We start from the raw sequence: 68,008 nt of genomic DNA, 5'->3' as shown, positions 1-68,008 counted from the left end.
CTGAAACGCTAAATGTAAATACTAGTATATATTCATTTACATGAATAGAAAAACTGTTCAGTTGAAAATCGCTGCATAGCATTAGTCCACCAGTACCAATACATTTACTACCATGCATACATGGGTCAATTATTTTATTATGCTACAAAACAATAGAATGGAAAAGAAGGGTTACAACTCATTGGTCCATGAAAACAAAACTGCGTACGTGTACATGAAAAAACAACAAAACCACTAAAAAATGCATACGTCGTCTAATTAGGGCGGCTGTGGCACACATTTTATTTGTCAAAAAATCGCAAAAGGTCTTTTGTTTACTCTGTGACACTTCGGGTTAAGAGGCTAAAAATCTATCGGAACATTTGTTTTGTTTTTAAGGTGCTTAGAACCGACAACTTCTCTAGAGTGTCAGACATTAGGGTGATGTATTTCAAAAGAAGTTTTTACAACATTTATAATACAGTGTGAAGTCAAGAACCAACGTTTATATAACCCACAATGAAATGAATATCAAAATATGATATGATATGATATGCAATGAGATGGCTTTCTAGAACTGTCATAGCAAGCAAGTCATCAATTTGCTGAAATATATCGACATAACTAATTTGACAGAATATTGTTTTCCTATGAGCCCCGCAACTTTTCTGAAACTACAAAATAAGATTTGTTTGATAAAAAAATAACGGGTGGAAGATACAACAGGGACATTAAAGATTGAAAAACCGACAACGCCATGAAAAAAAAATCCAAAAGACAAAGAACAGTCTACAAAAGACTTAATAGAAAACTAAAGACGACACAACACGAACCCACAAAAACGGTTATGATCTCTGGTGCTCCGGAGGGGTAAGTAAATCCTGCTACAAGTGTGGCATCCGCCATGTTGCTCATTATAGGTATGAATTCGGCAATAAGTCTCATTCGGTGATGTCACAAATGAGGATTAAAAAACGGAAGCGTGGTTACGACAATTGTAACATATCCATGGGCTTTTGTAACACATATCATAATTATATAATTGTCATATATTAATTTGCATATCTCTTTACAAGAGGAATTAAAAAAAATATATATATTGCTTTTGTTCAAAATGATTTTAAACGGTTATAATATAAATCACTAGACTTCAGAATTGTGTTTTTATTATTATTATTAAATAAGATAAACAATTCTAATCATTGTGATATTATCATTACGACTAAAAATTTTGAGTCGTCTAAAATAGTGACGAGTTAAGAAATCCAATTAGTTACGAATATTAATGAATAGGGTTTTCTACGGATACCCTTCCGACCTCTGCACACGAAACGTTTAAGTGATTGATTGATTGTTGGTTGCTTAACGTCCAGTGGCAAGAAACGTTTAAGTGTTGTCCCTTTCAGATATATATGATTATAAACACAAAAATTTCTGAGAATGACGTCTTATTCTTCCGACAATTCTTACAATTGTTAGCTTCATAATCAACATTAAAAGAAACGGATCGAGATGAATTACCACTTTTCAAAATATTCCGAACAATGCATCTCCGTATACTTAATTTTAAAGCTTTTCCGCAATGAAAATATAACTTTCCTTCAGAATAAGTTAATTTCAAATGCTTAGGTTTGAGCTGGTGAAGGGACATCCAAAAAAGTGTTTCTGACGCAAGCAATTTATTAATGCCTCGTTCACACGTACATTTAATTCGAATTGAATTCGAATCGAATGCGAATCGAATTCCCTAATCGCGTTCACACTTTCTTCTTTTTTAATTCGAATTGATTCGAATTGGCTAAATCGCATTATCCAATTCGCATTAGAAATGCGTTTTTGTTAAGACGAATTAAAAGTTAACGTCGTTAGGACAGTAAAGCGAATTTGACGCGCATTGCAATTCGAATTACAATTTACGGTTGGACGTTAAACGTTTCGAATGCGAATTAAACTAATTCGGATTAGTTAATGCGAATCGAATTCGAATTACGTGTGAACGCAGCATAAGTGTTTATTTCATTTCCGACTAGCGAATATTGAAAAATTGATAAAGTCCTATTCGTTCATATATGCAAAACAATCAACGGAAAGAGAAGTCCCAATTTAGTTTTAAGATTACTATTCACCTAATATTTTCATTAATTGGGTACAGTCTTTTTCGTTTCCATTTATGAAATAATTTTAAGATATGAATTATGCATTTAAGAACAAGTGTGGTAATTTAGTAGGATATGTTTTTCTCGGAATAAACCACAACTCGGGTCGACCTTGATGAATCAACATTTTCTCTTTAAATAAAGTGACATATTTGCAATGGAATGTATCTATTCAAATAATTGTTCTATAGAAAATGTTTGTTATAAGTGTAACCGAACAATACGTTGTATAGAAAACGTAAAGGGTATGACAACGTGATAAGCAAATTTATTTAAAAAAAAATCACGTTTACACGGAAGAGCCACGTTGCTAACATATTTTTTTAAAAAAGAGTCTCGTTTTAAAGGGGGAAAATATATACAGCCAGAGGCAACAAACAAAAATATATCAATGTGTTGCTCAAACACTTTAGTTTCTGTAACTCATAAAAAATATTAATGTAATATATTCATGAATTAAGGGGGGAAAATTGAATGCTATTAATCCATATCTCTAAAAATAACTTCGTTCGTAGTAGTTTAATATAAGTTTTACTTATTATGAATATATATTAAAAAATGTAAACAAGTCTAAATTGAAAACAACTTTCAAACCTATGATTGCGTTGGATAAAAACCGCAATTTTTATACGTGTGCATGCAAAACAAATTTCTTGGTAGAGGGGTTTAAATACAGCACAAACAACATTTTCCAAAAAACCAAAAAAGTGAAAAAGTATACTTTAACAAAACGCATTTGACTAGCAGGTCGAACAACGGATGTTCTAAATCATGCTGACTGCCGCCATGGCGATTGCCAAATAAACGGATCACCAGATGTAACAAAATGGATCTTAATTATTAATTAAATACCAAACAGAAAACAATAAACTTGCGGAAAAGATGGTATACCGCAAACCTGAGGTGCAAAAATGTATATATATATATATATAAACCTTATTATGTGCGGATAAATCTGGAACTATCAATATCAGGAAATTTCGAATCAAGGAAGTCAAAAATTATTCAAACCATCAAAAGCAAAAACGTATAAACAGAACTTATTAAAAATGGCTAAATGATTTTAAGCTATCAGTTTTCAATTAGACTGTTACGAAAAAGTATACTTTAAATGTGGGGACTGTGTCAAAACATTGATTAGATGTGGAATTATATTGATTTAAACCGTCTTAATATGTTAGTAATTTTCTGATATCATTTCTTGTGGTTATAGGATGGGAAAGGTATACATTTTGAGGGGGTCAGGGTTGCTGGTAATGAAAATTTCTGGATTGATAACATGTACGAAGTAAGCAGCTTAAATTTGTTTTATACCAGTTCTTGAAAAGGTTCAATATGTTGCTCCAATAAACACGCACAATGCTCTCGGATGTCTCTTTAGACTTCCAAGGACTTTGCATGTTTGTAAGTGCCTTGTAGAGTGTTCCACATATACATGTATAGACCTGACACTCCGGTAATCGCAAGTTCATTTTACGTTTTCGTCTTTCTGCTTCTGATCTAGCTCTTAGTTTTAAATTTACATGAGCAGAATAGAAACAAACGAGAAATACGGACCCCGTAAAAACATTCTCAGATCTCTGAAAATACAATGCAACATGTTTCAAATTGATACCGGAAAAAAGATATCTTACAACCAATACCGGTTGGAATGTGAATGCTAGTAGAGATAAATTTTATATAAAATGAATATTCTTGTTTACAATAACAGATGGAACAAAAGGAAAAAAAAATCGATTTGGTATAAGACAGATTATTGTATTTTTCAACATTTGCAAGGTTTAATGAGGGTTCCCAGCTAGGGTCCTACATGTGTCATATTGGTCATATGTACATTTCTGCCGAAAAATTACCAAGTTTCAACCTCGGTGCACATGCTTTATGTATAAACATATTACATAATATTGTGCAACGTTTACAAATTAAGACCTATCGGAGAAGTTTACTAGTAGTAGTAGTACACAAAATTTGTGCCCATTCCCGTTAGTCTGCACTTGCACGGGCAAAACCGCAATGCCGCAAGCCCGTAAGCCCTACTTTTATTATTTTATATAATTACTTAAGTCTTAAAATGGTTTTCCAAAAGACCTGACTTTGAGTAAACCACCACTTTTAATGATCCATTTCATTTCTGCAATTACCTTGCCCCTGTCAGTGTTCCAAATGGAAGAAAGGAATTAATGATATTTATTTCTCACGAAATATATGTTAGGGAATATTCGTTCCATAAGGAATATGTATAATGAAATTATCTATAATAATGTTTACAAAGGGACACCTGTTATAAGGAACAAATATACGTTGACAGCAGTACTATGCAAGATTGTATTGGTACAAATAAATCTTTAAATCACTTTTGTGTTTTGAAATGATACCTACATTTCAAGGATATTTTTTCACCCTCAGCGTCGAGAAGATACCATTTCGCGAAACGTCTGATTATCATTGTTTATTTTGTCAAAAAATTATAATAAACGGTTAGCTAAATTTACAAATTGAATTCATTATGTATTTTTCAAAAAGAAATATACCCTATTTACTACCCCAAAAATGCATTTAGTATGTACATTTAATAATCTTTCTACTGAATATGAAATGTAAGTCTTTCAGACGATTGTTCCGACTCGATAAAAGTTTCCGATTGAGAAAAGAATTCTTTCTATTTTTAAAACCACAAATGATTTAAATTTGTATATGTCAAGTATACCTTTGTTTAATTATTGAGGTATAATTTAGTTGGAAAAATGTTTTCTTTGAATCCAACGCGTCATAGAAAAATGTGGACTTGATCGATAAACACAATGTTTTTAAATTTCGGTCAACCGAAAAAAAAATTTACATTCTATAGAAGATATTTATTCAAGTTAATTTCTACACACAAGTATGATTATTGGCGTCCTAGCATACATATCTACAAAAAAAAAAGTACCATTTATTATTTATCTCTGTTAATTTTGATCTTTTGTAAATGGAAAATTAAACACTTTAGCAACAAATCAAAGGTACATGGACATAATAAAAGGTTTTTATTCGCATACAAATTTCGACATTGGTAAATAATAGAATTACACGGACTACAATATGAACAAAAGATGTTAGAAGTGAGTCTGTCCTTTTGTCTGTTTTATGTTATATAATCTATTGATGACTATTCAATTAATTTAGAGGTGCGTGTGTTCAGCGAAAAAACGACAACTTAGTGAGAAATATTCCAACTTAATTTTTAGATCCGTATTCAACATACTGCAGGTGATCTCCTTAAAATTTCTCACAGGACACGTGATATACCGCAAAAGGCCTGTAAGATAATCATGTAACAACAACGCCTTTGTATATTTTGTCGGATATAAAAAATTACACCCCAGTTCTATTGTTATACTTCATAGTTTCTATTTCTGAAACAAGTGTAAATTGAATAGATCTATTGTTACGAATAACAAAGGATTTTGACCACAGGGTGTGACGAGCGGGGTTTCTGGAAACCCCTGCTTCTACATCCCGCAAACAAAGTCCATTGTTATTCGTAACAATAGAAATTTATTATTTTTTAATTAGCACATACTTACAACTTCTCGTCCAATCAAATTGCTTATATTTGCCTTCTAATTTTCATAGTACATACTTTTCCTGTGTACTAAGTAACTACGCATGAATGACCACAAGGGTAAGATTTCATTGTATCGTAATCAAGATATTTATAACAAAAATTGCCACTGGCTATTTTGAAATAAAATGCTGTGTTCCAAATTAAATTAAATAGTTTGTAATTAGTTTTCACATTGATTTTTAAATATCCTGCTATTAAAATCTTTGGATCTAAAAAATGTTTTTGACAATTGCAAATTTTATCATTTAAATAAAGGGTAATACATATGGTTCTCTATACCTTGATTAGAGTACAACGACATCTTAAAATTATGATAATGTATCATCCATGCAATTACTGTGTTCACAGAAAAGTGTGTACTATGAAACCTTTTGAAGGAAAATTAAAGCAAATTGGTAATATTTTTTTAAACTTTCTTAAGGAAAGTGATCTATTTCGTCATGAATTGAATGATTTATTGATTATTGGTTGCTTAATGTCCAGTGGCAAATATTTCATGCATGTTCAGGACGATGTCATGAATTGAAAAACTGTGTCTGAAGATAATGTGCCACCTATATATATATATATATAAACATATTCTGATAAATCTTTTAGTTTTTACTTTGAACTAATAAAAAAAAAAAATACAAAACCTATAATCTCTGATCTATTTGTAGTTGCTTTTTAATGCCTATCTGCTAGACTTTATCTTTGGGGACAAACTATCTATATGTTTCAAATTTATTATAGCTTGAGTTTTACAGTGAAATTAAAAAATGTTTTCAAAACATGTAAAGCTTCCACTGCAATTTAATTATTGCCTGCTTTTGGTCAATTTATTTTGTCATCTTACCTTGTAAGAAGAACATGTATAGTAAAACACTGCTTTATATCAGTATACATACTTACACCTGCAGCTACAATCTTTTCATTCTGGAGTGAAGGGCCTTTTGAAATCACATATTTTACAATGATACTAGTGAGTAGATTTACAAAATTCGTTAATGAGCTCCGTTTTACAAACACCTGTGATACAAGTAGTCAGCCAAAATAAACTATCAATAGACCAATTAAAAGATTACTCGAGTTGTAAATATGTGCTAAATTGGATAGTCTATGGAAAGGTATATACTATGAAATTAAGAGCTCGGGGCAAGCCCCTCGCTCTAAATTTCATAGTATATACCTTTCCATAGACTAACCTAGACATAGCATGAACATAAGAAATTACTAATAGTGTTCACTACAAATTGTTTCAAGATATTAAAAAAAAACATTTTAGGAAATCCCAATAGCGAAAAAAAATTAAGCATCTATTTTGAATACAAAAATAATCCTTTAAATACTCCTTTGCTTGAAGGTATTTTTTTTTTACCAAAGTCATATGTCTCTATTCTAAAGCATTGGTCTTTAAAAAAATGGGGATTCTAACTCCCGGGACCCCCCCCCCCCCTTACGGTTACCCATTGGCCGATCTGGGGTTGGGGGTTCCGCGGTTTGGACCCGACTTTTATTTAAAAGATCAATGCATTTGAATGGTTGGACCCCCCTTTTTTTCTCTTGAGTTGGGAACCCCTAGCTGGATCAGCCCCGGTTTGCCCCCAAAAAGGGAGTTCCTAAATATTAAATCTGTATCTTTGTATGTTGAGCGTGTCTGGTAGTCTGGTCACACCTATCCCTTAGTATGTCCGAATATGAATGTTTATTTATTCTCGAGAAGAGGGGGGGGGGGTTATAAATCCGTAAGATATAAAATAGAGTTATGATTACCTTTATTACACTGATACAGGTAAGTACTTTGGGTTATAGTATTGCCTTTATCTTAAGTCTCTTCTACCAAATCCAACGCTTGCCACAAAATGTCGTCCGTCTTATACCCGTCCATATTGACAACTGAATATGAGCATGATGTATTTTTGTTTGTAATAAGAATACACGAAACGGTCAACCTTGACCCGCTGATCCATTTTAGTACATGGGTTTAACGGGAATATGCAAAACAACTTTGACATTTGTAAAATATAATCACTTGTCAAAGTTTGAACAAAGATACCCTAAGAAAGGTTACTAGTGGGGTTTCATGTAATTAAAAAAAATCTTATAAATCATGGTTTGATATTGTCAATAAATATGCTATCGTTTTTTTTTTATTTAATAATCAATGTTAAAAAATATAGGGTATAGAATGGGGTGTAAGTTAGTTATACACCTCGGGATACGGCGTGTCTGGATAAGAAACCCCTCCGGCCTCCGGCCGACGGGGTTTCTTATCCAGACACACCTATCCCTTGGTGTATAACTATTACGGAATGGAACAGAAATATTATCAGTTCGAACAAAAAATTGCTTTAAGCATAAAGTTTAGGTTTCAAAGTGGTGCTATATATCTATATATATTTCAATTTAGACTTGTTTGTAATGTTTCGTTTGGGCTTGTATTATATTTGCCTTCGGGTTTATACAATCCGTTCATCCTATTTCGACTCTTCAAAATTCAACAGTCTATCCTAAATTGAGGTAAATTATATGGCCTTCCAAATACCGTTTCGATTCCTAACATCACTGAAGAGACATTAATTGTCGAAATCCTGATATGGTGTTCCAATGTTTGCACCTCATGTTTGCGGTATACCATCTTTTCCGCAAGTTTGTTGTTTTCTGTTTGGTATTAAATTACAAAATGTAATAATTAAGATCCATTTTGTTACATCTGGTGATCCGTTTATTTGGAAATCGCCATGAGTTCTGCAGTGTTTATGAACATCGACCTACTAGTTTTGTTAAAATATACTTTTTAACTTTTTTTGTCTATTGGAAAATGTTGTTTGTGCTGTAATTAGACCCCTCTACTCAGAAATTTGTTTTGCATGCACATGTATAAATTTGCGGTTTTTATCCAACGCAGTCATAGGTTTGAACGTTGTTTTCAATTTAGACTTGTATATATATATATATATTATTTATCACGTCTAGATATTATTCAACGATCTTTCTTACGAGGGCGCTGGATCGTTACTAGTATCGATACCTGTACACACTAAGACTCAGATTACCCCTGTTAGAACAAAGGAGTTGGGATGTAAATAAATTATATATCCGCCTTATAAGTGTACAAAACAACACCAATTAAAAAATGAAACATTAGATATGAGTATCTATAAAACATTTCGGATAACAGATATCTTTCATCAGTATGATTATCATGATGTAAAATGAATCATATCAATCTATTCTGATTGACTAACAACGTTTATCCTGGCATCCTGACCCACTCAATACTTCGACTGTCAGCGTTAGCGATCAGTGAGCCAGGACCTCAGGCTAACAACGTTCGGCTTTTAATTGTATAACTGTAAAGATTGTTATGGTTAAATCAGAAGAATCATCATAACACAACAGCTTCACGAAAAATCTATGTACATGTAAGTACTGATAATGTCTGGATATATTTTGACAAACATGTATGTTAGAATTTCCCAGGTCGCTTTGAGTTGATTGATCCAGAGTTTATTCTATTTCATTTTATAAAATCATCTTCAGATATGAACTCTGCATTTAAGTACATATGGTTTTTTACTGAAATTATTTTAGTAGGGACTAAATTTTCTTCGAGTTAACAACAACAATGAAAAAACTGTATCGTGATCTTGATCAATCAATTGTAGTTACATTTTTGTGGTGCAATTTATCTATATATTTATAAATGGTGTAAGTATCCAATGAACCTTTTGATTATTAGAATGATCCAACAATGTTTTTTTTTATAGCAAATTAAAACAGTCAGTATGTGAAAGTACGACGAAAGATTTTTTTTTGAAAAAGAAACCCTATTCACACAGAAGAAATACATGGCTATGTATTATTAAAACTAGAATAGTGTCGTTTTTAGCTCACCTAGCCCAAAAGGGCCAAGTGAGCTTTTCTCATCACTGACTGCAAATCTGGCTAGGGAGTAAACATGTTCTATATGCCCTGAAATTTTCAGAAGCACCAGACAACCCGTTGCTGGGTTGCTGCCCCTGAATTGGTAATTTTAAGGAAATTTTGCAGTTTTTGGTTATTATCTTGAATATCATAATAGATACAGATAAACTGTAAACAGCAAAAAAGTTCAGCAAAGTAAGATCTACAAATAAGTCAACATGACTAAAATTGTCAATTGACCCCATAAGGAGTTATTGCCCTTTAAAGGCAATTTTTCACAATTTTTCGTAAATTTTTGTTATCTTTTACAAAAATCTTCATCTCTGAAACTGTTTGGCCAAATTGAACCAAACTTAACCTAAATCATCCTTAGGGTAAAATTGAGAATGGAAATGGGGAATGTGTCAAAGAGACAACAATCCGACCATAGAACAGACAACAGCAGAAGGTCACCAACAGGTCTTCAATGCAGCGAGAAATTCCCGCACCCGGAGGCGTCCTTCAGCTGGCTGTATCTAGTTTAAAAAATGTATCCAATGACCCCGCCCATCAACCAAGATGACCGCCATGGCTAAAAATAGAACATGGGGGTAAAATGCAGTTTTTGGCTTATATCTCTGAAACTAAAGCATTTAGAGCAAATCTAATTAGAGGATAAAAATGTTCATCAGGTCAAGATCTATCTGCTCTGAAATTTTCAGACGCATCGGACAGCCCGTTGTTGGATTGCTTCCCCTGAATTGGTAATTTTAAGGAAATTTTGCAGTTTTTGGTTATCATCTTAAATATTATAGATAGAGATAAACTGTAAACAGCAATAATGTTCAGCAAAGTACGATCTACAAATAAGTCAATATGACCAAAATGTCAATTGACCCCTTGAGGAGTTATTGCCCTTTAAAGTCAATTTTTAATAATTTTTCTTAAATTTTTATGATCTTTTACAAAAATCTTCTTTACTTAATCTACTTGGCCAAATAGAATTAAACTTAGCCACAATTTTCAATAGGGTATCTTGATTGAAAAAATGGTTCTGATGACCCTGCCATCCAACCAACATGGCCGCCATGGCTAAACATAGGACACAGGGGTTTACTTTAGAAGTCTATGGGAAAATTGTAAAAAAAACAATTTCAAATGGTCACAACTTGAAAACTAATTTAAATAATAATTAGGGGTCTTCAGTAATTATTGTAAGACTACAATGGGATGACCTGCTTTTAATTTAACTACTGGGTCAAATTAAACCAAACTTGGCCTCAATCATCATTATGGTATCTAATACTATTTATTGTGATCTTAACCTTTATTTACATGATTTCCAAAACCACAGTAGATACAGGTGAGCGACACAGGCTCTGGAGAGCCTCTAGTTTAAAGATAAAAAAGAAATTGACACTTAAAAGAATAAATCAATATTTGGCATGATAATTTTTGTGACTCCAATAAAGTATTCATATGATCTAAAAGCCTTTAAAAAATGCAGAAATCAATATTCCTATAAAAAAAACTTCGATTATTTCAGTTCAATGTGACTTTTACTTGATATATAAAAATAAGGAGATGTGGTATGATTGCCAATGAGACAACTATCCACCAAAGTTCAAATGAAGTGGATGTAAGCAATTATAGGTAATTGTACGGTCTTCAACAATGAAAAAACCCATACCGTATAGTCGGCTATAAAAGGGCCCGACATGAAAAATATGAAACAATTCAATTGAGAAAACTAACTGCCTAATTTATAACAAAACAATTTACGAAAAACAAATATGACAGACATGAGCCAACGTCAACCACTGAACTACAGGTTCTTGACTTGGGACAGGCAATTAAAGAATGTGGTGGGGTTAAACATATTTGTGAGCGCTCAACCCTCCCCTAACCTGGGACTGTGGTATAACAGCATTTAACAAAAGAACAACTGTTATGAATATTAATCTTTGGTATTTTATCAAATGCAGTTTTTTGTGACACAACCATTATAAGAAATAAGAAAGGCAAAACCTATCGAACCCTCAAAAGCCAAAAAAGGTTTATGATGACCCTCATCTGTCACAGTGGGCTTACGATGAAAAGTTTAGGAAGTAAAATACAATAAACGTTGAAGACGATAAGAACCACAACGATCTATAACACAAAAACTTACAAAAAATGTTAAGTAATGAAACATAATCTTGATAAAATGAAGGAATAACGTGGACACCCAATAGGAAGGAGGACACGGATTTGCAACATTTAGAAAAGAAAATTAACAATAGAAATAGAAAATACTTCTCGTTTGACATTATATTTTGCTAAAAGACTACTACACTGCTACTTTTGCATAGGAACTATTTCTGTACTAAACATATGTAGTGCTGGAAATTTACTTTTTATATCTAGTACTATCTCTTTACTTTAAAATTATTGTAATATTTAGGTACCTGTATTTTACAGTTCTTGATTTGTACTAAAAAATTTGGTACAGAAATAATACCAACAGTGATCGCAATATTCCATGTTTGAAATCATAACTTTGAGAGATTAGAAATAGACAAACTGCTGAAAATGTAACGGTGTAACCAAATATCTGTAGTACTTAAATTTCAAGTACAAATCAAGTACTGAAAAATACCGGTACCTAAATATTACAATAATTTTAAAGTAACAAAATAGTACTAAATATTAAAAGTACATTTCCAGTACTACATATTTTTGGTACAGAAATAGTACTCATGCAAAAGTAGCTGTGTAGTAGAAATTCTAATACCAATTTACATATTTCTTTCTAACTAGCAAGAAGGTTTTAAGCTTAATGTTTGTATTCTAAATAACTAACCGTTTTCAATTTTCGATTGAATGTCATTATGATTTTTCCAAAGACTAAATGATAAAAATATAGCATGTATACTTCTAGGGCCCCTCATATAGCTTTGCCAAAAACACTGTTTATTTATTTTTTAATACTTAACTATTCCCCCAAATGCACTTAGTATGTACAATATATACTTTAAAGCTGAAATATAGTCTATTTAGGCGCTTTCGGTAATGGTTACCAACGTCTGTGTCCATGGGAAAAAACATCTTTCCAATTTTCAAATAAAACAGATTTAACTTCTTGTATATACACTATACGTTTAAATGTATAAGACGAATACGTTATTGCGGTTTAATTGAGTAGGAAAAGTTTTTCTTTGAATTCAAACGTCATGGAAAATGCGATAAAGAAGCTTTGATGAATAAACAAATTTTCTTTTAATTTTGGTCAATCTAAAATAAATGGGTTTTGTTTCGAGGTATAAACGCCGTACAGTTAATCCCAAACGTTGTGCTCTTTCAAGCGCTAAACTAAAACAAGTATAGAATGAGTCGATGTATTATATTCATAATATAACCTATTATGTACCAAACTGTATTTTACACGCTGTACATATATCATGTCATCAAAGTAAAGTGTGAAATTCCAGTTTTAACTTGAGCTTTAGTAACGGTTTTAAAAACGCAATAATGGTAACAGATCAAAATTCCGTAACAAGCATACAAATGCTTCAAATATATATACAAATAATTTAAGCAGCTGCTATACGTAATACAAGCGTATGTTCCTCTAGAACATGTCTCATATTTCAATGTCATTGTGATAGTTCGGACTTGTTTAAAATAGCAATCTTTATAACTTGAATACTGTATCGTCGTATTTTTTGCTTCTGCACATTGCCAAGTGATGCGACAGGTGGCACTAATGGAATAGGAACTGCTTATTCTTCCGGAGCACCTGATTTATACTGGGTTTTTGTGTTGACCAATCTTTAGTTTTCCGTGTAATATATTGCAATTGTTATTTGTTTGAGGTCTGATTTTCTTTTTCAGCAATGAGGTAAATTGTCGGGTTTTATTGGAATTGTGGGACTTTTTATTGCCTCCTTGGTATTCTCTCTCTCTCTCTCTTTAAGTGCTTTTGCTGAACTGTGAACTTGACTTCATATCAGGCTGAAATCTCGACTTCCGATTAAAATTATTTATGCCAATTTCATTAATTTAATATTTGTATACAACCATTTTTTTTTGTCAGCGATGAATTTAAATGGATATGACCTTTCAATGTTGGAATATAATTTAGGTGGAGCATTTCTTGGAATAAAAAAAACCCATATAGAAACTATAATTCCGTGACCTTGATAGATATCCACAAGTTTTTAAAAATATTTAGTCAATTTATTTGAAATCATTCTAGCATATTATTTAAATACTTAAAAAAAAACGTTTGTCTACAATTCATATGACACACAAAAGCTGTCACTCCTACCAAGTATAACAAAAGATAAAATCACTGAAAATAATAGGCATTTTAATTTTAAAGAGCATTATCTGATTAAAAGCAGGAAAACAGGGTTGTTAGAAAAAAGTAAACGTTTTACTCATTAAATTGTTTCTGATCATGACAATAACAAATAAATATAATTGTATAATTGTACTGGTAAATAAATTGTCAACATAAGGTGGACTTTGCTATCTGTTTCGTAGACATTGTATTAATTTTTTTTAGAAAGTTTTTAATTTTCTTTCCTAATTTTTGGTCTCACATATACGTTACTTATGTTTATTTTCTGGAAGATGTAACTTGCCCGAGACCCGAACAATTGCTATATATATTTGTCTAAAGATACATCCAGACACTATAAATACTTACATAGACTTTATCTGGAAGCAATTGTGGCAAGTATGATTTTCAAATATTGTATTAATACTGTGTTATTTGGAAAGTTATCAGACAGGAAACACAAACACAACATGCGAAATATATATTGCTTGTTTAAGAACATTTCTAATAATAAGGGAATAAATAGAGCCAATTAAAGTTATTGAGACAATTATACACAAGAGACCACATGACACAGAAATTAACAACTAAATGTCACCGTACGGCCTTCAACAATGAGCAAAACCCATACCGCATAGTCAGCTATAAAAGGCCACAACATGACAAATGTAAACAATTCAAACTAGGAAACTAACGGCCTGATTTATGTACAAAATAATGAACGAAAAACAAATATGATATACAGCAAAAAACGGCAACCACTGAATTGCAGGCTCCTGACTTTGGACAGACACATACAGAATGTGGCGGGGTTAAACAAGTTTGAAGGCGCCAACCCTCCCCTAACCTGCGACAGTGGTGTAACAGTACAACATAAGAACAAACTATTAAAATCAGTTGAAAAAGGCTTAACTCATCATCTAACGAAAACACAGAGTGGACGTGGCAGTGTACTTATACATCCCCACAACAAAGACACTAAGTACAGATCTGAGAGTACTCGCAGTTACTGACATCTAGTTCAAAGCCAATAACAACTAATAAAAAAAATCATGCATCTAAGACTAAAATATCAATCATCCAACATCCAACATCCAATTGATTTAATATAAAGACGTCATTAAGGTGGCTCGGCAAACTCCGAAACAGTGGTGACGTTGCTTCGCTAAACTATCATTCCCCATCTTCAAACAGTGTTCTTACGCCCTAGATTCCAGCAACCTAACCATGTAAATATGTCAAATAATTCAAAGTCTTGGGGGAAAGGCACTTCAAAACCTGCAGGGTATGCATCCCATTCTCATGCAGGAAAGGAGATATGCAGACGGTTTAATGGGAGACGGGGTTGTCAGTCAACCTTCTGTAAATTTGAACACATCTGTTCAGTACCAGGTTGTAACCGGGATCACTCGGCACAATCACACTCATTTGGTGGCCCTCCAAAAAACTCAGGGTAAAGTCTCTACGTGATCTTAATCTAAAAGTTTGGCAGCTGGAACTGGAAAATGACTTTGATAAATCCTTTTTACTAAACGGTATTGAAAATGGTTTTGACATTATTTCAAAATTTGAAATCCCTTCATTCGTAGAATTAAAGAATCACCCATCAGCAAACCCGAAAAATCCACTTTATGACAAGGCACATGCCCAGATTTTAATTGAAATAGAAAACGGAAATTATTTATTTGCGCAGTCTACCCCCAAAATTATTAGCCCTTTAGGCATCATACCAAAGCCTGATGGGGGTGTACGCATTATTCATGATTGTAGTAGGCCAGTAGGTACTTCCGTTAACGATCTCGTGGGCGAGTTTCCTAAACAAAAATTTCAAACTATTGATGATGCTGCTAAATTGGTGGCTCCAAATTATTTTTTGGCAAAAGTGGATTTAAAATCTGCCTATAGATCTGTTCGAATTAGTAAGCAAAGTCAACAAGTTACTGGATTTAAATGGGTTTTTCCTGATGGCATTGAGCATACTTTATATGATTGCAAATTACCTTTTGGTGCAAAATTAGCACCTAATATTTTTCATAGATTGTCTCAGGCTGTCAAACGTATGATGTCACGTAGAGGCTTTACTATTGTCGCATATTTAGACGATTTCTTGATATGCGAACCAACACAAGCAAGATGTTTAGAAGCGCTAAACACACTAGTTCGCCTTTTGTGTTCTCTAGGTTTTTTGATCAGCTGGTCAAAAGTTGTGGGCCCTTGTCAAAAAATAACCTTTTTGGGGATTGAAATAGATTCCACGCTTATGGAATTGCGCCTCCCTGATGTAAAACTCTCTGCCTTGAAGAATGATTTAGCAGAGTTTAAGCAGCGCCAGCGCGCATCAAAAAAGCAGCTCCAATCTTTAGCAGGCAAATTAAATTGGGCATCCGCAGTGGTTCATGGCGGAAGAGTATTTCTTCGCAGGATCATTAATAGCTTTACATGTCTTAAGCAAGACTGGCACAAAATACGCGTCCAGGGTGAACTTCTAGCAGATATCACTTGGTGGCAAGACTTTATTGCTTCCTTCAATGGGAAGTCACTTATTTTAGATAAGATACCAATTACGTCTGTTATAACAGATGCTTGTAAAAGCGGAGGGGGCGGCTTCCATGATTTAGACTGGTTCTATGTCAATTGGGAACAAGATTTCCCCCGTTGTTCTAGTTTTCATATCAATGAACTTGAGGCTTTTTCAGTTATTCTAGCTGCTAAACGCTGGTCTAGTAGTTGGGAAAATAAAAGAGTTATTGTTCTATGTGATAATATGGCCACAGTTGCCTGCATTAATAAATGTACATCTCGTAACAAGATCTTAATGGGGTTTTTAAGGGAACTTTTTTGGTTGTCAGCCTCATTCAATTTTCACATTAAGGCTGTTCATGTCCCAGGCTCTAGCAATGTGTTAGCAGACCACATTTCAAGGCTCCATGAATCGAGTTCATTTGAGTTTTTTATGAGATATTGTTTACCCCAGCCCCTGTTTATTTCGCAATTGTACGAACATATGTCTAATGCTGACCTTTCTTTTCTTTTGTTTAGGCATACAGGGCACCAGGGATCTGAAGGAACTTGATGATCTGGTCCTCCATTTTCGGGGTAATACATTTGCGGAATCAACAAAAGACATACATGACTTATTTAAAATCTTATGTACAGTTCTGTAAAATGTTCGCAATACCTTTATTTCCTTTATCAAATGAGAATGCCGCACGTTACATTGCATTTTTATCTCGCAGGCTGCAATATAACTCTATTTCAAATTATTTGATTATTATTAAATTAATTCATGTTGAAGCAGGATTACCAGATCCCTTAGCTGGTCATTTTGTACATTCTGTTTTGCAAGGGGCAAAAAGAGTACTTGGAACTGTAAGCAATAGGAAGGTACCCATCACCCCTTCTATTCTGCGAGGAATTTTTACCACCATCAATCTGTCATGTACCGGGGACATGGCTTTCTGGGCAGCCTGTCTAGTTGCATTTTTCTCATTTCTTAGGAAGTCAAATCTTTTGATACCTTCTCCATCCCAGTTTGACCCAAAGGTGCACTTAAGCAGGCAGGATATTATTTTTCAACCCAAAGGGGTTGTTTTGAGAATCCGCAAAACCAAGACCATTCAATACGCACAAAGAGTACTTGAGATTCCTCTACCCAGAATTCCTGATTCCCCTTTTTGTCCAGCAGGGGCATTGTTATTGTTACATAATATGGTTCCAAATAATACAACACCATGTCCTGCATTCATTTATTTACACAAACATTTAGTTACCCCACTTACATATCCAGCCTTTTTGACTCGTTTGAAACACGCTTTACTCCTTTTAGGTATTGACAGCAGCCAATATTCAGGTCATAGTTTTCGCAGAGGTGGGGCCTCCTTTGCCTTGGAGTGTGGCCTGCCAGGTGAGGTCATCCAAGCGCAAGGAGACTGGCGTAGCGATGCCTACAAATCCTATTTGGACCCATCTTTGTCTTAACGTCATCAGGTGATGCATGCTTTTGCTACAGCCTTCACCTCGTCTTCCTTAAAATAATTTCTACTCACTACTATACAGGTTTGGGCAAATATTTGGAGTACCACAGTTTTGCAGATCTATGTAATTTTGTCTTTGGCTATATTTGCCAATTATGTTTGCATCTAATTGGAATTATAATTAAACTGTGGATTTACTTGGCCCAAACCTGTATTTAGTTTTTATTCAGCCTCAAGTAAATGTAATATGGTTTCTTCACTAGACTCTGAACTAGTTGAATTGGTTCAGGACCTGGTTGAGACTCCTCATACAGAAGTTGCATACTCACACTTTACACTAGGAAAATACAAGCAGAGATAACCATTAAATATACATGTAGGATTTTGTCTGAGAGGTGGTAGCAGCACAGCTAAATCTTACCATTGGGCAAAAAAGGGTGGGGTTTAGGGGGGGGGGGGTTAAGAGTTATGATTGGATTAATGGGGTATTTATTTTAAATATATTATTAATCAAAATAAAATTAACTCTGCCGTTTGCATCATAGGGGAGTATTGATCAATAATTGTCTTTACATGCCAGACTGGTGTTGGATTGCCGCTGTGCTCGTCTGCCCTCGGACGACAGTCCTTATTTGGTCAAGAGACTGGCATTACCAATGGGAAGGGGGCTTCCAGTGATGACCAGTCACATGACTAATTAGCTGATTGGTTTGTGATTGTAGTGCGCTCACTTCAATTAGAAAATTTAGCGTGGTTGAACGCAGCAAAGTTTCATGCAGAAACTAATTTTTTATTATTTTACTGAATGTGATGGTATTTAGATTGAATGTTATATTATTTTACTGAATGTGATGGTATTTAGATTGAATGTAATATTATTTTACTGAATGTGATGGTGTTTAGATTGAATGTTATATTATTTTGCTGAATGTGATGGTATTTAGATTGAATGTTATATTATTTTACTGAATATAATATGAAGTTATTTTGATTGAGTGTGATTATATTTTGAATGAATATGCTATTTTGATTGAGTGAGTGTGATGCTATTTTGAATTAATGTAATGTTATTTTGATTGAATGTAATGCTATTTTAATTGAAAGAAATGCTATTTGATTGAATGTAATACTTTTTATTAAATATGATACTATTATAATTGAATGTACTGCTGTTTTAATAGAATGTGATGCTATTTTAATTTAATGTGATGCTTTTTAAATTGAATGTGATGCTATATTGATTGATAATGCTGCTATTTTGATGGAATGTAATACTATTATAACTCAATGTGTTGGTTTTTTTTGTTGTTGAATGTGGTGCTGTTTTGATTTAAAGTGATGCGATTTTAATTGAGAGAGATGATATTTTAATTGAATGTGATACTATTTTGACTGACTATGCTTCTACATTGATGTAATGTGCTGCTTTATTGCTTGAATATGATGGTTTATGTACCAATAGGTATAATATAAAGAAGTTTACAATCTGGTTAATATTTTAAAATTATCTAAGAAACTATGTAAATAAATATTGCTCTCAATTATAGGTTATGGTATGCGAATATACTGATTATATGAATAAGAAAACAAGATTTTCTGTGATCCTACTTATTTGGATATGGTGCAAATATGAATATACTTGTTTTCAATCTGTGATGCTACCTATTTGGATATGGTTCAATTATGAATCGACATTATTGTACATGTATAAAATAGTAAATTAACAATAATTGTGTACTCAATTTGCCATGTAACTTGTATAATTTAAGGTATTGTACCTGTATATACTGTAAAAAATTAAATATCTGTTAAAAAAAGTTTTCTACATACATGTATATATAAATGATAAAAATATGGTAATGGGATAACCTCTTGTTAACATCATTGAAAATTTCTAAAACAAACCAAGTTAACCTTCAATACTTTAAAATTACAATAACTGAAACAGTTAAGATATCAAAGTGTGCTCCAACATTAATGATATTGTTTTCATTGTGCAAAGACAAGTTATAAAAGGCATAACTTAACCACTTTCTGTAATTATAAAAAAAAGTACACATTTTGACATTTCAAATTGAGTTATTTCCCTTAGCCCATAATGTTAGATTAATTAAGGATATCAGAACTCGTGACTAATTCAGTCAATACCTTTATAATCCTGGATGCCCTATTGTGGAAGAGTCTGGGTTTTCTTGATAACATGGAATACCTGTGGTCATCTGACTGGTATATGATGATTCCAATATTTTTTTATGCCCACGCCGTAGCGAAGGGGGCATTTATTTTTACCCATGTCCGTCTGTACGTACGTACAAAATTGGTTTCCGTTCTCTAACTTTAGTTTGCCTCAACCAAATATTATGAAACTTATACACAATGCTTATTACCACAAAACACAGTTCAAGTTTGAATTTTGGTGGCATCACTTTTACCGTTCTAGAGTTATGCCTCTTTACAAATGTAAAAATTGCTGAATTTTTCGTTTCCGTTCTCTAAATTTAGTTTGCCTCAACCAAATATTATAAAACTTATACACAATGATTATAACCACAAAACACAGATCAAGTTTGAAATTTGGTGGCGTTACTTTAACCGTTCTAGAGTTATGCCCCTTTACAAATGGAAAAATTGGTAAATTTTTCGTTTCCGTTCTCTAATTTTAGTTTAACTCAACCAAAAATTATGAAACTTGTACACAATGCTTATTACCAGAAAACACAGATCACGTTAAATTTTGGTGGCGTCACTTTAATCATTTTTGAGTTATGCCCCTTTATAAATGGAAAAATTGCAAAATTTTTATATTCTTCTAAATATTCTAAATATCAAGTAATTTTTAAAATTGGAGTTATCTTCCTTTGTCAATGGTTATAGTTGAATCAACTTCAATCAATGCTTTATACAATGCAATGCTTAATTTTGACTTCCACTGATAAACACAGATCAAGTTGAATTTGGGTAGTGTCACTTTAACCATTTATTGAGTTATGCCTCTTTTTAATCGAAAGATTGCAAAATTTTTGGTTTCCATTCTGTAACTTAAGTTTGCCCCAACCAAACATTATGAAACCAATACACAATATTCATTACCACAAAACTAAGATCAAGTACAATTTTTTTGTTTCCGTCTTCTAACTTTAGTTTACCTCAACCAAATGTTATGAAACTTATAGACAATGCCTATTACTACATAATACAGATTAAGTACAAAATTTGGTGGCAACACTTTTACCATTCTTGAGTTATGTCCCTTTATAAACATAAACATTGCTGAATTTTTCGTTTCCGTTCTCTAACTTTAGTTTGTCTTAACCAAATGTTATAAAACTTATACACAAAATTGCAACCGTTCTAGAGTTATGCGTGTTTACAAATAGAAAAATTGCTGAATTTTTAGTTTCTGTTCTCTACTTAAGTTAGCCTCAACTAAATGTTATGAGACTTACAGTACCACACAATGCTTATTACAACAAAACTCAGATCAAGTTCAAATTTGGGTAGCGTCACTTTTACCGTTCTTCTGTTATGTCCCTTTATAACTATATAATATGGAAGCGGGTGCATCAACTGTGTCCACATGTGGACACTATCCACATTTATTTCTTTTTAAAACAGATCATAAGTATGTTATTGAACAAAAAAAAAATGATGCATGCATGGTCTTGTGTTTGGTTGTTGTAACATAGGGCTTAACTTGAAATTGCAATGAATGATATATGACAAATTCTGCTGTGTAAACATGCCAACGGTTAATCAGTAATAAATCAAAATGAAAAATGTAGTCAACTTGGAAGTGAATGAAATTTTTTTGTGGAATTTACATAATTCTGATATGTGTGATTTTATGGCTCCTGCTAATCTGTAATCCAATACTGTGCATACAACTTCAAAATAACCAACAAAAACATTTTAACTGTTATTATAACAATTGCAGAAATGATCAAGAATACAAAAGACTTGTAAAAAAAATGTAATATTCAACAAAGGAAACTATTGAATTACCAGTCATCAATTTTGTGACATTCATCAATAACAATTGCGCCAACTTTTCCCTCTAATGCTCGTAACAATTTAACACCATTTTCCGCAACCAACAGTCCCTCAGGGTGTGTCAGAATGATACTGGCATTAAGTGATTCCTGTATGTATGTACATAGATAAGTAATTTGTTCAGAGTGAGAAGCAAGGGCTTGACCTCAAAGGGATTCGATCCCATGCATCACGCAACCCTTCAATGGACATCAATGCCATTATCCATTTGAAAATAAAGTTTTCATAAAAGATAAAGGCACCAATATGAGGAGAATCTTTTCACTTTTGTGTTTTTAATATTTCTTAAATAATATAGTAATAAATATGAAAGTTAATTATATTTTATTAAAGCTTTCTTAGTTTCTCTGACAGTTGATTTGTCATTAATCATGTTAATGTTTCATTTCTGCATCAACAGAAAAAGATAAACCTCAATTTTAATTAAGAGGTCTTTCCCATACTGAACTCATTACAGAACTTAATCTTAACAAATACTTAAAGTTGTTTAAACATTCACATTCAGAACCGTAAATAACGTAAACATTCTAAAATACTTCTTGTTATTCAGAAACAGATATTGTTTTGATACAGATACAATTGTTATTGAATTAATTTGAAAAAAGTAGATTGCCTTCTACATGTAATTGTTTTATGCTACATTATGTATGTTGTTTGATTGCTATTATATATTGATAATACCATGAATACATACCATTTTCACTGCTATCTTTGTTGTTTTCAATAACCTGGCACTTCTGGCTTAGCTGAACAGCTTTCACATTAATCTTTTTCAATTTTTCATATTGTTCTTCCATAATTGAATTTAGAGGCGACACCACCAATACCTTATTTTTCAATCTTCCAAGGTTTTCAAATATTTCTTTAAAAAAAAATACAAGATAAACATTCAAAAATATAAAGCTGCAATGAATCTCTCTTTACATAACAATAACTTTTAATAAAATGCTCCGCAGGGCGCAGCTTGATACGACCGCAGAGGTCGAACCCTGAACAGTTGGGGCAAGTATGGACACAACATTCAAGCTTGATACAGCTCTGAATTTGGATTGTGATTAAATATTTGACACAGCATAGGTTTCTGACACAGAATGAATGTGGTCTAAGAACTTAAAAATTTTAAATTGGACATTCACCTATTATGGTCCAATATCCAAAATCTAAATACATGGTTAGATTCAGCATATCAAAGAACCCCATATATTCAATTTTTGTTGAAATCAAACAAAGTTTAATTTTGGAGCCCGATTTGGACCAACTTGAAAACTGGGCCCATAATCAAAAATCTAAATACATGTTTAGATTCAGCATATCAAAGAACCCTAAAAATTCAATTTTTGTTAAAATCAAACTAATTTTAATTTTGGACCCTTTGGACCTTAATGTAGACCAATTTGAAAACGGAACCAAAAATTAAGAATCTAAATACACGGTTAGATTCGGCATATCAAAGAACCCCAATAATTCAATTTTTGATGAAATCAAACAAAGTTAAATTGTGGACCCTTTGGACCTCAATGTGGACCAATTTAAAAACAGGGCCCAAAATCCAAAAACTTAATACACGGTTAGATTCAGCATATTAAAGAACCCCAAGAATTCAAGAATAAAACCCCATTGAAATTGATCAAGAAATAAGCAATTTATACGAAGTATCTTCTTTTGCACAATACTGTGCAATTGAATATTTCTTGCTATTGCGCAATACTGTACAATTGACAATTTCTTGCTATTGCGCAATATTGTGCTATTGGATATTTCTTGCTATTGCGCAATACTGTGCAATTGAAGATTTCTTGCTATTGTGCAATACTGTGCAATTGAAGATTTCTTGCTATTGTGCAATACTGTGGAATTGAAAATTTCTTGCTATTGCACAATACTTATTATATAATAATTTACACATCCTGTTTGGTGTGTATCTCCTACCATATCATTATTATTTGCTTTTAAATATAAATCAGAAATAACCAACTTAAAATGGAAAATTTTAAAATAAAAAAAAAAGAAAAAAAAGAAAAATAAAGAAAAAAAAAAAAAAATCCCCCCCCCCCAAATTTTTGGAACCCCCTTATGATTCATCACCCCCAAACTCAATCCCAGCCTTCCCTTTGTGGTATGGTACCTTGCAGTACAATTTCAGAGAGATCCATACACTTGAACACAAGTTATAGTCTGGAAACTAGAAAAATGCTTATTTTTGGCCCCTTTTTGGCCCCAAATTCCTAAACGTTTAGAGCAATTACCCCCAAACTCAATTCCAGCTTTCCCTTTGTGATATGGAATCTTGTAGTACAATTTCAGAAATATCCAAACACTTACACACAAGTTATTGTCATGAAACTAGAAAAATGCTTGTTTTTTGCCCCTTTTTTGGCCCCTAATTCCTAAAATTTTGAGGCAATTACCCCCAAAATCAATTACAGCCTTTGTGATATGAAACCTTGTGGTACAATGTCAGAGAGATCCATACACTTACACACAAGTTATTGTCTGGAAGTTACAAAAATGCTTATTTTTGGCCCCTTTTTGGCCCCTAATTCCTTAACTGTACCATAACCCCCAAAATCGATCCCAACCTTCCTTTCGTAGTATTGAACCTTATGGTAAAATTTCATGGAGATCCATTCACTTAAACTAAAGTTAGAGTGCGAAAACCAATGTGTCTTCGGACGACGCAGGGCGATGCCGGACGACAACGACGACGACGACGCCAACGTCATACCAATATACGACCAAAAAATTTTCAATTTTTGCGGTCGTATAAAAAAAGTTATTGTCTAAAATTACTCCAAAAAATATCAGTTTCATTTCTAATGTTTAATATCAATGAAAAAGTGTGCTTATAGCTTTTTATTTCTTTGGTTATCCTCCAAAAAAAGGCACCAACTGTTCATTTTTTCACTGGGCAAGGACAAAATTTGCTGGGGTATAGTAGCCCAGAGCCCTTATTAAATATGTCTGACAGCTGTATTACAATATTTGTTCACATTTTTGGTTTATCATATAACTGACCCAACAAAAACATTTGCTTAGCTTCCAGAAGTCCAGATAATTACTTGGTCTCATGTAAGAGAGGTGGAATAAAGAGCTAAAAATACGAAAGAGGTAACCAAACTCGCAAGTTGAAAATGAACTGAAAAACACCATGGCTAAAAACATGAAATGCCAAAGAGACAAACAACAGTATGTAAAACACAAGATAGAAAACTACACAGAACACCACCGCAACAAAATACTGGTGATGATTTAAGGTGCTCAGGAAAGGTTAGCAAATCCTGATCCACATGTCTCATCCCTTGTGTTGCTCTGACATGTACATTTAAGTACAAACATGGTGAGTTTTGTATGTCACATTCGAGGATATGAGGACTGACTATGATTACACCTATTGGAAAATATCTGTCGTCATATGTGAAATAGATATTTCTAAGTCAAACAGTTGTTGATGCATTGCCTAAAACTAACTTTCGATAGGGATGATTTAAACTTCAACATTTGCAAATCTTGGGTTTTACATATAAGGTTCCTTGCCATGTTGTAGGCATCAATTTCTATCAAGGAAATCGTAATGGGAAATGGAAGCTTTTGAATTGGATATGTATCCATATATGGACACAATTCAGAGGTGGATCCAGGGGGTGGTCACCCGGTGCCAGTGACCACCCCCTGGGTTTGCGAAAAATAATCCACCATGTACCAAAAAATGGTGCACATTGAACATTTTGAAAAATAAATTCTTCGATTAAATCATTTTGTCTATTGAACACCCCTTAATGGGTAATAGGGAATATTTACAAAAATGGGTAAGAACGTAGATTTCTTGGCTTTTAAAAGTAAATTAAGATATGGATTAAATGAAAAACAATAAACTGCTTCGCTGAGCGCAGCTGGATACGCCCGCAAAGATCCAACCCTGAACAGTTGGGGCAAAAATGGACACAATATTCAAGCTTGATACAGGTCTGAATTTGAATTGTATTAAATATTTGACATATTATAGGTTTCTGAATAAATGTAGTCAGAGAACTTGAAATTGGTTATATGAATTGAATTTATATTCAATTAAAGATTTCTTGCTGTTGTGCAATACACTGTGCTGTTGAGCAATACTTAGTAAATCTGTTGTCAGACTATGAACAAATAAAGTTGAATTAATTCTCAGTCATATTAGAAATTTATGAAAATGTAAAGGGAGCTTACATCAATAGATATAAAAACTCACCAAAGTTTCATGAGAATTGCTGACAGCATTTTTGAGTTAATCAACTTATTGTCCGAAAAAATGAAAATTTCACTTTTTTAATGAATAAAACCCCATAACTCAGAAATGAAAATGTAAAATTTATAAAATTCTAAACGGAGCTTACATCAATAGATATAAACAATTCACCAAAGTTTCATACGAACTGCTGAAAGCATTTTTTATTTTTTTGTCCGAAATCTGGAAAATCCCCCTTTTTTTATTAATAAAACCCTGTAACTCGGAAACGTAAAATCTAAAATATATAAAAATCAAAAGGGAGCTCATGTTTATATATAGACAATCCACCACAATTTCTTGCAAGTTGGTGAAAGCATTCTTGAGTTATTGTCCAAAAACTGGAAAATCCCCCTTTTTTTAATGAATAAAACCCCATAACTCCGAAACGTAAAATCTAAAATTTATAAAAAACGAAAGAGAGATCATTTCAATAGATATAAACAATTCACCAAAGTTTTATGCAAATTGGTTAAAGCACTTTTGAGTTAATGTCCGACATGTTGACGACAGACAGACGGACGGACAGCGGTATACCATAATATGTCCCGTAAACGGGCGTATAAAAAAAGTGGTCCGGTAGACGTGCTCTGTACAGATAGTGATAATCAAGATAAAAAATAAAACATTAGGAATGGAGATAAATTCAGAGGGTTTAGAAAATATACATGTTTGAAAACTTAAAATCTAAAACCATCTTATTAAACATATGTATTCTAGATACGCAAGAGCGATTAAGTACATAAAATACTAAAAGTTCATTGTCTATCACATCCTCTCCTCGAATTCACATAATTCCATTTGTTTTTCACTTGATTTCTAAATTCTTTAGAAGCTGAATACGACAGATATGTATTTTATAACAAAAGTCTCTCGTCAAGGACTTACTTACCTTAAGGCGGAATACATGTACCTTGACATGTATGTTTATACAATGAAAATGTAATCAATGATCGCGACAATGACGGAATGTAGGATCGCTATATCTCCCCTTTTGCGACAAAAGTCGCAGGCTCGACAAAAACGAAGATACAGTCCTCAATCTTAGATGTTTTTAGCAGGTAATTCATACTTTTATTTACATTACGTTTATCTAACTTTTTAAAGTTTGTATAATAACTTTTCTCGACCAATAATGTTTTTTCACTGTGATGCCAAAATTCAAATATAATTTTAAAGTTTTTTAAGTCACATAAATATATATTCTATATTGAATACCCCCGTTCTATCATCTGTTTCTCTAAAAGTTCCGATCATTCCAATTTTTTAGTAACTTATACCCTTTCCTTCAGGAAACGCCACAAATCAGCCCCCTCTGAAGTACAAACGACTTGTAATGGACCTAGCATTGATACAAATAAAAGTGATCAGATTAAAGAAACAACCCCTGAAGTTACATACATTTTTTGTACATGTACAAAAGTATCAGTACAAACGTGCAACAATGGGCCAGGATCGACTAAATGGACTTGCACTGATGCACGTGCCGTACAATTTAGATTTAGAATTTGATGTGACCGTTGACATGTTTGCACGCAGGCATCCAAGAACAATGAAATTAGAATAAATTTTATAAATCATGTGTAACTTGTGTATTCTATAGTTGTATCTATTTTCATGATATCAATAAAAAAAATGAATTTTAATTTAAGATTTCATAAGGTGACTTCCCACTGACAAATTCCTGGATCCACCCCTGCAATTAATCAGTATCTAACATATCTTAAAGATAAATTAACAGGTTGGGAAGAATGTAATGAATATATATCTCTCTTACATGTAGTACATTTCAAGTGATAAAATTTTTATTGTTGTAAAAACCTCTTTTTAGTACAAAAGGGCACATATTTGTATTATTTTAAGAAACTTTCCCCAAAGAACTATATATCGATATTGCAATAAATAGTCAAAACATGTCCAAGAATTTTGTAATATTCCTGGACTTAAATATTCTTTATTTTTTTTAAAATATGTGCACCTCTCTAAAGTCTTTTAGAAAAGTTGGTCCAAATGTAAATTATAATGAAGTTTTCCCCCTTTAAAGTAAAAAAAAAACTGTTTTTTTTCTTTTTTATTTTCTACCAACACTCAACAGTAAAATGACCCCTTGTCTGAGGGACAGTACATATCTATATGTCAATAATTCTTATATGATTTGCATATTAGGGAAAACGTTGATATGATTGGTCGAGGGGACTTCCGGTAGTTGTTCTTGACGTTGTTTATTTTTCGATAGACGACGTTGACCGAACTTCTTTTCGTAACCAATGTAAACAAGATGGCGGCGATAATAACACAATCCGGCTCGACGTTAACAAAATGTATTTTCACTTCGCGTTAATCATTAATTTAATGAATAAACAATAAGAGTTTTTGCAGTTTATTTATTATCAGATAGCATATTTCAAGGAGTACATAATTTTGCGTTAACCAACAAATATATTCATGCGCCAGGACAATTCAATGACACAAATATACAATTTACGTGTGATAGAGGTTACGAGTGTGGGAAAATGAATTCCTTATCTCCATTTTTAAAGAATTATAAGGATTAAACGCCTTTTTAAAGGAATTTATTGGTGTATAAACTGGACCAAGTCACTCACAAACATATCATAAAAGTCCTTCGGACTTTTATTTGTTTGTGAGTGAATTGGTCGAGTTTATACACCAATACATTCCTTTAAAAAGGCGTTTAATCCTATAATATATATGTTCTTGGGGACAGTCAGTGAGTCACTCATTTAAGATTTAACCTCAAAATAAAATTTAAGGGATTCCAACAGTTATCGAAAAGTGGTGGTCCGAAGGATTTGACCACCAAAATTTGGAAAGGACCAACACAGTTTTGGTATTGGTATTTAAATTTTGTAATAGAAATAGTAGTGAGGACCACTTCCAGCAGTTTTTCTTCAAGCACCACAACTTGCACAAGGGGAAAAAAGATTTCAAGAACTGTGGATTTCCTCATTTGCGGGGTTGTTCGCGACCTGATTAAAGGACTCAACAATTATTAAAAGAGCCGTCTAAACAGAGTATTTGGTGAAGCCGGCAAAAAAGCCACTGCCATTAAAAAAAAATATTTCAACACGAATCAGAAAAGTCTTTCACTTTGTTGAAATTACTTACTGGGCAACACATGGAATATAATACTCTTGCCAAACCCAACAGGCAAATTGACTATAATATTATTTCCCTCTATAATATTTTCTATCGAAGAAATTTGTTCAAGTTTCAGTGTCAACTGTGGATACAGCTGACACTGAACTTTCCGGATCGTCTCTTTAACATCCATGTTGGATTTGAGAGGGATAAATAAGTATTCGTACACCAAAATATATTTCCAGTTTAAAATATCGTTTTATTAAAATTACTGGTAGCTTACATTGTAGTCTTTAAAATCTATATTCAATCGATTATATAGTATCGAATTCCAAAAAAATAAAAATAAATTGAACACTTTTATTTTTTTTTCAAGAATGTTGAAAAAATCCTACGCTAATGTAGGGTGTTGGTTGCAGTGGTTAAAGTCAACGTAGCGTCAGTAAGGAGGACGTAACCGCTGTTTCGGAGTTTGGTGGCTCGGGTGTCTTCTTCCATCTTGGATTTTGAAGTAGCAGATAACAGTTGGTCTAGATCTTTAATGAAATGTGCAAATTTTGAGAGTAGTATGTAATTGATGTGTAAGACTTTTGATGAAAATATAGAAAATTATGTGTTTTATCATATTTACAGCTGTAATTTCTAAAAAACACCATATTTGTGTTTGATTAATTTTTTTCAACTTTGCCAAATAAGGGGAGATAACTCAGATAGTAGGGGAGATAACTCAGATAGTAGGGAAGATAACTCAGATAGTAGGGAAGATAACTCAGATAGTAGGGGAAATAACTCAGATAATTTATATCTGTAAGAGCTATCTTCTAACATGTTATTTTAAAATTGTATCATGTAGTTTTCTTTTTATCACACACAATTGGATTTTCCATGCATAATCTATGATACAAAATCTGACAATTTTGCAAAACCTGAAGGGTGAAAAAAAGACCATACTTTTTATTATATTTTTTTGTAAAAAGGATGGTAAAATCTTCATTTTGACAAATTATTAAAAAATTCTATCGATTTTAATTTAGACGCCCCAGCCACCTTAACAGTCAGAGAAAAACATGACCTTGTACAAGATACAGGTATCGACAGATTGTAGAGCCATGAATGTGCATGTATATAAAAATAATATTTAGTTTGATTTTGATTTTCTGATAGCAAAATCAATATTAATACCAATAAAAACAATATTTAAAGATATAATTACAGTGTTGAATTGGTAACCTTTTAGTTTATTTAAAGGATCGATACGTTTACCCGGATCGTATCCAAATTTCTAGACTCGGTAAACAATATCTCCGTAAAAATTAGACTTCTTATGACGTCTTTGTACTAAATACGTCGGATATACACTGATTTATATTTTAAACCGGGATTTATACTAGCTTTCTGTTACTCCGATCACTCCTAGATCAGTTTCATCTTATGGTGTGCTGATATAAAGTTAATGTGTTGTGGTATGACGACTGTGACAACTATCCTCCAGAGTCAAAATGACGTGGGTGGAAGCAACACTAGGGTATTTCCTGATTTGTACTTACCATCAGGAACACGATAGGTGCAACATTTGGAGCAGATATGCTTACCCTTCAGGAGATCAAGAGATCACCAACAGTTTTTGGTTTGGTGGGGTTCGTGTTGCTCAGTCTTCGGTTTCTATGTTGTGTATTGTAGACTATTGTTTGTGTTTTCGTCGTTTTGATTTTGTTTGTATCTCTCTCTTCTATGTTTTGCGCTGTTACAAGACTGTCCCATGTTTATTGCGAGGGTGGGCCATCGCAAACATGATTAACTCCACATTATGTAAGTGCCTGTCACAAGTCGGGAGATTGTAATTCAGTGGTAGTTGCTGATTGCTGTCTGTCATGTTTATTTTCGTTCATTGTTTAACCTAATATCAAGCAGTTGGATTTCTCGTTTGAATCGTTTAACATTTTGTTTAATGATGAAGCCTTTTATACCTTACTTTACAGTATTGGTTGTTATTGTTGAAAGCCATACGCTGACCTATAGTTGAGTATATTCATGACATTTGGTCTCATGTCACATTGGCAATCATACTTCATCTTCTTATTTCTATGATAATATGTCGTAATAAAGACTGAATTCGACGGAGACATATATGTTATCGCATGTATTCATTTATAAGAATGAATAACCTAACATGCTCGTAACGGACATTTCTGATTATACAAAACCAACCACACTTATGTGAAAATAAGGAGATGTAGTTAATTGTCAATGAGAAAAACTATCCACCAAAGTTCAAATGAAGTGGATGTAAGAAATTAACTTGTTAAACAGTCACAACACAAAACCTATATTGGATACATTTAATATTCTTAAAACAGTACACGCATATCTTTCTGTTGCAATAAGTTGTGAAATACTATACGTACTATATAATAATAAGAAGATGTGGTATGATTGCCAATGAGACAACTCTCCACAAGAGACCAAATGACATAGAAAGAAACAACTACTAGTATAGGTCACCGTATGGCCTTCAACAATGAGCAAAATCCATACCGCATAGTCAACTATAAAAGGCCTCGAAATGAAAAATGTAAAACAATTCAAACGAAAAAACTAACGGCCTGATTTATGTATAAAATAATGATCGAAAAACAAATATGATATACAGCAAAAAACGACAACAACTGAATGTTTGTTTTGGTCTAATGACCTTTGACGTGGCTCTGTATTTATGCATCTCGCTATCGGGTTTATGACTTTGGGCGTTTCTGATGCAGGTGGGTCTTGAGGAGAGATTCGGATGCAAGAAGTGTTTTTTTTCAGTGTTGTTTCCATTGTGTTTACCCTTATTTTTATATTCTACTTAATTTTTACTTTCTCGAGATGATAAATGCTATATACGGTATGTACTATCAACTACAAAAACCTATTTATCGGCGTCTTTGTAGACATACTAACTTCTACAACAAAATTTTTGCTGGCGTCTTTGTCAAATCTACTATCGACTCCATTACCTTTTTTGCTGGCGTCTTTGCTAGATTTATTTGTATGATTGTTAAAATTTTTTTTATTCTGTTGTTATGTATGTTTACACAGTTTTGGCTGCTGGATCCCAATTGTTGTCACATTTACCTATCATATAGATATAGGAAGATGTGGTATGAGTGCCAATGAGACAACTCTCCATCCAAGTTACAATTTATAAAAGTAAACCATTATAGGTCAAGGTACGGCCTTCAACACGGAGCATTGGCTCACACCGAACAGCAAGCTAAAAAGGGCCCCAAAAAATTACTAGTGTAAAACCATGACTGTTTGGGTTGCTCACTGATTTTTGTTAATACAACGGAACTATTCACGACTGTCATACAAGTGGAAGGTTTAGCTAGCTATAAAACCAGGATTAAACTACCATTATCTTCGGAAAATGCCTGTACCAAGTAAGGAATATGACTTTTTTTCACTTGTTCGTTTATTGATAACGTTGGTTTTGTCAGTTTTTACGGACTTCCCTTTTTTGAATTTACCTTGGAGTTCGCTATTTTTGTTATATTTTTTTTTAAGGTTCAAACACTAGCAGCTCTTTCATCAGCACCATAACAAAGCAAAGCTATACCATCTTCGCGAATTCAAACTGTAAAACGGAGAACTCAATTATGTAGTAAAATATAACACCTGTGGTACCAGAACTTGGGAGAAAAAATGGACTTTTTTTTTACATTTGGCTGATTAAACATCAATCATGGTACAAAACTAACAAAAACTGTCCCCTCACAAGACATACTGGCTCGAAGAATTACCCATTTGAGAACTTTTCAATTTTCAAAAAAGTGAAAACTGAGGGAGATTCCGCGACAAGGTGGACAAAAAAAAACGTTTTGAAATTTCAGCTCAAAATTTAGAACCCCATATTTTCAATGAAAATGATGAAAACCGTTACAGGAAAGATTTAGTACTATTGTCAATATGAGGGAACTATAAGTTACAAATGTCATACAGGTGGGAGGTTTAGTTAGCTATAAAACCAGCTTTAACCCATGATTTTGTCAGAAAATAATTTTACCAAGTCAGGAATATGACAATCTTTTTTTCATTTGTTCCATTGGTTAAACGATTTAACGTTTGATTTTTTTTCTGGTTTATTGGACTTCCCCCTTTTTTAATTTACCTTGGAGTATTTTTGTTAACACTTTTTTTTCATATTGCAGCATCGTCCTCAACATTTTTGTAATATTGGCCAATGAACGTTGCGGAATAACCTTACTATAAGTGATGTGTTAAAATTACAGTGTTAGACAATCTATATATATATACATAATATTTCTATACATAAGTTTATCGACAGGTTGTAGGTATTCCTATGGGCAACAATTGCGCCCTTTAATAGCAGCCTTGTTCTTGTACTGTTATGAATGATAGTTTATGACCGAACTCAGTAAAGACCCGTCTAAATTGTATTTAATTGATAAGTTCAACAACACTTACCGTTATCGTGATGACATTTTACGTTGAATAATCAAGAGTTTTCTAAACATACTGCCGAAATTTACCCAAAGGAACTTACTTTGAATAATTCAAATATAAAAGGTAATGACTGTCCTTTCCTAGATTTAGATATTTCAGTTTTACACGGGAAACTCTACACTAAAATTTACCACAAAAGGGACGAATTTTCGTTCCCTATTGTTGATTTTCCTTTTTTGGACGGTGATGTTCCTTTGGCACCATTTTATGGTAATTATATATCACAACTTGTTCGCTATATATGCCCTAGTCTGTTGTGAAGTTTAAAATTGAAATGAACGTAATCTATGTATTAATGGTAAATTATTAAGTCGGGGATTTCGTTACCACAAATTACTTAAAACCTTTACTAAATTCTTCCATAAATATAAAGATTTGGTTTTGAAGTTTTGTTGTACGTGTAGAAAACGTATTTCAAACGGAATAGCACATCATAATTTTTACGTAGATGTTGTTTACCGAGCCCGGAACTCTAGATACGATCCGGGTAAACTTATCGATCCTTTAAATAAACTTATTCTAAAAGGTTACCAATTCAACACTGTAACTGGATCTTTGAATATTGATTTTATTGGTATTAATATTGATTTTGTTATCAGTAAATTAAAATCAAACTAAATATTATTTTTATATACATATGCACATTCATGGCTCGATACCTGAATCTTGGCATTGCACAAGGTCATGTTTTTCTCTGACTGTAAATGACGTCTTTACACTGAATCCATTGGATGTTGGATGTGGACTGATTTATATTTTAGTCTTAGAAGCATGATTTTTTTTATTAGTTGTTATTGGCTTTGAACTAGCTGTCAGTAACTGCGAGTACGCTCAGATTTGTACTTAGTGTCTTTGTTGTGGGGATGTATAAGTACCCTGCCACGTTCACTCTGTGATTTTGTTAGATATATTTCTATTTGTATCCATCTGATGAGTCTTTTTCAACTGAATTTTATAGTTTGTTCTTATATTGTACTGTCACACCACTGTACCAGGTTAGGGGAGGGTTGGAGCCTTGAAACTAGTTTAACTCCGCCACATACTTTATGTGTCTGTCCAAAGTCAGGAGCCTGCAATTCAGTGGCCGTTTGTTGCTGTATATCATATTTGTTTTTCGTTCATTATTTTGTACATAAATCAGGCCGTTAGTTTTCTAGTTTGAATTGTTTTACATTTGTCATTTTGTGCCCTTTTATAGCTGACTATTCAGTATGGGTTTTGCTCATTGTTGAAGGCCGTACGGTGACATTTAGTTGTTAATTTCTGTGTCATTTGGTCTCTTGTGTATAATTGTCTCATAGGCAATCATACCACATCTTTATTTTTATTAGATAAACAATATCTTTTTTTATTGATGTGTATCTCGTACAAAAATGCTTATAAAACGACCCAATCTCTACATGGAATGTTACGAGAAACATTATACATTTAACTTGTAGTGATATATGATACTTTATGTAGCATGTATTAGACATTTCCGTGGTGGATTCTGATTGCTAATTTCTCAATTACACTAATTGGCTGTAATTGAGTGGTTGTCGTTTTTTGTGTTTCTCATATTTATTTTTCGTTTATTTGTTTGCACAGATTGTTCTTGGTTTGTGTGTCGTTACATTGCTGTCCCCGGTTAGTGGTAGGGTTGGCGCCTTCAAACTAGTTTAACTCCGCCACAGTCTGTATGTGCCTGTCCCAAGTCAGGAGCCTGTAATTCATTTGTTTGTACATAAATAAGGCCGCTTGTTTTCTCGTTTGAATTGTTTTACATTTGTCATTTACGGGCCTTTTATAGCTGACTATGCGGTATGGGTTTTGCTCATTGTTGAAGGCCGTACGGTGACATATAGTTGTTAATTTCTGTGTCATTTGGTGTCTTGTGGATAGTTGTCTCATTGGCAATCATACCATATCTTCTTACTTTTATATTATATGTACATTGTCGGAAAAAATTAGTGCAAAATGAACTGTCACACAAAAACAAATATTAACATTACCGTTTGTTCAATATGGAAGCGGAGTAACAGGAGACTTTATTTGTATACCTGTTATTTGAATGATAGAAGGCCAACTACAGGATGAATGCATTTATTCACGTAAAGATATGATTCTTAAGAAAACACCCAACCATGAAACGAAGTAGATACCAGAATAGGTTACCTAGCTGTATTTTGCCAAACCTTTTGGAATTTTGGGTCCTAAATGCTCTTCAAATTCCTTCTTTGTTTTGGCCTTTTTTACTTTGTTGATTCGAGCGACACTGATGAGTCTTTTGGCGTACATAATTTAGATCCTGGTATCTTTAAAGAGTTTATTGCCTTGAAATAGTGATGCTACAGAAACACTAACTTGTATAAAGCTAAAAAGATGAAATGGTATCGTATAATAAAATTACTTTATTTTGAATGCAGCTAATTGTTCTCATACAGTATGAATATAAGATAAATATTATACAAAATATATTACATAAAAACACAATTTTTTCAATGATGATTGAATGAAACGGAGTATTGCTTTCATTCATAATATAAAAAAAAAACCATTCAAAACAATTGAAAAAGTACATACTTTTCTACAGAATACATGTATTTTAGCTGAATCGTTAGTCACTTTGATATATTTGACAGGTAACGGTTGTACTTATTTTTGAGTCTAAGTTTTCCTTTAATAAATACTTTTGAAGTATTAACGTCGAAAATCACTTTATTAATCACATTCTAAAATGAAGTTCTACTGGTCTTCAACAACTATTTCATAGACATATAACAATGATGTTAATAATATCAGGCTATTGATACACAGGAGCAGAATTTAGATACACTTTATCTATCATGGCATATAAACTCATCATAGATAAATCATAGGTATATTTTAAAATATTCAAAATAAAGATAAACCTTAATATATATAGCTATTTGAAAAATAACTAGCTTTTTACACATTTACGACAACCAACCATCATAAGCCATATTTATATAACATAAAAAACAAATTTAGACTGTTAGTCCCCGAGGGTATCACCAGCCCTGTAGCCAGATCTTCGGCACTGGCATGAAAATACAGATTTTTTGTTATTAACATTTGCTGTTGTAAAATTTTAGAAATTATTTTAAATTAAGGAATATATCTCCCTCATGCAAAGCTCTGATTCCTTGCCCGGCTTTGGCTATACTCTTTTGATCTTTTTTGGATTATAGCTCTTCATCTTTTTAATAAGCTTTGGATTTTCAAATATTTTGGCCTCGTGCAACACTGAAGAGACATTTCTTGTCGAAATGCGCATCTGGTGCAGAAATATTGGTACCGTTAAAGTTATAACATGACCAATTGAGATTGTTACTTAGTCTTGGCATCACAAAACTAGACCTATTTGTCATACAGATACTTTCTTTTCATTTTCTGAAAAAAACTTAGTTATGCTGCCAGGATTAAATTAAAAAAAGGAAATGCCGTTTTTTCTGTTTAATAACCCACCCTTGGAAGATTCAGGACAGAACGTCTAAACGTTATGACGTCATTGATTTCAAAAATACCTGTTTGTGTAAAAACCAATAAAATCAAAGGTACAGAGATTGACATGCAAAAAAGATATACAAATAATACATAGTACGGTAGAGGTGAGTTAACATTGATGTATAGTAAGAAATACAATATGAAAAAAAAAACAACAACAATAAAGTAATGTGGTCTAGCTAGAAGTATTTGTAATTAGTTTACATCGTTTGCAGAAAAATTAATATCGAAAAATTAAAACAACTTTATAAACTTCATGCGTCCGAAGCGCTTTTATGGATTACCTTCATCAGGATTGCCTGAAGCCGAATATTTGTAAGCCAAGATTGTATCAGACCCTGAAAAGTTACTTTCTAAAGCTTACTGTAGACCATAATGTTTTAAGTTTTTAGCAATTCTAAAATCAAATTTCGGCGCACTAATAACCCGTTCGTCGTTGAAAACAGAATTTTCTACCAACCTTAGTTCTAATTGGTTTCAAAGGACGATGAAAATCAAACGACCACTATTTAATGAGCTCAAACACGACACTCGTCTAAAGAAAGGTCACTTTCAGTGGGTTCATCACTTTTGATAGGGAATTCAACTTTGATTTCCTTATATTCACTTTTTTTTTGGGGTGATGGATCAGTTAGTAGACTAGCATCAGTAATGTCTTCAATTTCAAAACTTGTTTCATATTTTGTAAACATTGGTTTCAGCTCATCCCAAAACAATTTCTGTTCTGTTCCACAATCACACAAATCATGGGACCTAAAAAAATATTTCCGTAAAATCAAGGGAATTAATCCACCGCCCAATGTTGCTAAAGCTAGATAGGTGCCTGTGACCCCTTTTGACTGACCGAAAGCTAAAACGATTGTTGCAACCAAAAGAAGAAACAAAACAATAATGAAAAAATGAATAAAAGCTTTTTTATAATTTCCCCATAATGAACCAGGGGCCCCATTTGAATTCATGCGACACATTATGAAAAAAACTTCCTCATTTATTGAAGGTTTACCGTGATCATCGAAAAATACAAATGGCATCGTAGATGATAACACAATCTTATTGTTTTCGACGACTATTGATTGAGATGGTGCATTACGATCTTCAGCTTGTTCTAACTGCATTGCCATGCCGCTTTTGAGATCTTTCAGGTTCCTAATGATATATTTAAACACAGTTTGACTGAACCGCTCATATTTATTTAGAACTTGTCTTATTGAATTGTACGCATAAAAAATAAGAATTCCTGCAAAAGTAACGTACGTGACAACTTGGGAAGCATTTAGTATAACTCCTATTGCAACATACATTAGAATCTGAAGAAAAAAAAACTATTACTTCAAGACACAAAATCAAAGAAGTAGCAAACGACAGAAGAAACAAAATATAACAGATCAGTAAAACCGTAAACTTAAGTAATGCTTTTTTTGTGATGTGTTTTTTCTTAAAGATTTTTTGGGCGTATTCGTTTATATCTAGCATAAATGAAAATAATAATAAAAAAGACGTAGTGACAAGAGGAATGTAGGGAAGTATATACCTAATTATGATATATGGAGCAATCAAAGCCAAATATATCGGGCATATAACAATTCCAAAGATACCACATTTTGTACAAGGTTTCAACACGTTTTTCAAGCCGCTCTTGAAAAGCTTATTAATGTCTTTGGCATATTTATCAATTCTGGCTTTATCTAATACACGTTTAATAGAAGATTTGATAAAAAATGTAAAGAAAGGTAAAACATAACACATTATAAAAAATGAATGGTCTGGTTTTAACGAATATGTCAAATTCCATTGGAAAACATTTGGATACTCAAGATTTAATGTATTTGCAAAATGTTCCCTTTCACTTCTGTCATTTTCCTCATACAAATAAAAGAACAATACACGTAAACACCATGGAATTAAGAGGCAAATTACAAACAGAATCTGCACGAATAACTGCAAAAATGAAAGCCATTTCAAGTCCTCGGAACATAGACAGCATTTAGCTTCACAGCAATCTTTAACGTATTCATGATCTTTCACACGACATTCTACAAATGTTCTATATAAAAAATGAAACATACTTCCCGGAACAAAACTTGAAGAGGCTGTTTTTGTGTCTTGAAGTCTTATCTTTACTTCTTTGATATCCAAATAAACACAGGAAGGCTTATCTATTTTAATGACATATGATTTTAATTTTGTCATATGCTTAATATTATTATTTTTTAAAATATCTGTGTTTTCATCTCCTTTTGATGTTTCATCTTCTTTTGTCAAAAAAATACTTATTGCTTTACTTGGACAAAAAGTAAAAGTTGCTACATTTTTCTTGTACCAAGATGTTGGTATTAAGAGTGGTGAATATAAGAATGCAACAATATATATGAAAGTCATGGCAAAAAATAAAATATTTACCCAAAATGTTTTTTCAATGATGCTACATTCAAATGAAAAGTTGGCATTCCGGAAGCAACATTTGTAGTAAAATTCGGCGCGCCCATTAATGTTGTCTACATAAATACTGCAAATACGTTGATCGGAACTGGAATTCTCTAATAAACGAAATTCTTTTGTGGCAAACGCTATCAAATTTTTATGTACGTGTTCCTCTGTTGAGTTGAAGAAGCACTCACTTGACATGTGTTTAAGCTGAATATCTACATGTTCTACACCAAACACCAAAGTTCCTAAGGAAAGCTGTTCAAACTGTGGATGCAAACGTAGCAACTCATTTCCAAAGCCACCTGCTGTTCGAACTAAATTTAACATTTTATAAATTTTTGCTCCTGATTCAAATGGAAAGATATTTGAGAAATTTTGAAGATGAAAATGAATAAAAATAAGTTCTTTCTTTTCATCTATGAATTTCAATATCTGTTCTTTACCACTGTGATCTTCTGTTTCAAACGAACAATCAAACAAACCTAAACTGGCATAGGTCTGATTTGAATCATGTGACTCACTGTCATTACTGATGTTTGACGAGGCGAATATGACAGAAAAAAATCCCCAAAAAGCTAACAATTGTCGGATGTTTCCAAATTCCATCTTGAGTTATGAATCTAAACTGCCTCCTGTTTGAAATGAAAACAAATCAATATTCAATGAAGAAAAACAGAAATACATTAATAGGCATGATTCAAATGTAAATACATCAGCAAACGTCATACATTTATGATATATATATATACATGATGTGTATTGTTCGCGCATTTTATTCAATAAATGTGTAATGCCCAATAGAATATTCAATAACTGTGTAATGCCCAATACAATATTCAATAACTGTGTAATGCCCAATACAATATTCAATAACTGTGTAATGCCCAATGCAATATTCAATAACTGTGTAATGCCAAATACAATATTCAATAATTGTGTAATGCCCAATACAAATTACATGGTTGTCGTACAATATAAATTAATAATTCGAAACTATAAATGAGTCTTTATATCGGCATTTATTAGGATTGGTTGACACATAAAAACTCAATAACTGTGTAATGCCCAATACAATATTCAATAACTGTGTAATGCCCAATACAATATTCAATAACTGTGTAATGCCCAATACAATATTCAATAACTGTGTAATGCCCAATACAATATTCTATAACTGTGTAATGCCCAATACAATATTCAATAACTGTGTAATGCCCTATACAAATTACATGGTTGTCGTAAGTAATATAAATTAACAATTCGAAACTATAAATGAGTCTTTATATCGGCATTTAGTAGGATTGGTTGACACATAAAAACGGTTTAACCTTGCCACATATATATTTACCTGCCCAGAGTATGAAACTTCGTCATTGTTCTTTAGATTTTGTATTGATCCATTTTAGGAAAAGATAACAAGTAGACTTTTAAAACTATAAGTCGAGATAAAACTGACAACGGCATGACAGAAAAAAACAAAAGACGACTAAAAGTCAAACAAGGTTACAAGGCACAACGTGGAACATTAAATACTGAACAACATGCACCCAAACAAGTTACAAAGCACCACGTGGAACATTAAATACTGAACAACATGCACCCAAACAAGGTTACAAAGCACCACGTGGAACATTAAATACTGAACAACATGCACCCAAACAAGGTTACAAAGCACCACGTGGAACATTAAATACTGAACAACATGCACCCAAACAAGGTTACAAAGCACCACGTGGAACATTAAATACTGAACAACATGCACCCAAACAAGGTTACAAAGCACCACGTGGAACATTAAATACTGAACAACATGCACCCAAACAAGAACTTGGAGTGATGCAATGCATCAACGACATCCATAACATCTGTTGGTTTTGAACACGAGCGTTTTTTTAAGCCCGTGCCTTTAATTTTTTCGAATGTAAGCGAAAAGGCTATCAAAGTTAACATAGAGTATTTTGTAAGATATAAATAAGAAACACTAATTATTAGTGCATCAAAAGTTTATTTATATTCGAAATAAGCTTATTTGGAAAACAATGTCACTGACCTGTATGTAACATGGTGGGCGATGCATGCACAGCCGGTAAATATACTAATCGGAAGACATGAAATATCATGAATCGAGATGGTATAATATAAAAGAATCTCAAGTGATGAAAGAGAATAAAAATACATGAAAAGTATACAAAATAAAGTTCTCAAACCAATTAAAATCCAGGATACTCATATAAGAAGTTTTTATACGTTTAAAACCTTTTGAAATACTTAATATACGTAATAACAAGATTATTAATTTATCAGACGTCATACAAGTATTCTTATGTCAATATACATCATATCATTAAGTATTTGACAGTTTATAATGCGCACTGACTCAACTGTCATACAAGTGGGAGGTTTAGCTAGCTATAAAACCAGGTTTGACTCACCATTTTCTTCTTCTGTACCAAGTCAGGAATATAGTAGTTGTTTTTTACTTGTTCCGTTGATTGATAGCGTTTGATTTTGTCAGTTTTTTTTAATGGACTTCTCCGTTTTGAATTTGACGTGGAGTTTGGTATTTAGGTTATTCTCTTTTCACATACTGTGGAATCAGTATTTTCGTGGATTTCTGGGTACAGGTTAACCACGAATTTAAATTTTCAACGGAGTACACATTTTCTAAAGGCATGAATAAGACTGGCAAATCCACGAAATCAAGTACCTAAGAAATTATAAGTGTTCCTCACTCCACGAAAATTGGTATCCACGACAATAAATGAATCCACAGCAAATACAATTAATTCATTTTAATAATGAAAGTTGTTTCGTTTGTATATTCGCCCGGAATTCAAACAATATAACACAGGTTATTTGAATTATAACAACTATTCTAAGATTGACCTTTTATAAATTAAAATGATTAAGAAACTTATGTTTCCAACACCACAGATAATTTAAAAGAATGCATTTGTGTTTCTTTAATGATAATTTTAAAATATTAGTCAAAAGTAAACATGAATTCATAATAAAAATTAAGAAACTGAACAGAAAAAAACATTTTCTCACATTCTAACATATATCAGGCAAATTAGTCGCTATCGTAGTGTAACATACTAAATAAAGTAATCTGATTTAAACTCTAAAAGTGTAAAGAAATATAATTCATGATATATCAATTTCAAATTTGACATACAAATGCAGACATATTTAAATTCCTGTATGTATCTTTAAATCATACACACTCTAATAAAGAAATCAAATTATCAATACAAACAGAACCGTCATAACTCTTATATCCGTTCTTCTTTTTCGTTTTCGTTATAAAAATAATCCGAAATCAAAGTATTCACTTTCTAGTAAACGACTTATTGTCACTCATTCTGATAACTCAAATCAAATCATTAAATGAATGAATACAAGGCATTTATTTTTAGAGACATGTTGAAATTAAATGATTTGAAATATATATAAAACAAATTAAAAGAAACTGCATTAACTTTACCAAAAAAATTACCTGGTTTTAAGCTGATGTTTGTAAGACCTCTGCTAACAGAATGTTAAAATTGTTAGAGGGAACGTATATATAACATATATATTTTGGTTTCGTAGAAAATATACTTAACAATGGGAAAAACGCACGGTCACTTTCCTTTCACATTCTTAAATTTTAAAAAGTAATGATACCGCAATTATTTACAAATGTCATCAAGAAACTTAATAGCAATAACAAATTCAGACACAAGTTGTCATTTAAAAGAACTCTCCATTGATAAATTTACTTTCAATACTTTTAGTACAGTGTTTTCATTGATCATTATACTACTTCTTATTACTGCTCGTAATAGTATACTATTCATAAAGTTGATTTCAATATAGTATAAATCCAACCAAGGGTGGCATACTTTGTCTGTTGTATATGGACTTCAATGTGTCACAATTTATTTTTATATCTCATTAATTTTATTTCAAATTCATTGGAATATGCGATTAATCTTGGAAAAACAATCGTTAAGAAAACATATTTTTTTTTCTGATAATACAAGTATTTGTTTTCTTTCCAACAAATACACGAAAGTCCAATCATTTTGTTCATTGGGCGACCCTATGACATGCAACATTTGTCAATATTGTCGTTCAGTTGTATTCAAATATAGAAGATCACAGATAATTAAATAAATGTGAGTGTATGACAAGTATCACCATATTATCTGACTGAAAACAATACCAGATCGGCTTTGAGTGTTCCCGATAAAGATTAATTCAGAAAGGCACTTCGGACGCATGCAATTTATAAAATTTGTTTTCCCTTTTTTGTACCCGACTTAATTAGTACAAACACAAAATCGGTAAAACCGGTTTGATCGACGTACCCGGTCTCGCTCCTTTTGGAGATTATATGACTTTAGTGTTATTAAGCTGGAGCTCATTTCGAAGAAATTAGCAGCCTCAGTCCCTCGGAATTAACTATAAGTGCATGATCAAAGTATGTGCAATAATGGCTAAAAAATGTAGACAGAAATGTAAATAAGAAACTCTATTAGTAAAGGTACTATCGAATGTTGTCGACGCACACGGTCTTGCTTTTTTTTTTTAGTTCATTCGATTTCCTCAGTTTCTGTTTGTTACCTTAATCTGTCTCTTTCAAATCGATTAACGAGAGCCGAACATCTGTAAACCACTGTCCTCTTAACTAACCATGACATTATAAACTTCAGATATTGTGGTATGACTGCAAATGATAAAGCTATACACCAGATTCAAATTGACGTGAATGTTAGTAACTAAAGGTCACCGTTTGGCCATCAACAATAATCAAAATCATTATGAAAAATAACTATAAAATATTCAAACATGACAAAATAGGAAAACATTCAAAAGAGAAAACCAAGACAAGATCTCTTATATATCACATCATCATCACATTATACTGCATATATATAATAACTATAAAAAGAGAAAATTGGATTTGCCAAGGAGATGATTCGTATCCCTATTCAGCAAATAATAGTTCAAGAAAGAAGTATGATTAAGTTCGGGATTAAAGAAGAAAGTAACGTATATTATAGTAAGGACTTAGCGACAGCTATGAATAAAATTCAAAACAACGAGAGTCAAAAGAATACCTTGTAACTGTTATAACGTTAACGATATCAATTTTACTGAACCAAATGCGCATTTCGACAATTTATGTCTCTTCAATAATGCCCGAGGCCAAACTATTTGTACTGTTCTTGCAACTCACATTACATATTTCCTAATATGCAGAGCATGCTTTTTTTGTTATTTGTAAATTTTTTCCAAGATGTCCTTCGTGAGAGGTCTTAGAAATCAGAACTTTGATGAATGACAAAATTGCACATCTATAGCATTTTGAGCATAATTAAAATTGAAATATTGCTGCTCCATTTTGTAAATAAATCTGTTAATATGTATTTGCTTGTGTATGTTCAAAAGTAGCATGCATTCTCCACTGTAGTTCTACTATTCTAAATTTTAAATATATTTGATAATATATGATGTATACATTGTAATGTAATATGAAGAGAGCTTTTATAGCTGTGCCTTTTTCTAAATCCTTTCATATGTAATGGATAAAATTATTGTTATGGAATATTAATGACAGATGACCACGGATATATTCAAATTGACGTGACCACCATCTCGTCCTCTTCAGTGATTGTAAAGCACCGAATAAAACTTGTCACCAAATTTGTACCTACCATGAGCAACACAGCGGATGTCATGTTTTTTCATTGGGTTCGTGTTGCTAAGTAGACTGAGTGTTGTATCATTTGTTTTAAAACTGTAGTTTGTATTGTCGTCGCTTTTTGTTTTTTTTTTTGCGTTGGCGTTATCAGTATCTCTTTGATTATTTCTGAATGTTCCATTGGTATCTTCCGCCTTTTTTATCTTTCAAATCAAATATATCTAATTGACTAGTGAGACGAGAAAAGATCTCAGAGATTAAACAATGTTTTACACTCACTCATATTTTGTCGTTTGCAACGCAGACACGCATTTTTTTCCTAAACGGATGATATGTTTTATTATTAAACGAGTTCGGAGTTGAAGCCAGGTATTTAATTATTTCTGTTGCATTATCTATAACTTGTACAATAACTCAAGAATAATTCAGCATTAGTAAACAAAAGTCCGGTTATTCGAATTTATACTTTTCTTACGGGCAACCATACAAACGAATTTCGTAATCATCTTTATAAGTAATTACTTGTTGTATTGATCTTTTTTGGTTAAAGAAAGACAATTCAAATTGTTTCCGAATTGGGGTCTCTCATTACAAATGCCTTTTATGTAATCACATGCAAATACTATGCAATAACTCAAAATATCACTATCAGGAATAGGAATATTTCGGTAAAATTACAGATCAGACGATCAAACATGTCGCTAGTGAACTGAGTCACATCACACATATATTTTGAACAGATATATCATGTTAAGGAGGGGTATTTTTCGCAAATACCCCTCAAGAACATGCTATATCTGTTTAATTACACCGAATGTTAACGTACAAAACGCATTGATGATCGTGACATAAAACGCATTGATGATCGTGACATTACAAGCGTCCAGTCGGAAAGAGTATTTTTTGGCAAATACCACGGCAGAGAGGGTAAGAAAGGCATATCTTTTTTTCATATACCCCGGCGCTGTTAAAAATGAACGATATTCGTTTGATAAAAGTAAATTGGTGAAAAATACACTGGCTATCAACCAATCAAAACCCAGGATTCTTACATAAGGTGTAATTAATATATATAATTATATCGGTAAACCACCAAACAAACTCAGGTAAGTAGAAAATAAGATATAAGTGTCATTGTTCTAACTTTTTCATCGTTCACGGGACTTTTTAAAATATGTAAATAAATAACGTTACCACGGGTCAGTGTGATGTTACGTTACTGTAGTACTTTATTTACGCATTTAGCTCCTTACTTCGAATGTCTCAATAAAGCACTTTTCCAGTACTTTTCTGTACTCCTTATCAGCGCGACGATACTATAGAATAGGAATTGTTCTAAATTTCCCGTTTGCGCATATATTTAAGTGTTCACTAAGTTTATATACCTATATGGAGTTATTGCCTTTCAGAACGACAGGTCATTTTTTTTTGAAGAAACAACCTGAACGAAACAAAGTTTCAATGAAGTGTGCTTCAAGGCATAAAATAATAACCTGCGTCAGGTCATTATTTTCCCTGATTAAAAGGCAAACTACAGATTACTAAAACATTTATTCCATGTGTTGTTGCCAAGTAGGTTTTATTGTACAATTTTCTATCTAACATTTTTAAAAACATTTAGGCATAATTAATTCTTTCCTCTTTGTATTAGGCTGAAACAAATACCCTTTACTCTATTAAATGACAAAATATTCCTACTTTCTACAGGGGAACAGCCACGTTCTTCAAAAGGGAAAAGGGGGGAGGGGGGACTATAATATTCCATCCTGATTCTCAACATTTTAAGAACAAAATGTATTGCCAGACAAAAGAGAGAAAACAATTATTCTGAAAAGTTCGTTAAAAATTGTTGAAAAATTAATCTGCTTTCCGCGATAATAATGTCATGAAACAAAAATAACAAAAAACAAAAACACAGCAACCCTTTTTTATATAGATTATATCATAAATTATTTACAAAGTGACTTCTTTCGGACATCTTAACAATTCAGTTGCTTTTTGCAATTACTATACCATTTATATTGTAAGTGGACAGTGATTTCTAACGTTTATAAATGTATCTAAATTAATAAGTGAGTTTTATTTCACATTAAAAATGAGCCGTAGGGCGTTGTCATACCTAAACGTTTAAGAACATTTAATCAATCCTGACACCCCTTGGTGTGTTATACGACAAGAAACACCTTAAAATATGCATTATCTATAACAGAATTGGCGTTAAGTTCGGATGACTGATTTGTTGTTTGTGGACACGTTCTCTTGCACTTAGCTTCCCACTTGTCCAATGTAATTTTCTTTACATGTTAAGCATGTAATACAATCTATGAGATTTAGATTTATATGTCATGTCTACGTCACCTGAAATATTTGTGCACTTTTAGATGTTTGTGATCCTCTTGTTTCGAGATAGTTATAATTATCTTTACTGCAAACTCCACATCTTAGATCTCCACTCGTTTTTACCGAAAAGGTGTTATTTAGATTGAAATTTTGCTCTTGTTAGAATTCTGTTTACGTCATTCGGTTGTCTCTGATAGTTTATCATATAATTCGCTGGTATGATGTTCTTCATCCTCGCACTTCCCATTAAAATTGGTAAATTCATTTTTATGGCGTTATACAATTTGTGATGCCAGGATCTTGTGTTAACAAACGGAATGATGTTTTTTTTCTGTTTTTTGTTTGGGTGTTCTTAGTTGCGCTATACTGAGTTCTTTAGCTTTTTACACCGGACTCTATCAGGCTCAATGGGTACTTTTGAAGTCGTAGATACGACTTCAGTTCGTTCAGCCTGGTTTCTCGTAGTTTTTTGTCTGTGACTATCACACAGATCCGTCTGGCCTAACAGAAAGGGGTATTCCGTTTTGTGTGCGTTTGATGGCAAGAATGGAAATTTTTAAAGTACTGATGAGTATCTGTCTTTTTAAAAAATATGTCTGTGATAACTTGTTGATGGGAAATCTTTATTGTGATATCTAAGAATGGTTGTTCTTTTTCATTTGTTTCCATTGTAAATTGGATAGATTGACTTAGGGAATTCAGAATCTGGTGGAATAAAATTAGTTCATTCATAGATTTTGTCCATAAAATAAAGCAGTCGTCTAGAAATCTTTTCCACTTCTCAATCACGTATTCCTTAAACCCCAGGTCAAAAGTTACAATGATTAATGTCTAAAACGTCTCTGTACCATGGAGTGTTGGTTATGAAAATGAAGATTGATGGAGAATAAAAAATACTGGATTAATTTGACTGATTTAATACCCAATTGATATTGTAGTTTTACAATTTAAATTATTACATTGAAATGACAATTGCAATAGAACATGTAGAATAACCTTAATAATATTCACTTCATGATTTATATCAATTTTGATATTGATGTCATTTTGATATTCCAATCGATTGTTAAAATGTTAATCAAAGTATTCCCATATGGTTCTAACTTTGTCCTCATTAACAAGCTCGGTAGACACCTGAGAAATCAGTGAATAAAAACTCCGATTAACAAAAATATAACAGATACAAACAGGAAATTAAGCAATTATTAGGAAACATTTTTGTAACCATCTAGCTTGATTAATATTTCATGAATGACTCGTTGTAAAATATATGATTTGATAAATTATGGTAATGAACACAGGATCCACATTTGTATATATAAACATAGGAAATGAGACCAGTGAGATTGTTTAATTAGGAATCACAAAGCATTCTCCATGTTTCACTCAGTGGATACTTAAAGATGACAATAACACTGAAAAACAAAAAGTTTGAGTAACTTTCCCTGCATATATTTGGTGGCATATGCAAAATGATTCTTTAAAGAATAGAGTTAATATTGAATAATCTTTTATATTAATGAAAACAGTGTGGCGTATCAAAACATGTTTAATTGTTAAATTGCCAAGGAACTTTGCTTTCAGCTTGCTATATTGTACTGTGTTTGTGAGATAATGTTACATGAAAATAAAACAATGACCTAACCATAATCGTTCCATATTCCTTTGTGTTTACAACCTCTTATTTATAATAGCATATGAATATTGGAATAGTGCAGTGAAATACTATCTTACTTTTCGGAAATAAACAAGATTTCAATTATATGTTCTGAATCAGATATAAAAATTAATAAATGAGCCCATGTCCATGGGTATGTTGATTAATTAATATGTATATGTTTGAACTGCAGCTTCGATCCCGTATTAACATATACCTTACTCCAAAAACCTGTTGAAAAGGGCTTAACTCATCAAATCGAAACAAAGCAGAAAAAAACTAAAACTAACACAAACCGGACGTGGCAGGGTTTTTATACATCCCCAGAACAAAATAGACACTAAGGACATATCTGAGAGTACTCACAGTTACTGACAGCTAATTAAAACGAAATAACAACTAATAACAAAATTTTGTATCTAACACTAATATAGCATGTTTTCAAACGATATACGAAAATTAAGCAATACCGCTGAACACAAACGTTAGCCTATTTAAACGCACACATTAAGTAAAATGTATTCTAATGTAGACGTGTTGATAATACAATGCATGAATGAAAGTTTAACAAAACGGTCTTTATCATTTTTCGTTTTTGGACAGTGAAACTTGAAAATGAAAATAACTTCAATTCAATTTTCAGAAGTATCAAAGCAAAAAAAAAAAACCAAGAAAAAAAAAAGATTTTAACAGAAATTATTTTTTTCCAATCAAAGGGAAATAACTAAAAAAATATTATTTGCATTTGAAAAAAAATTTGAAACAAGAGTTGTGCTATATTTAAAAAATTACAACAAATTGAAACTTGAAAAGAATTATGTGAAGAGTGCAGCTGATTTACTCATAATCTAGTTATATTTTCAATTCAATGTACACTTCGTAATGTTAACCTTTGATCGAAGTATTACAAATACCCCCTCCAGCAGAGCATAAATGGTTATTTCAGTAAACTGGGTGACTATACCATTTGCAGGTATATATTTTTGTATTTTTTAACTTACTCTTACTTATTATTTTTATTTATTTTTTACTCAAATTTTTTTCATTTCTTTTCTTTTCCATGTTTTATTATTTTGTTTATTATTTTATTGGCAAATATAGGTATAGCATCTCATAGCAACAGGATTACTATTAGTATCATGTTTGAATCAGAGACCAGACCATTACTACATAACATACATTGGTTAGATATTCATTACTGATTGTCAGTTGTGTGGGACATTTTTCAGTCATTTTATATTTAAAGTATGTTATCAAACTATATGTGTCATGTATACTCTGAATGAAAAATAATCTTATTCAGATTGTCTCATACAACTGCCAAGGACTTAATTTAATTGAAAAACGAAGAGATGTTTAAGACTATCTAAGAGCAAAAGATTGTAACATGTACTGTCTTCAAGATACTCACTTTTCTGAAAAAGACGAACAATTTGTTAAGAATCAATGGGTTGGAGAATGTGTCTTTAGTTCCTTTTCTTCAAATCAAAGACTAGTGGCCATTTTATTTAATACTAATTTTGAATATAAGATTTTACAAAGTAAAAAAGATCAAAATGGTAATTTATTAAGATTTAATATTAAAATTGAAGATAACAATGTTACTTTAATTACATTATATGGTCCAAATAGTGACAGCCCTGATTTCTATGACAAAGTTGGTGAAATAATTGAGGAATTTGATAATCAGACTGTCATTGTGACGGGAGATTATAATTTAGTGCAAAATCAAGACCTTGATACTTTTAATTACTTAAATATAAATAATCCAAAAGCCAACGAAAAAGTTCTAGATATAAAGGAAATTTATAATTTAACTGATCCCTTTAGAGAATTTTATCCAGAAAGTAAAAGGTATACTTGGAGGAAACCAAACCCTATAAAGCAGGCCAGACTAGATTCTTTTTTAGATTCACAGAGCTTTTACCCAAATAGACATGACTTAAAGATACAAAATAGTTATAGATCAGATCACTCGCCTATTATTTTACAAATAAAACTTAATAACTTCAGTATTGGGAGGGGTTTGTGGAAATTTAACAACTCTCTTCTGTATGATCCAGATTATGTCCATATTGTTAAAAAGGTTATAAATAAAACTAAAGAGTAATATGCTTCTCTTGTATATAACAGAGAAAACCTAAACTTAGTAGACTCTAGTGATATCGAGTTCACAATTAGTGATCAATTATTTTTAGAAACATTATTAACTGAAATAAGGGGGAAAACAATATAATATGCTTCATTTAAAAAGAAAGAAACAAATAAATTAAAATATCTGCTAGCTGAAGATATAAATAAGTTGGAAGATTTAACCCAAACAGATGAAATTTTGGAACAGATTGAAAAAAAGAAAACAGATCTCCAAATTCTAAGACAAAATAAATTGAGGGGTCAATATATAAGGTCAAAAACACAATGGGTAGAAGAAGGAGAGAAACCATCAAAATATTTCATGAATTTAGAGACAAAAAATTACGTAAATAAAACAATTCCTAAATTAATTGATAAATCAGGAAATATAATTGAAAACCAAAAACAAATTCTAAACGAAGCCAAAAATTATTACAAAAATCTATATTTCAAAAATGAGACGATAAAATCTATTAATTTGAATAATACTATACCCCATAAAGATATACCAAAATTATCGGAAAATATTAAAGAGTCCTTAGAAGGGGAAATATCATTTATAGAGTTGACTGATGCAATTAAAAGAATGAAAAACGAGAAAAACCCTGGATCTGATGGATACACAAATGATTCCTATTTTTTGGATAGATATAGGTAAATTTGTACATAGATCAATTAAATATGGTTATAATCAAGGGGAAATGTCTATTACCCCAAAACAAGGTATTATAACTTGCATACCAAAAGGTGACAAACCAAAGCAATACATGAAAAATTGGCGTCCAATCAGTCTTTTAAATACTATTTACAAATTACCATCAAGTTACATTACAGAAAGGATAAAATCGGTTTTATCAATCTTAAATAATGATCAGACAGGATTTATACCTGGTAGATTTATATGTGAAAATACCAGATTGATATATGATTTACTACACTACAGCGAATAAAATAATATCCCAGGCATTCTCCTCCTCATTGATTTTGAAAAAGCTTTTGATTCTATCTCCTGGATTTTCATAGAACAGGTTCTTGATTTTTTCAACTTTGGAAATTCCATAAAACACAGGATTAAAACTTTTTTTTTCAAATACCAAATCAGCAGTAACACAGAATAATTTTCTTTCAGACTTTTTTACAATTGAGAGAGGTTGCAGGCAAGGGGATAATTTATCCCCTTACATCTTTTTGTTATGTGCTGAAATTTTAGGAATACTACTTAGAAAAAACGAAAATATTAAAGGTATTACTATTGAAGACTCAGAATTTTTGATATCGCAATATGCTGATGACACCACACTTATTTTAGATGGTTCATCAGAGTCCTGAGATGCATCTCTTTGTGTTTTATAATCATATGCTGAATGGTCTAGTCTCAAGATGAATTTAGAGAAAACAAAGGTAGTTTGGATTGGGAAAAAGAAATATAGCCAAGACACAATGTGTGCAAAGTGGGGATTGGAGTGGGGTTCCAACAGATTTACGCTCCTGGGTATTAAATATTCGGTTGACTTACAAGAAATGGAAACACTAAATTACAAACTCAAACTTAAAGAGATAGAAAGAACAATGAAAAGTTGGTCAAACAAATATTTATCCCTAATTGGAAAAATTACTATAATTAAAAGTCTTATAATTTCAAAACTCAAGCACTTATTTTTAACTTTACCAAATCTTAACAATGGATTACTTAATCAATTTATAAAAATTTATTTTATTTTATTTGGGATGGTAAACCAGACAAAATTAAAAGAAAAACAATTGCTTAAATATATGAACTGGGTGGACTTAATATGTTAAATCTAAAACAATATATAAAAGGATTAAAACTGACTTGGATAAGAAGAATAATTAAACAGACTAATAATTATTGTAAGTTACTAACTTGTTCTGAAAATATTAAATTAAATGAATTGCTCTATGTTGGTTCAAGAACACAAGTAAGAAATCCATTTTGGCAGGAGGTTTTTAATGCTTGGACTGAACTCCAAACTAAAGTAGCTGTTAAGAACGAATATGATATTACCGCATCTAATCTTTGGAATAATAAACAAATTAAGATTGGTAATCAAATCCCTCTGTATAAAAAATGGACTGAAAAGGGAGTCTGGCTAATAAATGATTTAATTGATAATGATAGGCATTTAATGAACTGGCCGGAATTTCAAAAATCATATAATATTGATACCAACTTTCTTATATTTCAAGGAGTAATCTCAGCAGTTAATTCCTATATGAAAAGTCTTAATATTAAATATAATCAGCTTTTAAAGCTTTATGGGCAAATTATACCAACTACTATTGCTATATTTTTGAAATCTACAAAAGGATCAAAAGACATGTACAATGTTTTAAACGAAAAAATAACAAATATCACATCACAGGAAAATAGTCCGTAATCCTAAATAGATATAATACTATTTGGAATAAAGTATATAGACTGCCCGTTTACATTACTAAACATTCAAAATTACAGTGGCTTCAATACAGGATTAATCACAGAATTTTGGAAACAAATAAATTACTCTACAAAATTAAAGTCTCTCAAAACAATAAATGCACTTTCTGTACGGACTCGATAGAAACTATAGAACACATATTCTGGACATGTCCAACAGTATTTGATGTTTGAGAAGAACTTAATAAATGGATATATTTAAAAGTCCAAATTGAACTACCACTTAATTTAGATATAGTCTTATTTTGGATATTAGAAGAAACAGAAAAAAAAACTACATAAGAAACCTCATAATATTATTAACTAAAAATTATATATACAAAACAAAAATGCATTGTGGACAAGTAAATATTGTAGCCTTAAAAAATTATCTTAAAGAAAATTTGTTTATTGGAAAAATAATACTTTATAAAAATAAACCATTTCAAAGAGCGTACTCCTGCTGGAACCCCTGTTTCCAACTAATAGAATGACTATACAAGTAAACTTTTACGTAATAAATATATCTACCCAATCCATGCTGCCCAGGTTAGTTTCTCTTTTTTTACCATTATTAATATTTACTTATAAGTTTGTCAAATGATTCAAAATATCAACTATATGTACTTGTATCGATTTTGCTGATGTACTATGGACTTACTTACTATGATGATTTATAATTGTAGTTTTTGCCAATAAACACATTACAAAAAAAAAATTTCGTTTTCGTATGACATTTTTAGAACATGCCTTTTATTTTCTCGTTTGATTAGTTAATCATTTTGTCATGTCGCGCCCTTGTACACCTTTATTATACGTATAATTACTCCTGACGAAAGTTTAATTTCGCATCCAGTCGTTAAAAGACAATTTGAATGAGTTGATCCTGCTTTATTTCATAAAAAAAGAATGGCCAAAGTAGATACAAGTACCTTGCATTAGGGACGAATAAATTGTAGAGAGATTTAGCTACTATAAAACCAGGTTTAATCCACTATTTTCCACATCAGAAACTGCCTGTACCAAGTCAGGAATATGACAGTTGCTATTCATTCGTTTGATGTGTTTGAGCTTTTGATTTTGCCATTTGATTAAGGACTTTACGTATTGAATTTTCCTCGGAGTTCGGTATTATGGCTAATTTACTTTGTACTTTGTGAAAAATCACTCTGATTTAAACAAAAATTCTCTGAAACTAACATTATCAAGATGAATGATTTCTTGATTGACAAATAAAGGCAACAGTAGTATTCCGCTGTTCAAAAGTCATAAATCGATTGAGAGAAAACAAATCCGGGTTACAAACTAAAACCGAGGGAAACACATCAACTATACAACAGAAACACTGAAGTGCAACAAAAACGAACTCTAACATACATAGAAACGGACTATTTGATTACAACTGCCATATTCCTGACTTGGTACATGACATTTTAAGAAAACATCTGTGCTTCTCTTCTTGTCGACTTGTTCCTGTATTCATATCAGGCTAAATTTATACAGGAGCTTCTTAGGAAGATCAATCGGCATTCCCATGGGAACCAATTGTGCTCCTCTTTTTGCCGACTTGTTCCTTTATTCATATGAGGCTAACTTCATACAGAAAATTCTAAGGAAACAAGAAAAAGAAGTAAGTATTATCTTTTATCTTCATTTTTCGCTATATTTATGATGGCCTCTCACTAAATAAGTTTGGTGACTATGTTGAACGCATCTATTCCATCGAACTGGAGACACAGGGTACAACAGATACAGTCAAGTCAGCTCCATATCTTGACTTACATTTAGAAATTGGCAATGAGGGTCAATTGAAAACATAACTTTACGACAAAAAAGATGATTTCAGCTTCCTAATTGTGAACTTTCTATTTCTATGCAGCAACATTCCGGCAGCGCCTGAATATGGAGTATATATCTCACAGTTGATACGATATTCTACGGCTTAATTTTCCTATCATGATGTCCTTGATAAAAGATTGTTGCTCGCAAAGAAGCTTTTAAGCCAAGAGTTCCAAGTAGTGAAGTTAAAATCATCCCTTTGTAAATGTTACGGACGCCATCACGAGTTGGTTGACCGTTATGGAATATCTGTTTCACAAATGACGACGGATATGTTCCAATTGTCGTAACCACAATCCTCTTTTCCCCGAATGTGATCTACATCATTAAACTTATCACCGGGTTTGTACTAACGTGGACAATACGACGGGTTCCACATGTCGAGCAGGATCTACTTGCCCTTCCGGAGCACATTAGATCACCACCGGTTTTTGATGGGGTGGTTTGCTCAGTCTTTAGTTTTCTATTTTGTGTTTTGTGTACAGTTGCTTGTCCTTTAGTCTTTTGTTTTTTTGCCATCGACGAGTTTGAATGTCCCTTTGGTATCTTTCTCCTCTCTTTTCTAATAGGACATCATACTTGCTAAAAGCTTCGGAATATAAGGTAGGCCATACTTCATCATTTGTGAAAACTTTTAACGAAATATCAAACAATACGTCATTTTGGATTAGGATAGTCAAGTTATGTATGTACATGTACCTTTAGAGTTAAACTCAATTGTGCCATTACTAAAAGTGACTTTCGTAACTTCTAACAGGACAGCATCATTTGTCAAAGCCTCGGAATATAAAGAAGCCCAAACTTCATCACTGTTTAAAACTTCTGCAGTATCTGTAGGCCAAACGTCATCTTAAATCATTATCAGCATGAGCAACATGTGGAGCGGATCTGCTTACCTTTCGGCAGCACCTGCGATCACCTCCAGTTTTTGGTGGGGTTCTTGTTGCTCAGTCTTGCAAAAGATATCTGAATACGCATTAGAGGTTTTAAAAATGAGGCTATTTTGGTAATTTTGATAGTCTGTTATTAAATAAACAATTATTGATATTGATTTCTAACTGTCTAGGGTATTGTAAACATCTGAAGGATGTTAAAATGTGTTATATAATAATTGTGAATAGATTTACAATACTTTTTATTTTCGAATTAAAAATAAACTATAAACATCTTAGGCAAACATACTATACAAAGATAAACGTGTGTACATCCTAAGTCTCTAACTTAATAGAACAGTCATCTATGGAAGGGTTTGTAAGAACCTGTAAGTAAAGGGTAACACTTGTCATTTTGAATAAAGATTATGCAAGTGAGAGAATATTATAGTCTTACCTTTTTTGAAAGTAGGTAATAGACCCACCTTTTATAAAGCTGTAAGAGAACTAGAACAACATTAGTAAAAATCGACAGCATGATGATTATAAGACAACTAAAACTCATACACTTGTATATTATCATAAAAGTAGTTCTTATGATGGTATTGCATGTTTGCAGCATGAAAAGACAAAATTATGCAATTCGTTTCCCTTTGAATTCCATTCTAGCTAATGCAGTTTTCTTAATTAGTTTTTAAAAGTATAAAAGTCTTTTGATTCGTTTTTGTTCATTGATTTGGTTAACTTTAACATTTGACCATTATGTTTCTGTTTAAAGACATATCAATATTTCTGTTATTATGTCGGTATCATAAATATAATTTGTTATTTTTGAATATAAGCATCCCACTATAGTATTTAAGTTGTGATTAAGATTACTGTATTCGATGAAGTTTTGTGGAAAGAAACACCCACACACAAATAAATGCATACCCCTATATTCGTGTAAACTGATTATATTATGCTGGTCAAGTAGAGTATATAGTTGTAATGCTGATATAAAACTAAATTGGAAATTCTCTGTTTACAAAAAGAATACAATATAAAGAGGACACATTGTAACGTAATAATCCACAATGATATCTTCAGTAGAATAAAGTCGATTGAATTAATATGTCATTCAAATCAAGATTGTGCAACAGCGTTTCAACACTTTATGAAATATTTATTCTTTAAGTGTTTGAAAAAAGTAAAAAAAAAAACCAAAAATACCGAACTCCAAGGAAAATTCAAAATGGAAAGTCCCTCACAAAATGGCAAAAACCAAACGCTCAAACACATCAAACGAATGGAAAACAACTGTCATGTTCCTGACTTGGTACAGGCATTTCCTTATGTAGAAAATGGTGGATTAAACCTGGTTTTATAGCTAGCTAAACCTCTAACTTTTTATGACAGTCGCAAATAATTCTATTATATTGACAACAATGTGTGAGTTAAAAAAACAGACATACTAGGTTTAAATGTCAAAAATTTGGGTAGAGCAGTCAACATTGTAATATAATCATAATCACTATAAAAACAAATGACTATTGCAACAAAGAAAAACAAATTGGCATATAAACACTCTATCGATAAAATACATAAGCAAAAATGAAAGACAAGAATACAAAATTGACCATAGCACAATAACACAATGGCGGAATGTATAAGTTCTGAGCCACGCCAAAAATATATTACCAAAATTAGACTAAACGGTAACACTTAAAAAATGCAGGCTCCAATAAGCAGTGCAGTTGTTATTTACAGTTGTCCAACAAATGAATTCAGTACAAGTGGCACAATAATGTTTTATAAAAGGACAGGTGTTGGTGTCTCACACTCAATCAGTCCATTTTGTAACAAAAATTCAAGTATGTCTTTACAAATGTCGGTTGGTGGCTTGTTTGCTGTCAAAATTTCATTATTTCAAACAAGTAATGATTATTAGTTTGTGTTTGGCTTTCATTGATAGCGAGCATTTTATACAGGTTTGTTCATACTCGTTTGTATGTATTTTTCTTGTCATACATAACTTGGATTATAACAGACGACTGTCATACAAGTGAGATGTTTAGCTAGCTATAAAACCAGGTTCAACCCACCATTTTTTACATAAGGAAATGCCTGTACCAAGTCAGGAACATGACAGATGTTTTCTATTCCTTTGGTGTGTTAGCGTATTTTTTAACATTGCCATATAAGCGGGAGGTTTGGCTAGCCATAAAACCAGGTTCAACCCACCATTTTCTCTTAAAATGTCCTGTACCAAGTCAGAGTATGGCAGTTGTCCGTTTCTATGTATGTTGGCGTTTGTTTTTGTTGCAGTTCAGTGTTTCTGTTGTTCCGTTGTTTTCCTCTTATAGTTGATGTGTTTCCCTCGGTTTAAGTTTGTAACCCGGATTTGTTTTCTCTTTATCGATTTATGACTTTTGAACAGCGGTATACTACTGTTGCCTTTATTTAGAGCTTTTGGTTTTACCATTTGATAAGGGAATTTCCGATTTGAATTTTCCTTGGAGTTCGGTATTTTTGTTATTTTACTCTTGGGATTCTCAATATCTCTTTAAAATGTGCTCTCTTCTATTTTGTTTCTAAACATATGTATTATCATTATATGGTCTCCATGTCCATAACAGGAATAAGGTAAAAAGTAAAATAACAAAAATACCGAACTGCAGGGAAAATTCAAAACGGAAATTTCCTTATCAAATGGCAAAATCAAAAGCTCAAACATATGAAACGAATGGAAAACTAAAGTTTTTTCAAAATACACTAGCAGTACAAGCAAAACATGAGTTATATGTCGACACATTTATACAGTGTCTCTAGTAATGCCACCGTACTGCAGTACATCAATTCATTTTAGTGACAATCAATTTATAAGTTCTTACCTGTTTGTATGTGGCTTATATCAATACAGAAAATCAAGTATTACCAAATATTCTGAACTCCAAGGTACATTCCTCACGTCGGACTTACTTTATTGTGAGCCTGGTATCTTTGAACAGATTTCAAAACCCCTGTGACAAAATCAGTATTGGTGGACGTTTCGTCCAAAATGATATCACATGTCCAGTATACAGCAGCCATTGATACAGAAGTTTACTCTCAATTAACTCTTTATAAAAGTTGAGCAAATTAAACTGTAGGCTCATTAATTACATCTAGTTTTTTTGTTGTTATGTAAACAAGCTATTGCTGTGTACATCATGCTCAAATGAGGTTCCATTCCAAATTATAGAAAGCTGTGCATTTTCTGCAAAACATGCTACAAATGTAGGCATCCCATACATGAACGTTATGTGTAAAAACATTTATGGTATTACTTTTACTGCTCACTTCGACATCAAATGTCTCTTCAGGGACTCTTGAGGCCAATATTTTGAAACTCCTAAACCTAATAAAAACGTTAGAATGATAATAAAACCTAAATGGACCAAAAGTAAAGTCAAACCAGGACAAATAATCAGAGTAATGTATGAAAGAGATCAATCCCATCGAACGTTAGAAGGATTCAACAGATACAGTTAAGTCTATCTCATATCTTGACTTACATCTAGAAATTGAAAATGAGGGTCGGTTGAAAACAAAACTTTACGACAAAAGAGATGATTCCAGTTTTCAATTGTGAAATTTTCATTTCTATGTAACAACATTCCAGCAGCGCCTTCACATTGGGTAGATATCTGCCAGTTGATGCGATATTTCAGAGCTAGCATTTCCTATCAAAATTTCTTGATAAAGGTTTGCTGCTCACAAGGAAGCTATAAAACAAGAGTTCCAATTGGTGAAGTTGAAATCATCCCTTCGTAAATTTTCCGGAAGCCATCACGAGCTGGTTGGCCGTTATGGTGTATCTGTTTCACAGATGACGACGGATATGTTCCAATTGTCGTAATCACAATCCCGTACTCTTTTTCCCCGAATGTGACCTACCGAAATGGACATCTTGTTTTACTTAAATAAGCAATATAACGGGTGCCACATGTGGAGCAGGATCTATCTACTTCCACTTCCTTAGCATCTGAGACCCACTTGTGTTTTAGTTTGGTTCGTGTTGCTCAGTCATTAGCTTGCTATGTTGTGTTTCGTATAAAGTTGTTGGTCCTTTGGTCTTTTTCTTTTTTTTCTCATGGCGTTGTCAGAATATTTTCGACATATGAGTTTGAATGTCCCTTTTGTATCTTTCGCCTCTCTTATGAATTTCTTAATTCAAAATGGTTTTTAAAGTTTATGACAGTAAATTCAAATAAAGCGATATCCGTATTTTCATGCGCGTAGATGCGTGATGAATATAAAAATCCATTACACAGTATGGCATGCTAACAAGAAGCTTAACATCAAATTTCCAAAAGGGGCTGGTATTGTGGTTCCGGAGTAAAATGCAAAGAAAATTTAACCAGACGACTATTTTGTAATTCTAAGATCAATATTCACAAAAACACGTCGCTAGTAAGTTGAGACATTGACCTAGTGCTCTGAACAAGCGTAGTCATCATGTTTGAGTTTTATAATTTAGCATTTCTATTTAGGTCTCATTTAGTCTTATAGCCCCTCTCGTATTCGTGTATTCTTAATCCTTGGCTTTCAAATTTTAGTTTTAGCCTTCCCGATTAAATTAAATGGAGTGAAACGCTCAAAATTTGTCAAGTGTTTGTTTTTATGACAAAAGATAAGATGCCAAACTGAGGAGTATTGACGATCTATTTTGTCGTCACTATATTTGTATACTTTGTAAAGTTCAATCGTCGAAAAAGAGCTACGTCAATTTACTATAAACTATTTCAGAAAAAGTTCTCAACAGAAAAGTACTAAAAAAAATACAGAACATAAAGTCAATAAAAACTGAAAAATCAAATAATAGACTTTTTCAAATGACAAATATCTTTCCTATTCCAGACTAAAAAGAGTCATTTTCCGAAAACAAATGGCAGTTTTTACCTGGTTTTATAGCTAGTTGAACCTCATATTTGTAAGTCAGTTGTATATAGTTCCGTGGTATCGACACAAATGGGAGAAAAGTAAAATAACAAAAATACCGAACTCGAAAGAAAATTCAAAACGGAATGGAAAACAACTGTCATATTTCTGACTTGGTACAGGCATTTCCTTATGTAGAAAATGGTGGATTAAACCTGGTTCTATAGCTAGCTAAAGAGAACCCCAAAAGACGTAATATGTTACTGTGACCCCACAGACATACAACACAACTAACTAAGAAGAAATGCAAATAAATTAGACAAAGACACAAAAAGAGTTTTGTAAGGAAGGGTCTAAAACACGGAAGTCGGAAAACACGGAAATAAAAAATTGACATACATGTATCGTACGTCATTGTTTTGAAACGGCTAAAGTAATAATCAAAATTGACACGGATTTTGAAGGCTTATGAAATTGACTACAATCTTAATTGAAAATTAATTTGATTTTGAAATGTAATTTTAAAAATAAGTTGGCCGGAAGCTCTGTTCAGCTAAAAGTGGTCGGTCCGGTTTTTCCACTTTTAACTAAAATCCCGAAAAAGTGTACAACCCAATCAAAAACTTTGATATGATTTCTAAAGACAATTAAACAACATGGTATGTTGGTCACAAAAATTTGTAATACATTAATACAATTTAGAAATAAATCAACCAATCTGTTCACTATCTTGTCTCAATGAGCTTATCATGAAACAAATAGTTTTATGTCAAACAGTAACGAATGGTGTATTTTGGAACACGTGCAAGAGAGGCGAATTTACAAAGGAATATTCAAACCCATAAGACGAAAAAAGACTGAACATGCCATGGCAAACAACTGAAAACGACGAAAAGACAATCAACAGTACATAACACGCAACATAGAAAAACTAAAGACTGAGCAACACGAACTCCACCAGAAACCGTGGCAGATCTTAGTTACTCTGGAGCGGTGAGTAGATCCTGCTCCTCACGTGGCAGCCATGGTGTTGCTCCTGTAATTACAATCCCAGTGAAATGTCTTAATCGGTAGGTCACATTCAATGAAAAGAGGACGGGATTGTGGTTACGACAATCCGAACATATCCACCGTCATCTGTGAAACAGATATTAAATAACGGTCAACAAACTCGTGATGATGTGTGTAAAATTTGCACAGAATGCAATAGATATATACATGGAATATAAATTGTTAAATACTTACGCATTGTTAAAAGCATTGAGATAGTTAGAATGTTCTGGTAGAACAAATCCATATCCTTCCTTGTTCAATGTGTCATCAGTAACGGCGTATGTATTTTCCTCGGAGTTCAGTATTTTTGTGATTTTACTTTTTACAATCTTGTAGCATGATAAATTCCAGAACGGATTTGTCTAATAATAATGCATACTCGTTTGTTCGTAAATAGATTAATATGGATTCTAAATGATTAGCTTTTGGCATGTCATCCATTTTGGACCATATTTGTCTGACGTTTTTGACGAATAATAAAAAAAAAGTATAGTATGCCTTGTATATGGAAGCGTGTGACTGTCAATTGTTGATCAAGATGTTTGCGCAATAATTTTCAAAATAAATATTCAAAGGTATTTGTTTTTATTCGATAAAAAGTTCTGCTTTACCATAATATATAAGAATATTGGATACATATCCAAAAATATTATTTTACCTGGGTGTTTGCAATTTTGACATGCGTTGCCATTGTATATGATAGTATTGTACTTTTTCATTATATTTTTTTGAACTGAAAAAAGTATTGCTGCATTTTCTTTATTTTGCGTTACCCGATCTTGCTCCTTCGAGGTTTGTGCTATTCTTTCAATTTTGATAACTTGATTTATATCTTCTTAATCTATTTATTAGATTTGAACGTCGTTAGACAACTGTGGCCTTTATTTACGAGGTCTAAAGAATAGATAACTTTTGATTTTTGAATCATTAGCGTATACTCTAAATATAATATAAACACAGAATCAATTGTAATTCGTGACAAATACACCTTATTTGACTACCTGCATCAAAGTATGAAGATTCGCTCCAAAAAATATCAATGTTCGAATGTCTTCAAGTTCCTCCAGCCTGTTGATTAGTGAATCAATAAGAGTCATAGTAAGATAGGCAACAAGATTAGTTGTGTATGTAGCCGACATCAAAATAGTAAAGATCCCCCAGACACTTAACACAACTTTGTCTGACAAGTATCTAAGTTGAAGGTCTCCTACGATAACGATAAAGATACTGTGGCATACATTAAGGTGAGATGTTCTATATAAGGTTGAATATATATACGTTTGATGAATATACAAAAATAATCAAATCAAATCAAGTTTATTGTACAAAAAAGGCCTCCAGCCCACGGTACAAATATTAAATTACACAATTTATAATTTTGCCATCTACAGTTACATATTACACAATAAACAATAATCACATTACATATTCACATATCATCATATTTATAAATCAGTCATCAGTAGTGTTCATTTCCACTTATATTTTACTATACATTCAAAATGTCAAAACTTCATCTCGAAATACTTTAGCTTTCATAATATATATTGCCAGATTTTTTAAAATACAAAAATCATCAGTTTTAAACAGATTAATCAGTTTTTCTTTGTTAGGATTATTATGACACCATATGGGTAAAAAATTTCTCCTTATATCACACAAAATCGGACAAACAAGTATAAAGTGGTATTCATCTTCAATTTCATTTGTATTACAAATTCTACATAATCTATTTTCCCTAGGTTGATTTTCATGTCTACCTTGTTCTATAGCAAGGCTATGATTAGAACATATAATGGAAAAAATTTCATGTTTGAGCTTAAATGACAGCTTTTGAATATTTTCATTAATAATAATAACATCTTTAATTTTCGAATAAAAAGAACATTTGGAAGAATTACCAATATAATCTGACCAAGTTTGTAAGTTCACATCTTTTAGTCTTTGTTTAAATAACAACATAAACAGTTTTATATCTCCAACACTTTGGTTTTCCCATACATATCCAAATCCATATGAAAATAATAGTTTTTGAATTTTCGTACACCAGTTTATTTGTCCATTTTCATTCATTTTGAACATCATACGGTAGCATTGTTTTGGTAGTCTGCTATCATCAAGGTTTTGTAGACTTAGAAAATATTTAATAGGCTTGCACATATAGTTTACGTAGAGTTCATAACGACCACATTCACCTCTTGCTATGTGATGATTAGTTTTTTGACCCATTCCAAGTAGCCATTTACAAAATTTATTTTGAACAGTTTCAATGTCTTTCACTTTATCTGTACCCCATATTTCCGCACCATAATAAAGTATTGGAGCTACCATGGAGTCAAATAATTTAAATCCAAGACTTATGTCTCTAGTTCCAAGTTTACACATACAATGTTTTATCATATTAAGGGCTTTATCACATTGCATACTTAATGTTTTGCAGCAATAAGTCCATTTAAGTCTGTTGGAAAAATAAACTCCCAAATATTTATAGTAGCTGACCACTTTCAAAAGTTCTCCTTTAAAATACCAATTCTCATTAGAAGATAATTTTCCACCATTTTTAAATACAACAATATTAGATTTGTCCATATTCACAGTCATATTCCACTTATCACAATATTTTTCTAAGCAATTTAAACGTCTCTGAATATCAATCGGAGTATCGGCTATAAGCGCAAGATCATCTGCAAACAGCAGCAGCATAATGTTATGAAAGTCCTCATGAATAAAAATGCCATTTCCACCACAATGTTCCATTTCTGTTGCCAATTCATTTATGTACATAGCAAACAACCATGGACTTAAGGTACAAAAATAAGAAGATAAGTATGATTGCTAATGAGACAACGCTCCACCAGATACCATATGACATTAAAGTTAAGAACTATAGGTCACCGAACAGCCTTCAATAATGAGCAAAACCCACACCGCATAGTCAGCTATAAAAGAACCCGAAATGACAAAAGTGAAACACTCCAAACTAGAAAACTAACGGACTGATTTATGTTCAAAACAATGAACGAAAAGCAAATATGATATTCAGCAACAAACAACAACCACTGAATAACAGGCTCCTGAGTTGGGACAGGTATATACAGAATGTGGCCAGATTTAACATGTTTGAAAGCACCAAACATCCCCCTAAGCTGGACAGTGGTGTAACGGTATAACACAAGAAATATATTGGTTGCATTTTTTCGATTGAACTTGAACTAAAGAATACAACAGATGCAGTAAGGTGTCCTAAATATAGAGATTGACAGTTACGGTGGAATGCAAATTTCATTTGACGACATTAAAAATACATTTCAACTCGTATATTCACGTTTTAAATTTTCAACTATATGGAGTAATATACCATTAGACTGAACACCGAGTTTGCATTTTTACTTTATCGAGAAAGTGTATACTATATACTGTATGGACTATCAACGAGAACAACATTTTTTTGTTGGTGACGTTATTGTCAAATTTACGTCATTAATAAGTCTTTTGTATACAAAACGCACATCTGGCGTACAAAATTGTGGTATTGGCATCTATGATGAGTTATTACTATTGACCTCTCCTTTTTTGTTGGCGTCTTTGTTAGATCAATTTGTACATGTATGTTTGTTTGAATTTTTTAGTCAGTTGTGTTGTATGTCTGTGATGTATGTTCACGCAGTTTTGACTTATGGATCTCAATCTCTGTTACATTACCTATTATGTCCGTTTGGGTTGCTTACCCAACGTTGTCAATATCACGGTACTATACACAACAGTTATACAAGTGGAAGGTTTAACTAGCTACAAAACTAGATTTAACTCACCATTTTCTTGGAAAATGCCTGTACCAAGTCAGGAATATGGCAGTTGTTTTTCACTTGTTCCGTTCATTGATAACATTTGATTTCATCAAATATTAAGGACTCTTAAATTCTAATTTGCCTTGGAGTTCAGTATTTTGTTTTACACACTTTTTTGTACTTACATGAGCAACACGGGTGAAATATGTGAAGCATGGTCTGCTACCCCTTTCAGGAGCACCTGTGATCACCACTAGTTTTGGGTGGAGCTTGTGTTGCTAAGTATTTAGTTTTCTATAAAATTGAGAATGGAAATGGGGAATGTGTCAAAAAGACAACAACCCGACCATAGAGCAGACAACAGCCGAAGGCCACCAATTGGTCTTCAATGCAGCGAGAAACCCCCGCACCCGGAGGCGTCCTTCAGCTGGCCCCTAAACAAATATGTATACTAGTTCAGTGATAATGGACGTCATAATAAACTCCAAATTATACACAAGAAACTAAAATTAAAAATGATACAAGACTAACAAAGGCCAGAGGCTCCTGACTTGGGACAGGCGCAAAAATGCGGCGGGGTTAAACATGTTTTATGAGATCTCAACCCTCCTCCTATACCTCTAGCCACTGTAGAAAAAACAAACGCACAACAGTACGCACAGTAAAACTCAGTTAAAGAGAAGTCCGAGTCCAATGTCAGAATAGGAAACAAAAGAAAATAAACAAAATGAGAATAATACATAAATAACAACAGACTTCTAGCAGTTACTGACATGCCAGCTCAAGACCTCAATTAAACTGATTGAAAGATTATGTCTTCATCATATGAATATCAGGCACAATCCCTCCTGTTAGGGGTTTAGTATTATACCATCATAAAATATATGAGAAGAACATAACCCGTGTCATGCCAACAACTGGTTTTAGAATAAATATGTTTAATTCCGATGCAAAGACCCTATAAGTGAATCAATATTAAAGCCAAAATATGCAATCTTTAATGACCTGACAACAGTATCGTAACTATATCCCTTCTTAATAAGTCTGTTTAAAGGTTTTGTTAGCTTTTGAGGTGAATACTGACATTTTTGTGCTTTGTAAAGAATATTACCATAAAAGATTGGATGTGAAATACCCGAGCGTATAAGATGTCTGCATGTTGAGTTATATTTACGAATGATGTCCTTATACCGATGATAAAATTTAGTAAATGTTTTGACTAGTTTATGATATCGAAAACCCTGGTGTAATAATTTTTCAGTAATACATAAATTTCTCTCGCTAAAATCTAATACGTTGTTACATACACGAGCGAATCGTACAAATTGAGATATATAAACACCATAAGATGGTGATAACGGAACGTCACCATCTAAAAATGGATAATTAACGATAGGAAATGAAAAATCATCTCTTTTATCATAAATTTTTGTATTAAGCTTCCCGTTAATGATATAGATATTAAGATCGAGGAAAGGACAGTGGTCATTGTTAGTATCAACTTTATTTAAAGTAAG

General features: G+C 32.4%; 1 protein-coding gene across 1 annotated transcript; it reads right to left on the bottom strand.

Moving 5' to 3' along the window:
• Positions 1-36,216: 36,216 nt before the first annotated feature.
• On the bottom strand, positions 36,217-43,320 carry LOC127708630 (uncharacterized). The gene is made up of 2 exons (XM_052213656.1): positions 43,278-43,320; positions 36,217-40,410 (listed from the first exon to the last, which is right to left on the bottom strand). Exon 2 carries the CDS (start codon positions 40,382-40,384, stop codon positions 38,540-38,542), a length of 1,845 nt encoding a protein of 614 aa, XP_052069616.1. The 5' UTR covers positions 40,385-40,410; positions 43,278-43,320; the 3' UTR covers positions 36,217-38,539.
• Positions 43,321-68,008: the final 24,688 nt, after the last annotated feature.

Source organism: Mytilus californianus, unplaced genomic scaffold (genome assembly GCF_021869535.1).
Source record: "Mytilus californianus isolate M0D057914Y unplaced genomic scaffold, xbMytCali1.0.p SCAF_7, whole genome shotgun sequence".
NCBI classification, from domain to species: domain Eukaryota; kingdom Metazoa; phylum Mollusca; class Bivalvia; order Mytilida; family Mytilidae; genus Mytilus; species Mytilus californianus.
This window is presented reverse-complemented; position numbering and strand designations above follow the sequence as displayed.

Bases quoted from the DNA above. Each gene is read 5' to 3' on its own strand.
- LOC127708630 (XM_052213656.1), bottom strand. From the start codon at position 40,384: ATGGAATTTGGAAACATCCGACAATTGTTAGCTTTTTGGGGATTTTTT.